This window comes from Cydia amplana, chromosome 10 (genome assembly GCF_948474715.1).
Source record: "Cydia amplana chromosome 10, ilCydAmpl1.1, whole genome shotgun sequence".
Lineage (NCBI taxonomy): Eukaryota > Metazoa > Arthropoda > Insecta > Lepidoptera > Tortricidae > Cydia > Cydia amplana.
Genome location: NC_086078.1, coordinates 10447469 through 10498680, shown reverse-complemented (window position 1 = coordinate 10498680; position 51212 = coordinate 10447469). Strand labels below are relative to the sequence as shown.

The following is a 51212-nucleotide window of genomic DNA, read 5'->3' as shown; positions in this document are numbered from 1 at the left end:
AAAGTTCATCGACCCACCTAGTGGAACTCTGCAACATAGGCACACGACGACAAGTCGGTTAACCAAAACAAAGTGTGCCTATGTTGCACCAAACCTAAGTTCCACTTGGTACAGCAAGGGTTCAGCATCAGCTCTATCTTGGGTACTGCTCTCCCAAGTGCTCATCAAGATGTGACAGATGACCAAAATAGCGTGGGCCTATGTTGCACCAAACCTGAGTTCCACTAGGTACAGCAAGGGTTCAGCATCAGCTCTATCTTGTGTACTGCTCTCCCAAGTGCTCATCAAGATGTGACGGATGACCAAAATAGCGTGGGCCTATGTTGCACCTAACCTGAGTTCCACTAGGTACAGCCAGGGTTCAGCATCAGCTCTATTTCGGGTACTGTTCTCCCGAGTGCTCATCAAGATGTGACGGATGACCTAAATAGCGTGGGCCTATGTTGCACCAACCCTGAGTTCCATTAGGTACCTACAGCCAGGGTTCAGCATCAGCTCTATCTTGGGTATTTCTCTCCGAAGTGCTCATCAAGATGTGACGGATGGCCAAAATAGCGTTGGCCTATGTTGCACCAAACCTGAGTTCCACTAGGTACATCCCGAGTTCCACTAGGTACATCCAGGGTTCAGCATTAGCTCTATCTTGGGTACTGCTCTCCCAAGTGCTCATAAAGGCGTGTCGGATGACCAAAACAGCGTGAGCCTATGTTGCACCAAACCTGAGTTCCACTAGGTACAGCCAGGGTTCAGCATCAGCTCATATCTATGTATACTAAAACCTTCTCCACAATATAAGAAACACTTTTCTGAAAACCGCATCAAAATCGGTTCAGCCAAACGCGAGATAATCGCGAACAAATATACATACATACATACATATAGGTGAACCAGGATCTATTGAGGGTGCGCCATGTTGCGGAATTTCAGTGGAACTAATTTTTTCATACTACACTGAATTGTCACCCTATACATGAGAATAACAGCGCCCTCTTGACAATTATCATATATTACTGGTCAGGCTATACATATTATACATATGGGTCAAACTGAGAACCTCCTTTTTTTTTGAAGGCGGTTAAAAAGGCGCGAAATTCAAATTTTCTATAGGACGATATCCCTTCGCGCCTACATTTTTCAAATTTGCCGCCTTTTTTACTGACAAGAGTGACAAGATCTGGTTGACTAAGTATAAATAATACGGCTAAATATGGATGTCGTAGTATTTGTATGGAGACGGCCGCTATATGACGGCACCGCTATTGGAGGAAACCAAAGCTTTATGTTCTTGTTTTGAGCAATAAAATGTTTTTACTATGACTTTGCCGGTTAAACAACTTTGTCAGTTGAAAAAGGCGCGAAATTCAAATTCCTATGGCAACAAATACTTTGCGCCTCGATTTTTTAAATTTGCCGCTTTTTCCTACTGACGGAAATGGCTTGACAGACTATTATATAGCTGGCCAAACCAATTTGTCAGTCAGTAACAAGAAGAAGACAGTCCTTTCACAAACTATAATTATTATGTATAGTTTGTCAAAGGACTGTCTCATTTCAAACATAGACAGAGATAATCATACTGTCTTTGTCTTACACTAGTATTAGGACCCAAAAGAAAAGGATGAGTATAGTTTTTTTTTTGTTATTATTTACCGACAATTTGGTTTGATCAACCATATGTTGATTAAATCACCGTGTGTATTTCTTCCTTAAATAAACCATAGTCTAAAGAACTCATCGCGCCAAAATGATTGCCAAACTTGTCAAATCAAAGTTATATGCATGTTTTTTGACAACTCACAACAAACTGACGTTTACGAAATTCAGTTGATGAAAATATTAGTTAGCCGGTTTTTATTAATATCAATTAAACAAATTGTACTCAGTATTTTAAGCTACACTACTTAGCTTTCTGCCTAACACAATGAGTTTGTGGGTGGACAAATATCGTCCAAGAGATTTGACGAAACTAGATTTTCACAAAGACCAAGCCGTTCGCTTAAAAAATCTAGTTCAACAAAGCGATTTCCCACATTTACTTGTATATGGCCCTTCTGGAGCTGGTAAAAAGACGCGAATCATGTGCTTATTGCGGGAGCTGTACGGTTCAGGAGTGGAGAGGTTAAGGCAAGAAACCATGACTTTTACTACTCCATCTAATAAGAAGCTTGAAATAATGACTGTGAGTAGCAATTACCATATCGAAGTTAACCCAACAGACGTCGGAATTTATGACAGAGTCGTAATTATGGACTTGGTCAAGAATGTTGCACAAACTCATCAGATAGATTCTTCTGGACAAAGAGAATTCAAAGTTGTCATCTTAAACGAAGTCGATGATCTTACCAAGGATGCTCAGCATGCCTTGCGCCGAACAATGGAGAAATACGTGTCCACTTGCCGCCTTATTTTGATAGCGAACTCCATTTCGCGCGTGATATCCGCTATTAGGTCCCGATGTTTGACTATTCGGGTTCCTGCACCTACAGAGAAAGAGATTGCTTCAGTGTTATACAATGTCTGCAAGAAAGAGGGCTTGAATCTGCCATCGGAGCTTGGTTTACGTATTGCCAAAGCAGCTGATAGGAATATCCGAAGGGCTCTGCTAATGTGTGAAGCCTGTAAAGTTCAACAATACCCATTCACTGCCGATCAAAAAGTTCCCGAACCTGACTGGCAAGTGTTTATAAGAGAAACGGCATCTATGATTCTGTCCGAACAGTCTCCAAAGAAGTTAGGAGAGGTGCGCCAGAAGTTGTATGAATTAATAATACACGGTGTGCCACCAGACATGATTTTTGGTGGACTTTTAAAGGAATTGGTTCGGAATTGTGATATGGCGATGAAGTGTCAAGTAGCAAGTCATGCAGCCAAGTTTGAACATAGGATGCGTCTCGGTAACAAACCAATATTTCACTTGGAGGCTTTTGTTGCTAAATTTATGGCAATTTATAAAAGGTTTGTTGAGGAATCTATGGGAGATATGTTTTAAACAGCAGCTTGGCACAAACAGTTCTTTATTTTTGTAAAATTCATCTAAATACATTTTTAACAAAAAATTCTTTTTGTTTGTAATTGCTCTCACATTAGAAAAATCTGTCTGGATTTAGTAACGAAACTGAATTTAATACAATAATTAAGAATATAAGAACCTGTTCATTATTTTCTATGTCACTTAGGAATTTAATTAATGATACTTACCAATAGCCATAGTTTTGCTGAAAGTAACCAAAGCATCTTCTTTTTTAGAAGTGTCTAAATGTGATAAGTATTAATGTTTTGCGCTTTTGCGTTAAAAATATATTGAAGTCTTCGTCCATGTTTCCTTAACCTTTTCGACGCTGTGTCAAACACAAAAGCTGTCACGCTAGCTGACGCCACGTCACCTAAGTGTCAAAACTGAAATTGAACTTTATGGATATGCACGTAGGCCTATGTTGGTCTGTGACCGATTAATCGGTCTTTGGCGTTGAACCTACGGTGCGGATATATCGGTAATTGGCGTCCAAAAGGTTAAACAACAGAACAGATGTCCCAAGGCATGAATTGACACTATCTACAAAGCTATGGTTTGTTGGCTAGTTATGTTATGACTAAATGAAAGAACTGTACTGGTAATAATATTTGACTGGTATCTTCCTTGCAAAGAGCCTGAAGTTATCCACCACAGCATGCATGATTGCTGTGACGATCTCATTGGAGAAATGGTCCAGTATTGAGGTCTTCGCCTGGAGACCAGCCTCAATCATGTTCACGTCCAGGAAGTCTGTAATTAACAGGTCTCATTAAAATTCTTTAAAACCATCAAAATTTCCCATTCAAATATCAACCTTAATGTCTAAGTAAGACAATTTAAGCTTAAGTCTCCTCTATAATTTGGGTAAATTTCAATCAAATCAAAATTTCAAGGGTTCTAGTTCTAAGTTCACCTACATAATATACACACACTATATGGATCTATAAGATTCGAAATAAATAAATATGGACAATATGGATTTTAAAATCTGAAATAAATATTTTTTATTTTATTTTATTTAAATAATTGAATGTATGTGTGGATATATTTGTTTCAAGTAGTGTTGCACAGTAGTTTTAAAATTGCTATGTAATGCCCATTTTAGTGACATATTTAATTTTCTATTTTATTTAAAATTTTATTTATTTAAATTATCATTAATCGATTTTTTGGTATCAGAGGCTTCCTTTAACATCAAACAATTTTTGGTATCAGGTACAGTCCGCCTAATGGTAAGCGGTTACCGTAGCATATATACGCTTGTCCTAGGGTGTCCCACACATGTTACTTGACCCTTCACAATCTATTTAGTTCATAGGTGTCACTGCACATTAGACTTTGCTGGGGTCACCAGGCCAATCTAGCCTAGAATAAACATAAATATCTCGTGTGGTGAATTAAGACAAGTAATTACATAATTATCTATTGACCGTTGGTCTGCTAACTGCTTAGATACTGCAAAATATGTCATTTCCTTGTTTACCTATCTAATTTGATCGATCGATTGAATTAAGTAGTTGCTTCTACTTAGTCAGCAATTATCTAAAATCGCATGTCATTTGTTGCAAGGTCTGTAGAATCCTTATCGGTGATTTTCAGGGAATATTTATTATAAATATCAATATCTTAATGTTATTATTTGCATATTATACATAATGAGGTCAGCTGAGCATTTCAACTGGCAACTTACGTCAGTCTTGAAATAGGTAGTTACCAACGTAAACAAAACCTTGTATTTAGGTATTATATGATTAGCTCACACTTGTATCAAAGGCAACTAAGACAATTTTAAATTACCTAAACCTATCATATTGTCCTATTTCAAAGGGACTGCTGTATAGGATTATTATGTGTACCTACACTGTGTGTTCAGAGCGTCAACAAAATTTACAGTGATACCCTATTAGTCATTAGTCCCATTAAGTATACCCGCCGCTGCAACGCTGCATGCAGTTGTCATATGAATGTCGCCTTTACCCGAGGGCTGAATGTATGGCGGGCGGTCGGCGTTGGGGCGTGTTTTGTGGTCGAGGGTTAAGCTGAAGTTTCGGCTAAGCAGAGCCTTTTAAAAGGCCCTGCGGCCCCCACTTTGGGAAAACATATTTTGGGATCGGACGCTTTTGCACTTTATCGTGGCCGTCCAGGGTCACCCACATTAGGGCCACCCCACATCTAGCGTCTTTCGAGCGTCGGCGTCTACAACTCTATGGCCGAACGTCGACGCAACGTCATTTTCCATAGCGCTGACCAGACGCCGACGCTCGAAAGACGCTAGATGTGGGGTGGCCCTTAACGACACGCTTTATTCGTCACAGCTGTGGCTGTGAGTGTGTGTCATGTAGGTATGTTAAGCGGGAACCAAAATGTATGATATTGTATGCCGTTTGATGAAAGTACATCTATAAAAGGAGAATGTATGCAGTAGGCATAAGCACATAAGTAACATCTCATACCTACGTTTCCTCATACATTCAATTCCTCGGCATAGGTACTTTACAATCTCTATTATATGATACTTATTGATATATGATCCCTGATAAGTCGTATCGTCGTGATGTCGTATTGAGAAAAAGATGGTCTTTACTGTTGTTAATCGGCTGTAGGAAATACGTAGGCGTGCGTCGATTCCTCACTGCGATTCGCTCCGGCCCGATTAGGATGTAGTCTTCATTGTTCACGTTAGTGCCAGCCCAGGTGTAGGTGATGTTGCTTTCTACCTCCTCTGTAATACATAAATAATTGAATGTGTAAAACTAAAATAGCGTTAAGGGGATACAAGAACTGTTTTTAGTCTTAATACCTAACATTCCTATGGCGACATTAGTGCGGCGGCGTTGATACAGAAGCTGTATCTGTCAATTTCCTTGATAAAATGGGCGATGTTCGGCGCCACATTACTGCCGCGGTTATGATATTCAATCATCACTTATTTTATCAAGGAAATTGACAGATACACTGTGCTCGCTTTAAGTAAAGGTACTATTACTACCTATACCCCAGTATTGCTGGCAAAAATCCGGGCAGCAATATCGAAATTGAATTTGGCGGCAGTAATGCAGTCGGCAGTGTTGTCGCGCTGCAATTCTGCAACGGTAATGCTACCGACATTACTGCAGCAGTATTTGACACAAATTTTGGGTTAATATCGAACCGGAATCACGAGGACTATTATATAAGAAAAAAAACAGTATAGGGACGCATTTTCACATACATTTTTTTATATGGACCGTCACAGAACTCACTTTTTTGTACCTATGGAAACCTTATGACCACCTTTCTTACTTTTTTTTTTGTTTTATTCAATATAGCCCTCGAAATAATCCAACAGTTAGCGGACCGTGTGTAGGTACCTATATCTACAGGTTCGCCAAGCGTTGAAATAAAAGTCTGCTAAGCCTAGTTACGTTCCGAATTCCGAGCTCCTGAGATTAAAACAGATCCCTTTTATTAAACGAAATGTTCTGTTGTAAAAAAAGACTTTATACTGCGGCGGACAGTACGCCTTTTAAGCCCTTCTGGGTAAGCCAATATGGCAATATTAAACGAATACCTACGTAATCTGCGTTGTAAAAATGAATTGGATTTTTAGGGTTATTTTCTCGAATCTCAACTCAACGTTGGGATTAGGACTTTCAATGGCCACGTGGTGACGGTAGGACTCTTGGCCACGTGGTGACGCCGGTTCCTTGAAAGAAAAAAAAGAATCTGATTTTGTAAATAGGTAGGTACATAGGTACATACTTACATATAGGTAGCTACATAATACCTACAGTAGTCGTGCTTTTGTTTGTGTGGTTTGTACTAATGTTTCTGCTGCTGAAGGTTATGTTTTAACTCTTCGAGTGCTAAAAAAGAGGACTTAGAAGTAAGTACTCTATTTTATATATTTTTAGTAGATTTTAGTAGAGATCTAAACCTTCGCTTTTGTTATGCAAATTTATGTCTCCATCCCTATCGCGTCCGTAACGCAAACAAAAAATTCCTCATTAAAAAAAAAGGTCGTTACATCGACCTTTTTTATTATACATATATATATATGAATGTGGTCATTTTTGTTAATTATTTAATGTTTTTTTGACACGTGTAAATTGCAAAGTTAAATGAAAATGGAAATTTCTATAAATCTGTATTTAGAACTTCAGAAATAAGTACCTATGTAGGTACGCGTGTCACACGACTACCGAGCCATACGAGTAGGTACCTATAAGCAATAAGTATGTTTGTGCACTTCGTCTTGTATGGTATTAGTGCATGTGACTGTGTACCTACCTATACTAATACTCTTTGCTGTAGGTACCTACTATGAATCGTGCCAGTAGGTATTCTGCAGGCTCTAGTATTTGTATGCCACATGCACAATGTCACCAACTTCACCAAGATCATTTATTGTTCAGAAGTCTTACAGCAATTCTATTCATCGTAGAAACTGGGATGCCATTATTGATTTGTTAACTTACTCAACTGCGGTGAAATCTTCAACAGTTCGAACGGAGTTATCAAAGACAAATAAATAATAAAGAATGTTTATGTCTATGTAGGTAAAGTCGTATTATATTTAGTAAATTAGCGCTATAGTAGGTACCTAAGCAAGGTCTTGGGACCATCTAATAGGTATTTTATATTAACTGCATATCCGCGGCTTAGAGCGTTTTCACATCGTCCGACCCGATAACGGAAGTCGGATACGACTAAAATAAAGCAAAAAAGTGCCTTTTTATGTTTTTTTTATGCATATTATTTATATTTTGTTGTTCAAAGGCCATCCGACATCTGCTATCGGATCTGACATCATGAAAACCATTGTTACGTGTGGGTTTTTAGTCCCAGAACTCACTACGGATTACTGTCCACTGGCCTTAAGGCTTACGCTTTCTACATGTCATATTTCATCAAAATTGGTTCCGTAGCCGTGAAAAGGATTAAAATCCGCGAAAGCCGAAGGCAGAATTTCACGTACCTAACCTAGGGTTTAAAACAACCATAATATGTACCATACAGTGCGCGCTCCAAGAGTATAAATTTAAAATTGAATTGAGGAATTAAATTGTTGTGTTAAGAAGAGGTCAAATGTGTACAAAACTGAACTGTTTAAAACCTCGCTAATGTCACACCATCGTGTACAACAAACCAATAAACAATGATATAAGACATTCGTATGAAGATTCCTAGCCTTATTAGTTACTGCTCTCTTATATAAGTCTATCGATAAATTACCAAACGCCAATCAAGCGTCATATACTAACAACCTTCACTCTATTGTTAGAAACTTCAAACTAGGTATAATAATTACCTATGTCTGTTGCTGTTACAAATCACGTACAATGCACGATGCCTGCGAATAGTGTAGGAAAGTTCCTAAGTTGTTAGGTACCTACTACAACTAACTTGTTTTAATGCCCCTTTGTCATGTTATAGGTAGGTAATTATTAGAATAAACTTTCCATTATTGTTTTTTCTAAAGGTTTGCAGATTAATTATAGCTGGTCAACCAAATCTTGCCAGTAAAAAAAGGCGCGAAATTCAAATTTTCTATGGGACGATATCCCTTCGCGCCTACATTTTTCAAATTTGCCGCCTTTTTCTACTGTCAAGATCTGGTTGACCAAGTATATATTCGAGTTAGGTACCTATCTTCACAGTCTCCATTAATAGTTTTCAGTGTCAGGTAATTTATTTTAATGTGTTTTGTAAACTGTACACTAATATCATACTAATATACATACAAGAGGGGCTTAAGTGGAGATTTTTCATCACTCCAGCTCGCAAAGGCTCTTTTGATTCTTCAAAAAGTTTGCATGATGAGAAGTTTGCATTTTCTCCACAAGAGTGGCAAAGTAAGTTTTATGCAAATTTTGAGTTGTTTTCTCATCTTGGCTGGTAAAATTGACTTTTAAATTATAATTTTGAATGATAAATATGCGTTCATTTGGATTTGATTTGTAATAATATTGTCTTCGATTACCGTGATAGTTACTCATGAAATAAAACTAAGTATATCGCGTAAGTATATTGAATTTATACTACATCCCGACGTTTCGAACCCTTGACAGCGTTCGTGGTCAACGGATGACTGAGGAAATATTACACTATGCAAATCTACTAACAAAATAATGAAGTAAAATTAAACTAAAAAATGAAATAAAGCTATAAATTTTAAGGCCTAATTGCCTAATACATGCAAAATTGGTTCATAAGGCTGGTTCTACATTACTACTACTAAGTTATTTTTATTATGGGCCTTGTTGCCTGATTTAAATTTCTAAATAAAATAAATAAATTAACATACGGTAGGTAATAAGGCGATTTCTTACGTATGTCCATAGTTATGTAGGATGTATATGGATCCACCCTATCTGCAACTTTCATGATTATCTCGGCTCCAACATGAAGGTCGCTGTTGAATATGGCCCCACTTTTACCCCCGTGCACGTGAAACCTGAAAAAAAAAATACTCGTACTGTAAAACCACCCAAATATATTTCAAAAGCTTCTATGTTCAAATATTAACTTAATTTCTTCGTTCAGCTGCGACTACTATTGCAGTAAGAAATGTTGCAGTTCTAAGGAAAAAATCTTCGCTAACGAAGTCGTGGGCAGAGAGTTGATAACAATTTTCCTATAACTTCTCTTTTCAACCATTAGGCCGTAATTTTTAGGGTTCCGTACCCAAAGGGTAAAAACGGGACCCTATTACTAAGACTCCGCTGTCCGTCCGTCCGTCTGTCACCAGGCTGTATCTCACGAACCGTGATAGCTAGACAGTTGAAATTTTCACAGATGATGTATTTCTATTGCCGCTATAACAACAAATACTAAAAACAGAATAAAATAAAGATTTAAGTGGGGCTCCCATACAACAAACGTGATTTTTGACCAAAGTTAAGCAACGTCGGGCGGGGTCAGTAGGTACTTGGATGGGTTTTTTTGCTTGTTTTGCTCTATTTTTTGTTGATGGTGCGGAACCCTCCGTGCGCGAGTCCGACTCGCACTTGGCCGGTTTTTCTTTCTTACCATTCTAATCCTTAAATGCATGCCTTGGTTATACCTACGGAGATTTGCAATAAAATTGTCTTTTGGTTGATTGGTTTACAAAAATTTAAATCCTATGCCTAATATATATTGCCTATAATTTCTATACTTCCAAAAACTTCAGGAGCCTGTTCAAGGTGGCCACAACCAGAAATTAGGTAGGTACGCTCCAATTAAAATATTATTCACTGTCGCGTACATAAAAAAAGTTATTTTTTTCAGCCTTAATCCCGTAGGTTCTATACCTAAGCCTAACCTACGGGATTAAGGCTGGAAAAAATAACTTTTTTGAAGTCCCGCCTACTTTTAAAGTCTTTAAGTATATAAAAACTGATTGCATATCTTTGTACTATAAGTTCGAAAAACTAAAAAGTGTCATTTGTAACTATAGTTACAAATTTAACTTCTTTTTTCGTTCGTTGTACAGGATTGTAACGTAAGGGCTCAAACCCATCAGCTTATTTTTCTAAGTAACCCGGTTCTTTGACAAAACTAATACATCAAATAAGTAGTTAATTTTTCCTTCCTTCTGTATAGTCCGCAGTCCGTGACTTGCTATCCTTATCCTTTGTGTCGTTCTGAGAAGCTTCAGAAGACTAATGATAAATAAACCTCTGCAAAAATTAAACCTGCCGTGTAAACATCACTTTTCTTTCGAGAAAGCAGAAAAATATTTTCATGTTTCATTAAAAACTTCGCGGAACTTCTTAACTAGGAAAACGTAGGCGATTTGAAAACTCAAAACTACTCTTCCGATCACATTAAATATTAAGAGATTGACTTAGGTAAGTAGCAAAACTGAAAGTTCTTAGAATCTCCGTGAATCTCGGAGTAAGTATACCTATTAAGAGTTGCAATTCAACCTTGCCTCAATAATGAATAAAACTTTCGTCAAAAATAAGAAAAAGGGTTATTTTTTTATTACGTGATCGGTAAGTGCAGAACTTTCAATGAGAACTTAGAATATGTACGTTACCTATGTTGCTGCTTACTTTCTTGTGCTATTCGTGTTACCTACTCGTAACTTTATTATTTAATTTTCTTACATAATTTAACCATCGCCTTCTTCGTCTTCATGTAATAGTTGCGGACAGGGGTTACACTGTATAGTAAAATAGTATTTTATACAATCGTGATATAATGGAGAGCTTTTCAGTCGAGTACCGTGTTTAGGCAACGAAGCTTGCTGAGTTGCCTAAGTAAGGTACGAGATTGAAAAGCTTGATTATATCACTATTGTATACAATACTTTTTCTTCGAGTCAACAAAAATAGGTATTTTCGATACAAGTGCGAATTACCTATTCGCACGTGTATCGAACAACGTTTTACAGTACATATGGCACTTTAAAGTTTCGACATACGCACGAAAAGTGCTATTTTACGCACTAGTGCGGAAAAGTAGCCCCATATGTACTGTAAAAATACTTAAAACTAGTAGAAGAATCATATATGTAGGTAAAAAAAACAAAAGTATACAGCTAAGATGCGCGAGCAGCCGCGATACATTCATACTCTTACGCGACCCGACCCCGCGCCCCGCGCCTCCGGCCGGTTGGTCAACGACACCTTCTCGTAACTCATGAGGCCCTGGTACTTGCTCCGCGCTTTCGATTGGTCAATTTCATTATAGTTGACTAAACTGTATCGAAATGAATATTATAGTTGAGTTGGGGTCCCATAGTGAAAAAAGTATGCGATTTCACTTTGGTATACGAAGTCTTAATTCAAGCATTGCAGTCGACGAGTAGAAAAATAAATGTTTTGTACCTACCTACTTACAATGACATTATGCATGTACGATATGTACCAACATTGGATGCATCGGACATCCTTCGTCGAGGTCGAGGTTTGAACGCTGCCTCATTCTCATTTCACATTTGTGTCGCGTCCATAACGTCCATTACTGACCTCAAATGTAATAACAGTTCGATTAAAATTTTAATTCAGATAAATATAATAATTCCTATAATTGTGTTTTGCCTACCTTCGTTCTGCGAGCTTCGTCCACTTAGCTCCGGTAACGTTGACCCTCCTTAGCAGGAATGACACGTGCTGCTCTGGCAAGGTCACGGCCACACTGTTCACTACGGCCGGGTCGATCGGGCGCATACCCATATGGCCAGATTCCATCAGAAAGAAGAAAGTTCTGAAGCCGCGGCGGAGGCAGTCGATGTCGTTCGCTTTGCAGGCCGGAAACGGCAGGGGATTGACTGGAAATACAACGCATATTTTTACAAATTAACAATTATTGCGTTATGCAACGCAAATAAATATGTAGGTATGTACAATAAATGTTAATAGGGATGATGACACATGTTGAATTTTATAACAAAATCTAGTAAAATATATAGCAAACGAGCAATTTATCACAATAATGTGGATATTAAAATAAAATATTGAAAAATTACAAAAATACAGGACCTGAAAGTTTCAAAAAATAAAGTTTTTTTTTAACTTCCAAAAACAATAAAAGTAAGTGTATTCGATCCCTTACATTTTATCCAAAAAAATATTGTATAGCAACTATATACATAAACGCAATATTTCACCGACAAAAACGCAATTTTCTTGTTTTGTTGTTGGGCTCCCAGAGACCTTGACGTCACGTTCCCTTATCGTTTTGTTGAGGGCGTTTCGCGAGTGAAGTGCGACTGTCGGCCTTTGACTACAATTTCTGACTTTTGTCTTACTTTAATGCAATGGGTCCCATATAGACATTTGATCCTAAAAACAAACCCGACCGATTGATACCATAAATGAAAATTAGTCATGTAGCCTATTGTTGAGCCTGTGTGCATCTTTCTGTAACATTACCACAGAATAACTAATAGTACTACCGTACAGAAAATTCACTCCTTCACAAAAGTCAGATTTAGGTATAAAATTACACCTATATCGCCGTCTGCAAGCAAAATTGAAACTTATAACCGCGCACGAACCGTGAATCTCCTTTGCGCGCCGCAGTTTTATGACCGAACTGTGAGTGTCTGCACGGGGTTATCACTTGACAAGTTTTTATACCTATACCCACTGATTTATTATTTTTAAGATAAATATGTAGGAATTACAAACGTTGATTATGTAAACATACATTTTTTATCCGGAGATAGTATGTCTGATTCTCACGGAAGTAAGTTTCGAAGCCATTGTGTATTTTCAATTTTGCGCGAGCGCCACGTGACACGACTATCGTGCACGCCGAGCGGCAGCCCACTGCCATACGCCTGTCCGATGGGCGCGCCGGCCAAATGTACCTAAACTGCGGAGTGACACCCCCCTGACATTACTTTATATTTGGGCGCAGGTGCGATGGCAATGCTTTATCTCTACTCCGAATACTTAGCTTCAAGTACCTAAATAGTTACGCAAAACAAATTTAATGATAGCTAACTAAGTATTAAATCTGGATCATGATAATTATAAGATTGTAATAAACCTATATATATTTATTCTTTAGACCTAATGTTATACAAAGGGTTTTACCCATTCCTTACTATTTTATTTATTACTTGTGAACCAGTTTTTTTTTTAAGATAGGTTTTTTTACTAAACAGATGGCGGTGTTAAAATTTTGTCGGAAAATTTAACTATACTTGGTCAACCAGATCTTGACAGTAGAAAAAGGCGGCAAATTTGAAAAATGTAGGCGCGAAGGGATATCGTCCCATAGAAAATTTGAATTTCGCGCCTTTTTTTACTGTCAAGATTTGGTTGACCAGCTATAGTTTTATTAAGTGTTTGACCTGGAGTCTACGGTACCTACCTAATGCAAATGAATGCATATTTAAAAAAAAACTCAGTGAATACGTTTAGAAGGATTCGAGAAGGAACGATTTACTGCAAAGAGATTCTTAATGTGAGAGCTCACGAGTTAAAAAAAAAAAATAGGTACTTAATGTTTATATTGTGGTACATGATACTTACCTACTTTTATGGAGCATTGCTAGATTCCTCTTAATTTTAGTAGTAACTATAGATATGGTACTTTGGCTAAATTAATGAGTGATATTAAATATTTTTAGCAGGGATTTGGACATAACTACGTACTGTGTGATAATTATGTTTCTTTATCAGATTGTGTTTCGCTATAGAGTCTAACCGAGTTCATCATGGAAATGCGCGGGCAGACACAATGAGTTTTACTTACTCATTTAAAATAAAACTTAGTTATAATACTTTTCAAAGTGGCAAAGCTTCCTTAGAAGAGCGCAAAAGTTAAAGTATATTAAAGTTGGTAACTCCACTAACTGCCTATTAAGTTAAAGTTATACATCCTATTTTTCCACCAACATTGCTTTCGTGGCATTTTCGTCAGCATCTCGGCAGTCTCGTAGTTTTATTAGGAAATTCTTTTCTATAGGGACGAAGGGCAAAATGAAAAATGCATGAGGTGGAGCCTTAAGGTTAAAGATGACACAAACAAGTCCGACAGGAGTCGGCTGTTTTTAAAATTTAAGGGACATCTTTGACTTTGTGCCGGGATCGTGCAGTAGATTTTTAGATTCTTAATTTATATGTACCTATGTTGATTGTGTTGGTAAGTTGGTATGGACAGGGAAGGAGATAGAGACAAAATGAGGTAGACCTACAAATAAAACGGAAGGTCCAAGTTCTTACCAGTGGTAACTACTGGGAATTTAGTCCCACCTTTTACCACTAGACACTACTTGGAAAAATAATTCCTAGTAGATACCACTGGTAACAACTTGGTGGTACCTAACTGGTAGCTAGTGGAAAAACCCGTTCAATTGAATTTAACTGAAATAAGAAACTATGCTAAGATTACCTACCATGAAAGGACAGCCCAAACTAAGAGAAACCTATTTCCAGTAAATCTTTTTGTACCCATTTCTAATATTAGGCATTATACGTGTTCTAAATATTGTGAAATCCCTGAAATCCATTATGTTATTGGCGGTAATGTACCTACCTACCTACTTACTGACCCACTAGACCTAGGCCAATTCGAACCTACACTGATATCAGAAAGTTATTTGAAATATCTTATTTACCTACTTATCGTGCGTCTTGCCCGCGCCAATATTACATACACGGTCGAGTATGACTGAAATGCACGATAACTAAATAATAAGATTCAAATATGATGATGTACTTGTACCTACGTTTTAATTGGCCTGCTAGGTACTCATCGCTAAAGACTCATTTAAAGCTTGTTGTACCTAACTCACTTTCATGGTAATATTTTGTGGTAGTGTAGCGGCCAAGTAACCCGAAATATTTGCTCGTAATTCGTCAAAAATGTGCCTACGAATGTAAATCAATTGTATTGTTAGATGAGAATAATCTCTGACATCCATTGGTCCTGTCCTGACCACAGTACATAAGTAGATACGAGTAAGCATGTAATCGCTCAGACAGCCAAGCTTTACAATATTCATTGTACAGTCGCCATCAGATATATCGGAGCGGCCAAGGTGCTCACAAATATCTGAATACCTACGCCTCTATTGTCGAGGCGTTAGGGTGCGTGTTCAGATATTTTTGAGCACCTTGGCTGCTCCGAAATATCTGATGGAGACTGTAATAATGGCAATACTCAGATGAGTTAAACAAGATCAAGGACGACATAATGAGTATAATGACTAGGAAGCTGACATTTAAGCCACGTTTGGCTTTATTTAAAAAAAAACAGTAAAACGACTACAGAATACAGATCAGTCTAAATATCAACCACAATGAATTGGAAAATAGTTCGAATTAAAACTTGAGAATTATTTCTTTTTTCCTAAAAAAAAAAAACAAAATGACTTCAAACCTGCTGCGGCCGTGTTTTGAGCAAATTAAAAATTCCGTACCTAACCCGAGATCTGGCTGTGTCGTTGACCTTTAAACAAGTTGGTAAATGTAGGTAGGTAGGTACTTACATTTTTAATGGCAGTGAAATGTTAACGACCTAGGTTTATTGTGATTAAGTATTATTCCTAATGGTACCTAGGTATATAGGGCGTCCCACGGGTATGGGGCATGGAGAGAAAAAACTTTAAAATTAAAGTACTCATTGAATTTTTAATTTCGATTAATGTGTAATAACGATTATATAAAATCTGTGTTAATATAAAAAAAACTTTAATTACTTTGTAATCTGGCACTTTTTAAGGAAAAGCATGATTTTATCAATTAGTTTATAAGGGTAGGTACTGAAATAGTTTATTTATATACATTTTCAGTTAAGATATATAATATGTTAATTATTAATACATAATTTAAACGCTAACAAAGTCTGATTATTTGCCATTTCTATTGAACTCCACCTTATGTTATCACTAATTCCTAGAAAATTCGAATTCATCTCACCAAATATGAAAAGTACACTGAACATAGGCATAATTGTGGAATAATTAGCTTTCTCTACCTCACACTTTAATAATTAAAAAGACAAATATAATTCACTTGTACGCAGCTTGAGTTGTGAAAATTCACAACTTGTGTAAAAAATATATTTAAAGAAACTGACTCGACACAGTGAGAACAACTTGCCGTTCTGCCAGCAAGACACCTATCTATCGTCGGCCGTCGCTCTCAGTTTCCGACTTTGCCTAATATGTAAAATAACCGCAAGAAATTTTGTAAAATATTTGCAGTGAGCTAAAACGGGAAAATTTGAAATTGCAGCCGATGTTCACGACGTTTCATGTATACATTTAATAATTCGGTACATCTATTGATATTTTACGTGTTTATAGGTATAATAATCATGTTGGTTCAGGCGGAGTATGTCACTTTCTTAGGACGTCACATTCTGAGTTTGTCACTTTCTGACTTTGTCACTTTCTGAGATCGTCACATTCTGAGTTCGTCACTTTCTGACTTTGTCACTTTCTGAGATCGTCACTTTCTGAGTACGACACTTTCTGAGGACGTCACTTTCTGAGTACGTCACTTTCTGAGAACGCCACTTTCTGAGGACGTCACTTTCTGAGTTCGTCACTTTCTGAGTTCGTCACTTTTTTAGCATAGGTACGATTTAACAGTATAATTAACCTGCACGAAAGATGTATACTGCCAGCAACCAGAGTAGCTGTTCGACATACGGTCGCTTTTATATCCTACATACCAATACCAATCTCTGTTTGCCTTACGCCTGACTGGTAGACAATTCCATTTGGCAAAACGTCCTATGTGTCGTGCAATAAAGTGAAAATAGAGAAATAAATAATAATAAAAAACAATCTAATTATGTTTCAATCAGAGTATTTAATTCAGAATAAGTACTTAGAAACTACAAGCACCAAAACATTTAGCCACAGATTGGAGTTAGGCCGGCAACAGCTTCGATTCAATACACATAAATTTTTCGCACAGTAGGAACCATGATTTTATCATTCGCCGCTGTGATTAGCTCGTGAAGGTATCACGGCAAGCTCGCTGACACGAGTAGAAGATCATTCCAACATATTTACATTTAAACGGACTGCCGCTCCTTTCGTGACAACATATTCTTCAGCATACCGCGTCTTCTGTCATGTCTCCATAAACTCAAACGTCTTTTTTTCTGATGATAGTGTAAATTTTGGATACCTATCTGCGTATAAAATCAGCATTGCAGTTTTGTTTCAGACGATATTTCTTCTCGTGTCATCTGTGGAGAATAGGCGTCAATGGATTTTTTCTTCAAAGCGTTGCCGAATTTCAGAATATATGTTCAGCCATCAATCACTTCTGCGTATGGAGTGATCCATACTCTCATAGTTCTCATGTTCTTTATTTGTTTGTTTTCTTCCTATATAGGATACACGATGAATTTTTAAATTGTTATTACATTATACTTTTAGCCTGACAATAAAAATCTAGCATGTCGCCGATTTGACATCGCTGATTTTTTTCTATTTAAAATGCGAAACTACAAAAAGGTTATATATAAGTAGTTTGTCAAAGGACAGTCTCATTTCAAACATAGACAGAGATAATCATACTATCTTTGTCTTACTCTAGTACTAGCACCCAAAAGAAAAGGATGAGTATAGTTGCAACTATAATTAGATAATATGGTGCGCTAGCTTCGACCCGCGACTTCATCTGCGTGGAAATATGATGATGATAATAATTATGTCCTTCCCCGGGCCTCAAATCATATTCATGCCGAATTTGGCCTACCATTCGATAAGCATGCTATATACCTATACGATAAATTTAATCATATTTCTTAGAATGTCATACATATATTCGATTCCAAGGGACACTTTTTAGTAACGAGAATAAGTTAAAGAGTAATTAAACCAAATCAACACATCCCACGCCATTACATAGAATGAATGACATTTTATAAATGGACGTCTAGAGCATATATATATTATACTACTCTTTGGTCTAGAGCCAAACAAAAAAGTATGGCAGCAAAATACTTTTCCACGACGCTCCTGTTGATGGTAATAACGCTCACTTCTAAAAAAAACATTCAAACCACTAACGACATACTGTTTTAAACACTAAGTATCAAAATTGCAAAAAGAACTGCGATACAGTAAAAACTTTTTATTCCAATGACTTTAATTGTAATTGTAACATACCCAAATGACTTACGTCAAAAGTGAATAGCGAACGAATATGGAATGAATAGAGTCGCTATGGATTATGTTTCCATATTAATTATTAAGTACATATTTATTAGATGGTATTGTATGAAATCTAGAAGAGCACCAATTTACAATTAGCTTACGTGATTGATCTAATAAAACAAAAGGTAAAACTACGCTCAATTACCAGGGAAAGTTTGTGTAAAAAATTAAGCGATAATTCACCACGAGCTATCCCTAAAAGTAATTGGTTTTTCAGGTGTAAAAAGTGGTGGTGCTGTGTCTACGGAAAATAAAGAACTAAAATATGACTATTAGTCCTGCCAAATTGTTCTTGTGTTCATAATAATAAAGCTATATTGTTTCTAGACATTTAATAAATGGCGTCGCAGAAGAGGACATCGAAGAATTTTGGGAGGAAGTGGTTGATTCAATAAATAAGTATTCGCAGTAAAGTGTCAATTATTATGTTTCTGTTTCTATCGATAATATGCATAATTGAGACATTGCAGTAACTTTTAATATTTTGGCCTGACGTTTCGAGTCTGCTTGTGACCTTGAACGTTACGTCATGTCACGCCAAATATTATTTAAAAGTAAGTGCACTCGTTTAAAAAGTCGATCGACCAAATACCGGTGTCGAAAGGTGTCATTCATAAGAGAATTTAAAAAAAATATCATCATATCATTGTTTGAATAAAATATAGTTTTATTCACTTCTCTATTCCAAAACATACAGAACACCATTTTGCTTAGTTCTTTCATTACTTCTACGTACTTCACACAGTAGGTAGCATTTTTTACTAAAACTTTACTAATTCTCCAAGGCTAAAATTCTCATACATTTCACGACTCTTCTCTTTCCGTAGAGACTTTAGAGTTAGACCAAGATAAGTCTGATGGTAACCGTACTGTTCGGAAAGAGAAGAGTCGTGAATGTATTGGGCCCTATACAATATAGTCAATATACATTCCACGACTCTTCTCTTTCCGTACAGAGTCTATATAAGTTACGCTATGGTTTGAGCTGTATATTATACTACTCTTTGTGCTGTACTCTGGCGGCAGAACATTTCAGTAACTCACTATTTATATTTACATAAAATTATGTATGGATGCGATTTGAGGCCCGGGGAAGGACCTAATTATTGTTTATAAATCATCATCATCATCATTATATTTCCACGCAGATGAAGTCGCGGGTCGAAGCTAGCGCAACATATTATCTACAGTTTGTTAACTCTAATGACCTTCGGATTTTAGAAAGATACTTACATCGGGTATCGGCGGTAACACGCGAAGGTGATACTGCTGTTCTGCTTTCTTACTTACTCACAAAAAGTTTTAAACTTACCGCAAAAAGTTAGGGATACCTATTGTCTCGACGTAAAATAAGCCCTAATTTAATGACGTTATGTTTAATATTTGCTATTTGAGTTTTTGTCATATTCTATATAAAATAGAATCAGAATTTGAAAGCAGAACGTCACACCGTCATTTACTACTTCTGGCTGAAATTATATAGAGTGGTAATAACAGTCACATTTTTTTTGTAGGTAAGTAAGTATATTTTATAGTTTGTATTTTTTATTTTATCTCTAGTTTTAATTCAAATTTACTTTAAAATAAAAGAATAAATTAAAACAATAATTTTAAATTTAATTTGTAAATATAGTAAATACTTAAAAGTCACATATTTTAATATGAATTTAAATATTTACTTACCTACTAGTTATGGTGGTATTAACTACTCTATACAAGGTGGTACAAACCACGATGTCCTAAAAAAAGATTCAGTACACTTTTTCGCTAGGATCAATGTTTTAAAATATATTAAAGTGGGAAAGTCACGTATAATTTATTCTAAGGTTGTTATTTTTTAGTTATTCGCAAATAACTCGTAAACGGTAGCCCACAGCAAATAATTATCTTTTACGTAAATAATCTATTCGAGATTTCTTATAAAATAAATGCTACTTTTTTTCGCTAGGATCAACATTAAAAAATATATTTTCTATTTTCTATTACGCGATTACGTCCGATTTTACCCGAAAAACGAAGTTCATTCTGAGAGTTAACGGACTGTAAGTATAGTTGGTCAAACCAATTTGTCATTAAATAAGAACAATACAAAATATACTCATCCTTTTCTATTGGGTGCTAGTACTAGAGTAAGACAAAGATAGTATGATTATCTAATAAAATAAAATAATAAAATAAATAATTATCTCTGTCTATGTTTGAAATGAGACAGTCCTTTGACAAACTACTTATATATAACCTTTTTGTAGTTTCGCATTTTAAATAGAAAAAAAATCAGCGATGTCAAATCGGCGACATGCTAGATTTTTATTGTCAGGCTAAAAGTATAATGTAATAATAATTTAAAAATTCATCGTGTAACCTATATATGAAGAAAACAAACAAATAAAGAACATGAGAACTATGAGAGTATGGATCTCTCCATACGCAGAAGTATTGATGGCTGAACATATATTCTGAAATTCGGCAACGCTTTGAAGAAAAAATCCGTTGACGCCTATTCTCCACAGATGACACGAGAAGAAATATTGTCTGAAACAAAACTGCAATGCTGATTTTATACGCAGATAGGTATCCAAAATTTACACTATCATCAGAAAAAAAGACGTTTGAGTTTATGGAGACATGACAGAAGATGCGGTATGCTGAAGAATATGTTGTCACGAAAGGAGCGGCAGTCCGTTTAAATGTAAATATGTTGGAATGATCTTCTACTGGTGTCAGCGAGCTTGCCGTGATACCTTCACGAGCTAATCACAGCGGCGAATGATAAAATCATGGTTCCTACTGTGCGAAAAATTTATGTGTATTGAATCGAAGCTGTTGCCGGCCTAACTCCAATCTGTGGCTAAATGTTTTGGTGCTTGTAGTTTCTAAGTACTTATTCTGAATTAAATACTCTGATTGAAACATAATTAGATTGTTTTTTATTATTATTTATTTCTCTATTTTCACTTTATTGCACGACACATAGGACGTTTTGCCAAATGGAATTGTCTACCAGTCAGGCGTAAGGCAAACAGAGATTGGTATTGGTATGTAGGATATAAAAGCGACCGTATGTCGAACAGCTACTCTGGTTGCTGGCAGTATACATCTTTCGTGCAGGTATATTATACTGTTAAATCGTACCTATGCTAAAAAAGTGACGAACTCAGAAAGTGACGAACTCAGAAAGTGACGTCCTCAGAAAGTGGCGTTCTCAGAAAGTGACGTACTCAGAAAGTGACGTCCTCAGAAAGTGTCGTACTCAGAAAGTGACGATCTCAGAAAGTGACAAAGTCAGAAAGTGACGAACTCAGAATGTGACGATCTCAGAAAGTGACAAACTCAGAATGTGACGTCCTAAGAAAGTGACATACTCCGCCTGAACCATCATGTTAGTGTAGATATTATTTTTATTCTACGATTCACTTGCACTTTGCTTGATTCATTCACATTTTACATCGAAAAAGCGCCCCCTTTTAACCAAACTGGGTGTACAATTTACATATACACACCAACCAGTTCCTGTTTTCCGGAATAGCGCCCCCGTTCTTTTGTAATCCCGAAATCGGTTGATCCCGTAAGTAATTGTTTTCGTTCCCTTTTCCTCGGCGAAGACATGAAGAAAATTTTTGATGAAGACACCAATTTCTTTTCGGTTATAGTATCCGGTATTAGTTTCAACTCGAGCATGAAATCGGAGACCCGGTGCAGAAAAACAGTTGAGCGTGAAATACGTGTTTATTATACTTTATATTTTACAAAAGCGGGCGCTGTGAGCTTTGACTTGTATATTACTTACTTCGCAAAGACAACCCTTCTTTCCCACGCTCTCGTTTAAAACATCTTCTACTGTAAACGTATAAAACTTTGCTTTATTTTTATAAATATTATTACCGAAACAAGTTCAATGCAAGCTTTTCTTGCTGATTTATTGCTTTGAACATCACTACTGGTCGAGTCAATTGCAAACGCTATTTTTTAGCTTTCTTGGAAATTGCAAACTTTATTCGATTTCGACATATTTCGATTAGCTTTTTTGATCTTCAAACCATTTTCGAATTTGAAGCTGTCAGTCCCCTTTAACTAGCGACGTAGGTCGGTTCCCCAAACTATCTTGCCACAAGCCGTGCACGAATAAATAAACTAGATGAGCTCGCCAAGACCTCCATTTTTAATCAGCCAGGACTGGTGCAGAACACTTATGGCGCGTTAAAAATTAAAACAACTAAGCTACGTTGGCTGCGAATTAAATTGGCAAATTATGCATGAACGCTGTTGTACGGTGTACTGACAAACTAAATAATTAAATATGTAAAATAATAATCTTCTTCTTCCTCGCGTTGTCCCGGCATTTTGCCACGGCTCATGGAAGCCTGGGGTCCGCTTGGCAACTAATCCCAGGAATTGGCGTGGGCACTAGTTTTTACGAAAGCGACTGCCATCTGACCTTCCAACCCAGAAGGTAAACTAGGCCCGTATTGGGATTAGTCCGGTTTCCTCACGATGTTTTCCTTCACCGAAAAGCGACTGGTAAATGGGCGTTTTCTAAATTAAATATTGAAAACCCGATTCTCCCAGATCCTGGTGTTTTTGGGTTCTTTCAACTCAGATTCACTAGCATATTCAATCCTGATGATAAAAAAATTTGTCCCAAAATTTTGTATGAAAATTGTACATTCCACTACCTACGTCACGTTACATACAAGTGAAAAATTTTCTCATACTAAAAACGTGACGTAATGGAATGGACATTTTGGGACATCTTTTTTAATGGTAGGATGGAGAGTGCTGTAAATTCTGAGCAGAATGAGCCCAAGAATGTCCAGATTTGAAAGAATCGGGTTTTTGATATTTATTTTAGAAAAAGCCCTAATATCAAATGATATTTCGTACATAAGTTCCGAAAAACTCATTGGTACGAGCCAGGGTTCGAACCCGCGACCTCCGGATTGCAAGTCGCACGCTCTTACCGCTAGGCCACCAGCGCTTCTTAAATATGTAGAATAATAATATTAATATAAAAGCTCTATATAGGTACGAGGTCCTTTCTGTTTCGATGTAGGTATTTTATTCAATCAAACAAAATTTTATACAGCTAAGCATGCCGTTTGTTCCTTGCATACGTACCTACCTAAGTGACTGTAATAGTCTTCTAATTATTTAATAACAAAAGTGAAGAAAAAACTGGACAACTTTTTTACGGAAAACTAAAAAAAAGCGTACCTAGACTAAACAACGACCTAGTCAAGAACAAGAAAAAGGTCAAGTGGGAAACGATAACAGATTTCAGAAATTTAATTAGTTGGTATGTTTTATCATATTTTAGCATCATCTTAGCATTTTCACCATCGTTCTACCGTTCTACTTTGTCTCAGTGAAATTTTAGCAAAATCCCGAGAGAAATTTACATCGCGGTAAACGCGTAGGTATATCAATTTGATGGTAAACCATTAATTTAAATTGTGCATTCATATTTGTCTGAGTTAATGAAATATTCATTCTTAACGATTCCATATTTATATGAATAAAATAATCAAATTTATCTGAACGCTCAATTTGCAATTTGCGTGCGTGTTAAAACGGTTTAAATGTATTAAATATACCACTTAAATACAATTAATATGTACTACCTTAACTTTTGCTGCGCAATCTTATTTGTATGTATTTTAATGAAAATGAATAACCTCTATAACGTAACATGACGCAGCGTTGTTTTTTTCTGCGTTAAAGTGATTTTCGGATAGCGACTGCAAGTACTGCAACACCTTCCTCAAGAATCACTCTATTGATCGGTGAAATTTGTTCAGTAAAACGTATGAAATACGTTCAGTAAATTTTGAGTTTTGGAGTTGTTTTTTTAAAAGATGTAAATAGCGATTTGGCGGATTACCCTAGATTTGCGGATGCTTGGTGGCGTAACAGTCGTACACGGTCCCATCTCGTAATTTAAATACGAATTAGAAAATTTGCACCCTATTTGATTTAAGTAAAAAGGTTTTCGTTTTACAAGAAAATCATTCGTCAGGTAAACAATACCTACCTACTGCGGTAGTGCGTGTGTACTTAGGATCTAGTAAAATACTTACATGTCTCAAATCCAACTGTTTGCATTTTAAAAAGCTGTCCAGTACATAGTTTCGAACACAAAAATAATACAAAAATACCAAGAACAGCTCTCGATAACATTTTACAAAATGGAATAGGACCGCTTGTTAGCGTAAACTTGAAAAGACTGGGTTTTTAAAAAAGATCCTGGTTTAAACTCGTCTTTGTATGAGATGATACAATAAGAAGTGTGGTCTCAAACCGGTGGAGCTAGCAGGGCTGCCAGTACATAATTTTTGATTATACGATCCAGTGCCTGCAATACGCAATTCGATTGCATTATACGAGAACACAATAAAAAAATGATTAATATTAAATCGATATTTTGAAAAACTGGGGTCTTACCGCGAAGGCCGAAATCGCAAATTGCGGGGGTCTTTCGCTTTTACTCCTATGAAGGCGTAATAAGAGTGACAGAGAGGGACGCCCGCAATTTGCGATCTTCGATTTTTGCAGTTATAGCCCTGACGTTGACGTACGGTTCCATTAAATTTTATAACAGTATTGACACACTGTTTTTGAAGTATTGTCAGTAATTTGACATCGGTGTTTTTTTTTTCGTATCCAATTATACCGATTGACCACCTATACGTAATAGATACAAAAAAAACCATTATACGAATTTCGTATGCAAGTCTTTGATCTGGCAGCCCTGGGACCTAGTGAAATTATATACGGGTAATGACCTAAAAAGCAGTTGATTTCCAACTGCGGGAAATATTTAATCTGTATAAAATATTTTCCGATATAAAACTGTACCTAATTAGGCTAGTTTTCTAAAGGATCATTAAACAGCTTTTTACGAAACATATTCATAAAAAGGAAAAGTTAACCAATAAGGAAACACCACAGTATATACTGTTTCGTAGTAGTAGGTACTTAAACGTTTCAGCAGGTATTAAATATGGCACTTGTATCAAATATTTGGTAGGGAAGTCTGAAGTGGGTAGGCGCCGTTTTATTGTGAAATTTAGTGTAAAAATAGAAGTATGAATATGAAAAAAATAGGTTAGAAAGTTAGATACAGACACTAAGTGTTAAAATTAGTTTTGTAATTAGATTCTCCTCGTTTGTACGTTACCTGCTTAAGGCTCAGGGTAGGGCAAAACGGGTTGTTTGAGTCTTTCGTATTTTGTAATAAATAATTATTATATTTCGATAGGTAACTCGATAGGTTGAATGGAAAAAAAATATTTTGTAAAATCAAAGAAAAATTTAAAACTTTTAGGCACTCTCCGATATCTCATCCGCTTTAGGCCACCCTTCCCTACAATAAAAAAGTGTGCACAGTTTTTGCCGTGTTTTATTTTATCAAAACTTCGTGTAGGTACCTATTGAGGACTAAAACGGGCGAACTAAATAAGCTATAATATAAACCTGAACACAAATTTAAGTAAGGACTTATTTTATGGTAAACACACCATTCATTCTTACTTTCAATACATTGAAATATAGCCAGCATATCCTGAATCAGAGCTCAACAGGACAGCAAAGGCGACTAGAGTAAAGGGCCTGATGTGGGCATTAATAAAAGATTTCGGGGCCTGACCTGCGTATACGATGAAATATGAAGCTATCAACGTACAGCCTCAGTTTTTGCTGTGAACGGGGGGAGTTTTTCGCTCAATTTCTAACCTTATTCTATACAGATCGTATATACGCATTGGCTTTTTAGGGTTCCGTAGCCAAATGGCAAAAAACGGAACCCTTATAGATTCGTCATGTCTGTCTGTCTGTCTGTCCGTCTGTCCGTCTGTCTGTCCGTCCGTATGTCACAGCCACTTTTTTTCAATCAAGCCGACTCGAGTCGTATTTGTTTCCGGACCAGTGAGTCTCTATGAAGTTGTGTACTTGTATGTATGAAATACAATTTTGTATAATTTTATTTCATACATACGAACTGAATCTATGAATAATTGTTGATTGACTGAATGTGAGTTGATTCGACCATCGGGTTTGGTTGCGGTATCAGGGCAAATTTATCAAACCGTAAATTGAGTCCCAGATAATAGTAGGTATGTATCATGATTATATACGTAAAAAAAATACAGAATTTCTGTAGTTTTCGAGATTTAAAGTAGAAACAGAGTTCCATTATATTTATGTAATATCTTCTTGCGGGACTACTAAATGAAACTGGTACTTTTACTTGAACAACTGGAGGTATATTACAACTTTATAAAGCTTTATATTAGTCGCAATGTATCGCTTTGCATCTTGCTTGTGGTTACTGGTGCGAATTTTTAAGTCCAGATATGTTTGCGGTTGAGAAAAATATTCCAAAACATTATGGGTTTTCAGCCACGTATTTATTAGAATGTCCAATATAAGGGTTATCTCTTAAAAGATTATTACGATAAAAGAATGTCCTGTAGGTAAATCGGTCGTCGAAAGTTATCTGTAAAGTATCCCAAAAACCCAATTCTTTTTTACTTAAATATCAGATAATTGAGTAACAAACATTTAATTATACAAACATACAATATTGGACTTTTATGATTTTACCTATTTTATGATTTCTAGCAAGTGTAAGAAGTTGGTTTTATATAGGTAACAAAACTTCCGTGAGACAATTTATATACCTTTTAAATATTTTAAAATGGGTCACTCACGTATTTTAAGTAAAACATTGTTCATCATTGATTTAGCCGGCACAGAAGTGGCCTTTTTCTGAAATGTGTGTTGACCCTAATACTGAAACGAGGGTCAGGCAAGCCTCCACCCAGCCTCTGTCGCATCGCCCGCTCCGAGCGTCGAGCAGAGGCGGTAGCATGGTAGGATTTTTATCGCCTGTCACTTTCGTGCTTACGTATTTGTTAGAACGTGACAGGTGATAAAATTGCGACTATGCTACAACCGCAGGTATCGAAAAGCTGTAGCTCGAAGTGGTCCGCCAACGCGAGAGGCCCCGTTGAAGTTCTTCGTTTATGCTCCATGCATTACAAATGTCGAGGAATATGTGACCCGTTTGTATTATAATATATTATGTATTATTCCACAAACCTCAAAAAAGACCTTCCTGACTAATTTAGAAACACTGAAGTATACTGTAACTACTATAACTAATGTATAGTTGTATACGTAGTTGCAGTGAACACAAACATCACACCTACAGAGTTTGCTGCATATTATTTCGACGGATCTAGTAAGGCAAAGTTTCAGCAATGTTAGTACCTATTTCACGAATAATTAACAACTCCCGGCATAAACGATTCTAACAGCCATATTCGAACTTTAAGATACGTCAAATACTAGAGATTGAAACGATATGGAATGGATATGTCAGTGTCAAACAAGTGTCAAAAATTGACGTTTCTTCAAACAAACGCGTCATTTTGACACTTGTTTGACACTGACATATCCAATACTTTGCGGAAATGTGTGGCGATCGCTTATAATATTATAGCTCTGTCCACACTTAATTTGTCCTTATCGCTTTGTTTCGCTTGTCAAGTAACAACACGTATCATGACCGGTAGTAGCCGTGAAATGATACGCACACACTGTCAGTGTACGTAGGTAGTACTTTTATTAAATCTTTAACCTACAGTCATCATCGTAATTATGGCGGTTTCATGTTTCATCTGCTACTAATGATGCTGACTGTACCTAATTGTAATACTTTTAGATTACATTACAATTTTCAGGCAGTTATATCTACCTACGCCAAAGTTACTTCCTAATGCTTGTGCTTAAACGCTGGCGCTCTATGAAAGTTGATATTATTGTGTTCGCACTGTGCAACAGAATGTTTACAAAATTGTATATTTAATTGTACAAATAAACTTTAGGTAAACAATAAAATGTGGCAAAACTGGAGCGTTTATAGCACCGCAACGAAACTCTTGCTGGGAGATATGATATGAGAATTTGGAATATACAATGTAAAATGCAGTAAGATTAATTCATTATTATGCAATTAGAAACATGTTTACGCTTTTGCACCTTATTTTATTAAAATGAGGCAAAAATGTAGGTTGGTATCACATGACTATAGATGACTGTGCGAAATATTGTGTACAGTCACCTGCAATAATATGTTACTCTTCGAAGGCCGCAAAAATATGTGACACGCTCTTATGGCTCTACAAATAAGATCGTGTCCGATATTTTTGCGGCCTTCGTTGTGTAACATATTATTGCAGGTGACTGTACAAATAATATAATAAATAATGTTATTTAGCATAAGGCGTTTGAAGGACGTGTATTTGCATCAAACTATTGATGTTAAAGATGTTGATTTTTAAAGTAACGTATTTATTTCTACTTGTTTCCTATTTATTAAATTAACAATATTTAAGAGCCTACATAAACTGAGGTAGGAAGTTAGACATCTGGCTTAGTCCACTTAATACCTACCTACTATACTAAACTGAATAAGTTACTAATCATTATAATATTTGTTTATACCCCAGTTTGTATCCAATAACATATATATTTACCATACCAAGAAATCATTTTTATAATGAATATTTTCAAAATTAATAATATATGAAATACCTAATATCTGGGTGACCGAGCTTCGCTCGGAAAACATATAAAAACTAGAAAAAGCGCGTTTTCCCAGAGATAAGACCTAGCTAGATCGATTTTTCGCCCCCAAAAACCCCCATATAGTAAATTTCATGGAAATCGTTAGAGCCGTTTCCGAGATCCCCGAAATATATATATATATATATATAAATAAATAAATATATAAATAAACAAGAATTGCTCGTTTAAAGGTATGAAGTACCTATTTATATAAAGCCTGACCAGTAATATATTATGATCTGATCTGTATAGGGTATGAGTTCCAATGAAATTCGGCAACATGGCGTGTGATCATAATATTCCTGGTCAGCCTTACAATCGACTCTGTACTAATAACAAGCAGCAAGTATGTAATATATTCCTAACAACGCCAAAGTTTCAAGTGGATAGGATTACAGGCGGCGAATTGTGTAAAGGGATACCAGATACAAATTTCCAATATCTTGTCAATAGCTGATTATTGAATTTCCAAGTCCTGGTAAATACATTCAGTAGTAAGGACGTTGTACATTGGACTTTGTATAAAGACTATTTTCTAAAATCCCGAAATTTTGATTTTAAAAATATCCCCACCTTTCTAAAAATATTTGAGCGAATCAACTTTTTATGTCAGTATTTTCATGGCGTCTTATTGTGCTTTCAATGGATTTCAATTGACAAAATTATTTTTTACTCCCAAATTATATTAAAATGGTAATTCGATTGGCAAACATGCTAATTTATAGTCTGCCCAATTCAACGTAATTTTATGAAAAAAAAAAAAACCGTCAGGTATGGTAGTATCGGACATCAAACTGTTATTATAGTATCTATCTATCTAAAGACAGAATTTACCAAATAATCATGTTAATTAGTAAAATGTGTTAAATAAAACATTTCTTCTAAAGAATGTATAAGTATCTGCTGTTTTCACACAGTTCTCGTCGGGCAAAAAACAACAGAAAGACATTATTCTTCTGACAAGAAATAGCTGATCCTCTCATTTCTATTATTCCGGTCGCAGCTATGACAAATGAGCGAAATCCCTTATATGTAAGGATACACCCTGACGCGTGGTAACCCTTGGCATGTAAGTAATGTGCGCTTCGCACAGAAATGCTCATTTCATCCAATACTGAATGTGGTCTGTTACAAATCCGAACCGAATAGATTCCTGCATCGATACCCCCAGAGACACTTAAATGATAAACTGACAGTCTCATACAAATTTGCGTTTTAATCCTTGTGTTCACCAACTTTGTTTTTGGAACTAAAGATAACTACAGGCATAATACACTGTCAATGTTATTCGCGATAAAGGTACGTCAGTATAACCGCGAATTTGAAAAATGCTGGATTTCACTATCCATCAATATTTTTCTTTTAAATTTAAATTTTTATTTGATGTCTGCGCCTGAGAACATCAATATAGTGATACGACTTACGTAGTGTACTGACTATCGAATGACAATATTATATACGAGTAGAGTTTTTAACCCTACATAATTTTTGTAGCGTTTCACACCAAATTGAATTCCGTCGTCTTCTGTCAAAGTTGAAATAAACAGAGTTATAATATGTATATGAAACAGAAGCAACTAAAATGATACGTCGACAGCAATAATGAAGAATGTCATTCAATATGGAGACGTCCAGTTTTTAAATTTTACTTGTCTCTAATACGTAATTTGCGCTGTAAATGTTGCGATCCGATTTGTAACGTACCCAGTTATACGTCTTGCCTAGTACCTAACTTGCTAAATATACAAAAGTATAATAATATTTCAAGTACTTATATATTGTTAGTTTCCTCCGTTGGATAAGTTTTCACAAACTCTAAAAATATATTCCCACATCCTGTGCCAAGGAATATGCTGTATAGAGCACGTTCCATAGATTGCGGTCGATGTCAATGGTAGTCTTATCCGCCCCCGGATCGGAGAAACATTTTAGGACTTAATCCAAGTGGGTTTTCCTGTCTAAAACTTTACTGTTTTGTTAAGAATACATTCAGCCTTAGGTATATCATACATAATTAAAATTAAAATATAGGTACAGGAATTTACGTAGGTAGAGCTATACCTACATAATTTCCTCTAAAGTATAAAAAGGGATATGTTATCATCCATATATAAGTAGCTCTGCCCGCGGCATGATCCCTTGACATAGCTGCCGTTGTTTCTTTGATCCCAAACCAAACACATTATTTTAAGTTATATAAAATTGAACAAAGCGAAATATCACCACACCGGTCACATCAACTGGCTTGTTCACCGCTCTTTTTTTTAAATAATTGTATTATTTTATATTTCAACATAACGTGTAGGTAACAGCTGAGCCTAGCATCAATTCTGACGTATGATTAAGTATTAAGCTTTAAATAGGCATTTTAGCTTAAATACTATCTTTACGAGCATGAGAATCAATATTATTTATTACAATTAATTACACTGCATTTTAGCGGTAATATATTGTTTTCCTGATATGTCAGGGTAGTTACCTATTTAATCCGATAATTAAACCGTGCATTACGTACGACAACAAAACATCCCTAAGTAAGATTAATTTGAGTTTTTCGAAGTAGATTTATTGGGAAGATTGGAAAACAACGTTCGCACGGACGCGCCGACCGTTTCATTCGGCTGATCATTTGTCAGCGTCCTCGGGCTATCTGATCAGAAAACTGAATGAATTTGGGAAACGTTCCCCTAAAACCTTCGTGCGACTCCTGACTATAGAATAAAATCTCAACTACCGAATGATGCCGTAAAATTGAAAGAAAATTGATTTCTCACGCGCGTAATACTCCAATTTAGGCCAATGATACTGCAATAATAATTTTATTGAATCAACGTCGCTAAAGCAGCGAAGCTCTAAAGACAATAACACTTAGAAAAAGTTAAAAACCGTATTTTATTCATGTCAGCCAAACAGTTGGAAGTTACTTGTTGAATAATTTGAGTCGGCAGTAAATGGCGTTTCATGATTGGAATATTGTCGTGTTTACGATCGTTCTCCGCCTAATAGAATACCGTATTGTATTGAATTTTAAGGGTCCAATGAACAGCAGAACATTTCTCTTAATTAAAGTCTTAAGGATCCCACTGTGCATCACTACCAATTGTTAAATATATTTTTTCCCTTAAAACGAAACTCTTCACTAATGACTCTTCACTAATTGGAATTACACACTTAAGTAAAAATACTTGGCCTTCTTTGGCAGTAGTTAAACATAATCATAACGTATAACTAGGTATCTCTAAAGGGACCAAAACTTTGCAATTAGGGGGTCTTTAGAAAACATTTTTCCTCCTGGGAATAAAAATGGGAAAAAGATGTCGGAAAGACGGTGAAACTCAAACTTGTACAAGTTTCATAATCCTTTAAGTAGGTAGACATTTTGCTTGAATTATGAAATTTTGGAAATCGGCTAAGTATTGAGCTACTTGTGTATTATTTTGTAGCCTATTCATATACATTTTGTGTACCTGTTCTTAAGTGGAGGACCGTTTTTCCATAAAACGTACTTCCCATTTTCCTCTCTGGTAATATTAATATTAAAAAAATATTTTTACACAATTTGATGTAAGTAGCAGGGGGCAATTTAGACTGCGGGATAATTTTAACTTATCGAAATATCTTCCGTGTTTTAGGTACATTATTAACTAGAGTGGCATATATTATGTCCAGCTAACGAAAAAGTTGTGTTGTGTGTGCAAGAAACCACCTAGGTATGTAAAATTAGAAACCATGTTTATAGTATTAAACTTTACACCAAGCACGTACGATACTCTCCACACCTTTATTTCAAAAGTTAATTTCATTGCCAAGTTCCTCGCAGGCATGTCGTGAAGTTATGTTAAGAAAACATAAATTATGTGGTAATTATTAACTTCCATAGTAGGTGTGCAAAATGTAACATTAATTTACGAAGGATTAAGTTTTAATATACCGTTTTGTACGGCAATGTTGCTACAGTCGTAAGGGTTATTCAAAATATTATTATACTTATAATTATCTTTTACGACCGTTTGGTGCGTCCCTTTTTAACTGACTGGCGGGAAGAGTAGGTGTTTTAAGAGTATCTTTTAGGGATGTCAATTTTATTTAAGGTTATTTAAGGTTTGACGGGTTATTAGATTTGTCTCAGTTGGTGAGCTTGTCAATCAATAGTGGGCAGAATATTTTAATTAAATTAGTTTAATGATTTCGATAGCATAGGAGGTTCATACAAGTTTAATATGTTTCGAAGCGCTCTTTTAATTATAGGTTGCGAATATAAACTAGTCTAACCAGTAGAATGTACTAGAAATTAGGACTCAGTATTCAGTAATTTATTAAAACTTTACTTTTGGACTTTTAAAAGTTTAAAAGTTTACATATTTTATTTTTCACAATTAAAACGAACTGTAAAAAAGTAAGAAAGTAACTAATCTATTTTTTTAAAGCTATAGTAAGGTATTTTATTAAAACTATAAACATAATTAATACCAAACTTACAATAAAAAGTAACCTAAAATTAAAACTACCTCATCATCTTCCTCGCGTTGTCCCGGCATTTTGTCACGGCTCATGGGAGCCTGGGGTCCGCTTGGCAACTAATCCCAGTAATTGGCGTGGGCGTAGTTTTACGAAAGCGACTGCCATCTGACCTTCCAACCCAGAGGGTAAACTAGGCCCGTATTGGGATTAGTCCGGTTTCCTCACGATGTTTTCCTTCACCGAAAAGCGACTGGTAAATATCAAATGATATTTCGTACATAAGTTCCGAAAAACTCATTGGTACGAGCCGGGGTTCGAACCCGCGACCTCCGGATTGCAAGTCGCACGCTCTTACCGCTAGGCCACCAGCGCTTCCAAAAATTAAAACTACCTACAGAACTAAAACTAATACCTAATACTAATATCTAATTCTAATAATAGGTATGGTATATTCGATTACAAATAATTATCTTATGTGAGAGAAAATGAGAAACCACATAGAAGCTCCGAATTTGATCCATGCAGTTTCCCGAACGAAAAACAGGATACATCACGTTTTTACCAAGAAAATAATTATGTGCCCTCATTTATATGTAAACGGGGAAAACATGATTCACTTATTGAGACAAAAATTGAAACTGACGAATTAATTTAGCAGCGGGCCTTTCTGTAATAGGCTTATATATTATATGAGTTCGGAGCGGGCTGTCGGTACTGGGAGCAATAATTATGTTCTCTTTAAAAAAATCAAAATAATTTAATCTGATGTAAAAAAATTAATAAAAATGTGACACGTCAATTTAAAAGATATACTCTCTCTCAAAAATCTTAAATAATGTGACATTTGTAAAATAACAAATAATGAAGTAGGTACTTAACCCTCTGCAACTGTGGTGATTTTTTTAGAGAGATTCTACTGATGTGACGTCATTTTCGATAATTCATTAAAAATAAACGAATGGCGAAATGGTAACTATTGTCTTATATAACGATCATTCCATTTATAATTTAATAAATTCAATTGTAAAATAGGTTTAAAATGTAATACATAAAAATATATATAATAAACTTTAATGACATCACAGTTTCTTACAATTTGTACTTAGGCTAATAAAAAAATGAAAAAATCTTAACAATCAACAACTTCAAGTAATTATATTTATACCTAATAAAAATTTAAAGAAAATCTAAAGACAGAATAAGGCACTAATCAGTCCTGAAGTTGGTACTTATTTTAAAGGATTTTCCTCGATCAACCATGTAAAATATAATTATTTATGTGGTGAGGTCTCTCAGACACTTTAGAAACATTCATATTTTTGTGAGGTGACGTCTGACAGACACCATAATTACTATGAACAAGTATATATTTTTATGAGGTGAGGTCTGTCAGACCCAGATCTTATTGCTGTGCTCACGTCTGTGGGACACCCGCAGCTCATATCTTCCGGTGCATGCACCACGTTGCCGCTCGGGCATCACTGTCCGATGCCGCGAGTCGTTTGAGGAAGGTAACGAGCGAGACAGAGCTATATCGGCCCGTACGCCGACATAACAACAAATAAATTATTTGGCGGTGTCTGATAGACCGCATATCAGTCGCAGAGGGTCAAACAGAAATTAATTTACACTTAGATATGTATCTTTGAAATTAACGCAGTTAAAAAAACACTGTACTTATATTATAAATATACAAATCCGTTCGATACATTTCAAGTAAGCGTGATATATTATATTTTGTTTTACGTTTTGTTACATGTTGAATTATGTTACTCGTATTGCTCCCAGTATCACTCGCTCCGAAAACCGGGTATTAAGGACCTTATTTAAATATCTCAAACGTACCTCATGATTTATTTCTTTAAGAAATGTATCGTTCGATTCATCTAAGTATTTCAGATGCCATTTAGATGACTTATTAAAGCCAACCGAAAGTAATAAAGGTATTATTTATGCTATCGTTCCGTAAGAAAAATATGGTGGAAAAACAGACACTGTGTATAATATGCGGACGAAGAGTAGCTGTATTAATTAAAGTGCAATGTTAAATTAGGATATTTTTTCTGTTAATGAATTTAATTTTGACAGCAGTAAAATTTTAGAGTCAAAAACGTTTGGGATAGCTGGCGACTTTTCTGAAAACAATGGAAGTTAATTTTTTTTTTAAACAAAATAACTCATTTATTGCATAATAAGTGTTATAAAATGAATATAAAACTAAAATTAAGTACAACTAATACTAAAGCTAAAAAATTAAAAACGCCTATCAAAGTTTTGGGCCTTTGGTAAGGTGCCCATCACGCAGGCAGCGTTCCCGCGCTGGATTGCTATGGCCAATCTTTGCGCGAGAAAGCTGCCTGCGCGAGGGTCACCTGTGGCCTGCCTTAGGCGTTTGCTGAGCGCCTTGTGGAGCCCCCGAGCCCCCCTACCCCACGGACCTAGTGTCTCGACGCCAACGGCTACAAATTCGTAGTGTGCGCCGAGACAACTATATTTATTCGCCTTGAAGCGTTCTCGGGCGTCAGCCGCCGCCCCGGCCTGTTTGCTGGTGGCTGAAATGTAGGACGCCGCCAGCGTATCTGCGCAAATGGAAGTTAATGGTTTAGGTATATTTTAGTAAGTATTTTATCACACAACTTTTAAGAAGTAGAAGGTTTGTACATGCCTGGGCCCAGCAAGAAAATTTGGCTTTGAAGTTCACAGTTATGAAGTGGATTTTAAGATGTCCACAGGAAAGACCCATAACCTTACATCATATTAAAAAAAGTTTTCGGCTCTTAGTATAAAATAGCTAGTTATATAGTCGAGTGACGTCACGAGCAAAATTTTTTATATATATTTTAGAGTTAAGTTAACTGACGTAAAACGTTTATATCCTACGCGAGTCCTATCTCTTTATTTCGTCGCTGTTTTCTCGTGGCCCGCCATATATTTTGTTCTTTATTAATGTGGTTTTACACCCCTTCTTGATAGTTCAAACGATATTAGAATTCCCGTAACTCTATACTATGCGGAATCTGCATTAGTTGCTACATCTAAATGTGTCGATTTTTTGTGTGAGAGCATGTGAGATTCTAAAAATCTTTCGTAACAATCATGTGAAACCGGGTTACAGACCTGGATGTACATTCAATAAAAATAGGTTTACTGTAGTTTTTATCTTACAGTTTTAGTTTTAGTTATATATTAGGTATATGTATTTATATTATATGTATCGTATATATTTTGATGGACTTGCATATTTGTATGTTATTTTTTTAATTTAGCTTTGCGGTTTATATTTTGTTAGTACTAGTAGCAGTTGCACCGCTCACAATCTCTCTGCTTTGCCTTCAGGTTGTCTGGTAGAGAATTCTTTTGGAATTAAGTCCGCCTTTTGTACGATAAGTTTTTCTTTTGTGCAATAAAATTTAAATGAATAAATAAATATAGTTGATTTGTACCTACTTTTGATTTTTGAAATCATTTACGTTACGTACAGTATACGTATAGTTTGTAGCTTTCTAATAGAGCCCGACGGCTAATACTATTGTCTATTGTTAAGTAAAACCGCTCGTGCCACGTGCCACAACCATCTGCATAAAAAATCGTTCGTTCACTTTACCCAGGTAATTGAATTACAACTCCTATGGAAATCGCAATAAGATTCAAAATGGACTAATGGATAAATATGTGTGTGGTCCGTTCAACTCAGTAACCGAAATACTGAGTGCCGGCGAGTCGAATGCTACAGAACCAGTCTAAAATGTGTCATCGAGATGCGTTATCGGAGAGCGCACCTACACTGGTTTTTTGAGCATTGGACTAGCCCGCGCTCAGGTGCCAAATAGAATAATTAAGACCCTTTTTTGCAGGTAAGTAGCACGTGCGGTGTTACTTAACAATAGACAATAGGATTAACCGTCGGGCTCTATTAGAAAGCTACAAACTATACCACGCTGCATAGGGTAAGTCTGTGGGTGGGCGGTGCGCGGGTAAATATAATGTGCATAATATAAGACTCCTGCCAAAACTTCTGCCACTTAAACTGAATGAGCTTTGCATAATAATCTTCATACTTTCCTCAAGTGGTATGAATTAATCAGACCGCTACAGCAACGGAATTATAATGAAGTGTGGGACGAGTACGACAACTATTGATTTACAACTGTTTGCCAACAATGGCAGCACATTGTTGGGACGCGTTTAGAAGATTCAATTTACTGAACGGAGTACAATTGAAATTTACTTCACATGCCAGGACGCTTGCATTCGATTCCAGTTTGTTAATTTGCTAAGTTGGACGTAAAATTGCTGCTGTGATGCGAATTACGGTTATTATTTACTTGAACGAATGATGCTTACCTATTGAAGTTCAAATATGTAGGTATACGTATTAAAATATAACAACGGAAACAAACATTTCCACTTTTGAAACCAAAAACTAAGCTTATTTTAAACTCCATATCATTTCATTTCATTTCTTTATTTGCATTCAATATACTATACATCCATCCTATGTAAACTGCACTAAAATCCTCAAAAATGTTTATATTTTTTAGCATTGTCGTCATTCTTATGAAAACCTTCCGGTTTTTTAAAATATTTCTATTTAAACCAAACGTTTCTTTTCACTCATAGAAAACGGTCTTAGTAATATTAGTAGGGCCGAAGATTTGTCCCGGCTGCAGGAGATAAGCCTAAAACACGATGGCATTACTTAAGTTGACAGATTTTATTGCTTCCCCGTTTTCGTTTTTATGACACCAGAAATTTATAGTCCACGCGAATGCCCACTTATTTCTTTTTATGTTTACGAGATCCTAATTTGAACCATCCTTTAGGCGGTTTGGATAAATCCGTCACGTTTGGATATTCGATGCATAAAAGGACCATGATGATCCATAAGTAGTAAACAAGGGGTCACACTGTGTGTAGATTATAGTGAATAATGAAATCAACCATCTTACATTAATTATTTAGTGGATCTTGGGATTAATTGTGTGTAATCGGTTGCCAGTTGGTTATAAGTAGGTAGGTAGGTATGTACCTACGTTAAAGTTAGGCTTCTATTTACAAAAATATCAAGAGTAACCGACCTAACCTGCTGGTCAGGAAATAATGCTTGTAATGGAATTTAAAAAAAGATAGAGAAAAAATTAAAAAACACGACTGCAGTTAAAAAGCGAACTGAAAAGCTAGAAATAATTTTTAGTTATGTTAGGTACTGAACTTAATGAATGTAAAATAGAATATAAGTGTTCAGTCAGGATAATAAACAGCAATCGGAAAAGTTTAGGCTCATTTAGGATCGTGACTGTAGCTGCATATTTTATTTCGATTGCAGTCGGGGATGCAGGTACAGTCACGATCCTAAATGAGCCTAAACTTTTCCGATTGCTGTTTATTATCCTGACTGAACACTTATATTCTATTTTACATTCATTAAGTTGAGTACCTAACATAACTAAAAATTATTTCTAGCTTTTCAGTTCGCTTTTTAACTGCAGTCGTGTTTTTTAATTTTTAATTAATAATATTTTATTTTATACATTTTAGTGACCATACAAACCAAACACATTTTTTATGATTTAAGACAATTTAGTTTCTTCAAGGAGATTTCATCACAAAACATGCTTAAAAACCTAACTAGGTCTGACCCAAAAACCAGACGTATTGAAAAGTGCTATATGGCTTAATATCTCTGCAACTACATAATTATTTCCTATTAGTTGGCTTTCGGCCTTCGCAATTAAGATACTTGGGGAAGCTGCAGAAAGCGTGCAGCTTTCTTACGCTCCGGGCCTTCGGCCCTACGCGAAGCTCGGCCTTCGGCCTTCGCAATTAAGATACTTGGGGAAGCTGCAGAAAGCGTGCACCTTTCTTACGCTCCGGGCCTTCGGCCCTACGCGAAGCTTGGCCGTCGGCCTTCGCAATTAGGATACTTGGGGAAGTTACAGGAAGCACGCACCTGCCTTACGCTTCGGACCGTTGGCCCTATGCGGAGTTCGGCCTTCGGCCTTCGTAATTAAAATACTCGGGGAAGTTGCAGGAAGAGCCCATCTGTCTTAAGTTTTACTTACGTACGTACTACGTACGGACACAGCTATACTACAGAATGAGAGATGAATATCATTATATCATTCTAGCAAATCGCTTTGTCCCTACTTACGTAAGTAAAACTTACAAGTGTATCTCGGGCTTTATATAAAAAATACGTATAAAAATATACGGTTATAATGACACTTTCACACTTTGTTCCGTCAAAGTCGGTACAGAGTTGTATCTGAAGATGGACTCTACAATCTCAGACTCTCTACAAAGAACTTATTTACACTTTTCTATTCCCTTAGCGCAATTTAGAACATGGCTTGGTTTCAAAACAAGTAAAATATGACTAATATAATACCTATGTATAATATTTTTTTTTATGATCAGCGGTCAAACCACTTCCTTTTAATATCCCAACAATAGGATAATATTTGGTTTTATGAGATTAGCTTTTCTTAATATATTTTGTAAATTCTTACTTTCTTAACTTTCTTTACTTTCTTAACAGGCATTTTATTTCAGTAGCATCTAACTATGTTATACAATGTGATGAGTCGCACTCGTTAAGTTATTTAAATAATTACATTAGATATTTGCATGTGCCGATATTCACCTTACCTACGGTAACTCGCGAACTGCTAGATAGTGTCATAAGGACCATGCTAAAGACACGAAAAACTGTTGACTCGTATGATATGTCACTGAATATTGTTCTGTCTGTTTGGCCTATAGTGTCCGATATATTGGTTGTGTTGGTCAATGAAATGTTTCGTATAGGTGTATACCCAGATATATTAAAAAATACCCGTGTATGCCCAGTTTACAAAGGAAAAGGGGATAAATGGGATGTTAATAACTATAGGCCAATATCTATTGTACCAACCTTATCAAAAATAATAGAGGCCATCATGTCTTCTCACCTGATGTCACACTTGGAGAAAAATTGTCTACTGACTAAAAATCAATATGCGTACCGAAGACATATGTCGACAACCAGTGCTGCACAGGAAATTTTTGATCACATTGTTACTGGGATGGATGAGAAAAACAAGATGGCAGGCATTTTTTGTGACTTATCCAAGGCTTTTGATGTCATTAGTCACAAATTACTATTGAATAAAATGCTTCACTATGGTATTCAAAATAACACCCATAAACTATTTACTTCCTTTTTGTCAAACCGAAAGCAGATAGTGAAAGTACTGTCTAATGGCAAAATACTAAAATCAGACACCGGCTCCGTAGGTGTGGGAATTCCCCAAGGTTCTGCTTTAGGAAATACCCTATTTTTAATTTTTGTGAACGATCTTCCGTCAAATATCACTTCCGGTCTCTCGGTTTTATTTGCTGATGACACAACTGTCATAGTCAGCGCGCCTACCTTTGAACAGCTTTGTGGTAAAATTAATGAAGCATGTAGGCAGCTGCAGCATTGGTTCTCAGTAAATGGGCTGCTCTTAAATGTCACTAAGTCAAATATTATGTTATTTTCAAGTCGAAGTCTCAATACAATGCCACCATGTGTGGAGAGCTTCCCTATGCCCATGTGTGATGAGTCTCGTTTTTTAGGATTCACACTTGATACTCAATTAAATTGGAAGATCCATATTGATAAGCTCTGCAATAGGTTGAGTGGTGCAGTGTATGCGTTGCGAAGACTGAAACTTTTAATCTCAGACGACATGCTGCGCCAGGTATATTTTGCGCACTTTCACTCACTGATGTCTTATGGCACTCTAATTTGGGGTAACTCCACGGATGCCAAAAGAGTGCTGATAATACAGAAGCGAGCACTGCGTACGGTCGTCGGGGTGAATAGTAGACACTCTTGCAGAGACATTTTTGTTTCACAGGGGATCATGAGCCATTATTCCCAGTACTTGTTCGAGGTGATCATGTTTGTGCGAGACAATATAAATATGTACGAACAAACGAGAGCGCCTGAAATACAATCTCGCCGGCCACCCCGATTAAGAATGATCTCGCATCGGACGGCACTAGCGACAAAGAACCCACGCGTAATAGGACCAAAGGTCTATGAACATCTACCCGCTGATTTAAAATCTGAAACATCGGACGAAACATTTAGGCGCAAACTCAGAAACCTTTTATTGAATAACCCTATGTACTCTGTTAAGGAATTTATGGATCTTACTTTTGCATAATATACATTTTATTGCCTTATTCAACTGACATATTTCTGTTATTAAATATTTTATGGTAATTACTCTTTATAATGAAAAATTGACATATATTTCATATTTATATTTATTGTGAATTACTACCCTGACGATCCTTTTTGGGAGATATAATATTAAATTATATAATGGTTTATGGAATTCATGCATGTTAGTTTTTAGTTTTTGACGATTGTGATGTAAATTCTTATAATTTTGGCTTAGGCAAAGTTGTACTGTAATTTATTTCATGAAATAAATAATCTAATCTAATCTAATCTAATCTTAAAATTGGACTTAAACCCTCATATTGTATATATATTATTGATCGTCTTTCAAAGCGCTTCATTTTGATGCCCTACTCGATGGGTTTACAAGATTTTTTTTTCTTAAGGTTGCGTAATATGGCGTATTAAGTCCGCCATATTTATTTTGTAATCACGTCACATAGCCTATGTCACCCGGGATGACGTAAGGATTCTAATGATATATCATACATCTAAATCGGTTAAGGCATTCTGAAGTTATCGTGGAATAAAGAAACTCACATACATATATACATACAAACATGAACGCTGAAAACAATACACTCTTTTTTTTGGGCAGTCGTGTAAAAATGGAAGGATACAAGAAAAAGATAAAAAATTAATATTAATTTAAATTATTGTAAAATTAGGGCTTTGTAGTTCATGTCAATAAGTTTCCATTCCGATCTCTAAACGCTATTACATATTACGTATTAGTGCAATTTAGAATAAAATTCGTCCGCATACAAATACGCCCTGCGACCTGAAAAATATAAGCCAACACATTGTTTTTCGGCCATCGAAGTAAAAATCACATTGCTTGTGTATTCTTTACCATTTTCATAAAGTTGATAATGAAAATATGAAACAATTAAATACCACTCGGCCACACTCGCCACCGTATTTACTTTAGCTCAGCATTTCCATTTTGTTCAATTTGAATAATGAATTTTTTGCGTGTGTGTCTTCCGTGGGCATCATTTATCATTTCTTACTGCTGCAATCGTGCAGGATGATATTTTATCGCGCTGTCAATATTTGCTCATAATGGAAAATGACAATACGGTTTACTAAGAAGGCGAAAATGTTCAATTCCCGAACAATTTTTCCCATAAATTCATTTGGAAGAATCATCATCACTGTCATGATGACTGTTAAGTAAAATAAATATTTATTTCAATAAGTACTTACCTACTAGAAATGTTTAAAAATAAACTCTTTATTTAGGAACACAAAGTATACATTTATATCAAGCTACAAATATCTTAAAATAATTTATTTTTATGACTTCTATTTGAACTAAATAAAAAATATAACGTAACCTAACTACTCAGTGATTTCTTTTGAATGTCTCCAAACGTCTTCTTTTCCTCTATTAAGTAAATAAATTTAATTTTGAGGTTAAACATACAGAGGACATGACGTTATGTACTCGATGCTCTCTCCTGTGTGTGTAACATTACATCCCTTCTTTAAGAACGTAACATCACGTTTGAAACATTGGGATTAAGTTTATGTGATTAATTCCAGTTTATTTAAAATAGAGTACGACACAAATGGTAAAGCTCCTTGGTGGAATACCTTAATTTCAAAACTATAAATTGTCTTCTTATTACTGAAAAACTATATAAAATGTCAGTAATACGACGAAACTATATCTTGCTCAATAATCGAATAAATCATTTATTTATTAATGTGTAATACATTTTAATTGAAACACAAAATTGTTCGCAGTTTGCAAACTTCAACAGAAAAGTTTGTAATCATTTAATTTCATATCGGTCCAGTTAACGTTTGGGAGGTTCTGGCATCCATGATGGATTAGGCTCCGGGAATAAGTAGGCTTTGTAACAAAAAGTTAAAAGGGCTTATCTGTTAAAACCGTGCTTAAAGCCATTAATAACCTTGTAGCGAGAACCTGTATTCGACAATAACTCAACTTGAATTTATTTCAAATTCAAGCAGCGAAATCGCATCTGCAAAACAGCTACTTTTTAGAACAGGCTTAACTACAGTAAAACCCGCTTAAGACGATTCTGAAGGGACCTAGTAAAAAAAGCGTCTTAAACGGGAAATCGTATTAAACGTGAAATTCTTTTTTGTATTATTTCATGTCATTTGTTTATTTACAATGGAAGACCCAACAAAGATGATAAATCAACATTAGGCGGTCAAGCAGATGGCATCGCATTCTCAGACCGATAAGGACCCGACAAAAAAGATATTAACCAAAAACTTTAAAGGAGGTAATAAACACATTAAAAACAGTTAGGTAACGGCGAATAGCATAACAATACGACCGACGGTTATGTCAATAACACAAACGTACAGATGGTGCGTAACAGTTAACTTTTTAAGAAAACATCAGCCAACACTGGTTCCGGGCGTGATGCGATGCGACCTACGGGCGCGACGCACGACCCTCCCACTTTCCCGACTTCCGAATGCATAAAATTGATGTGCGGACCAATTTTCTGATCGCTTGGGCTACAAACATATCTGGACAAGTGGAGGTGTCGCCAGAATCGCGTCCCCTTGCGTAATATTAGTACCTACGGCATGGCTAGTCCCCATTTTTTTCACCCGCATACATAAGTTAGTAACATTTAGATGGCGTATTAAGCGGGTCGCGAGTCGTATTAACCGTGAATTCTTTTATGAAAACAGGCCTAAAGTGCAGGTACCGGCGTAAAATGGCGTATTATGCGGGAAATCGTATTAAACGTGATCGTATTAAGCGGGTTCTACTGTATATTGTATGGTAGGTTACCTTTTCTTAATTAATAGATTATTGGTAACAAACTTCGCATGTTTGCGGTCAGTTTTGTATTTCTAAATAATATTTCAACCGAAATGTCGGAAGTGTCAAAGACGACATGGGGGACGATTCTGATATCCATATGTTACGATTTTGAACTTGTTTTGATACTACCTTGACGATGGTCTTGGCACAGAATAAATAATAGTACTAAGTACAGAAGACTCACTCTCTAACAAAACGCGCATGTTACGATCAGCACAGATATGGCCGCTAGGTGGCGACAGCGCCACGCGCGGCTTATGGCTTTCCCCAAAATTGGGGCGGAACGGATGTACTTTTAGCTACCTGTAGCAAAGCGACGAAATCGCGGAGTGAGCCACGCCTGGTCTTGGTGATTGATGCGCAACCTACGCAGGAGTTTCGTCATATCAAAACAAGGTCAAATCTATGACCGGTACAAACTTTCATACAATTTTTGTTCGTTTTGTTACGGTCATAGAAGTTTGTATTGAAAACGTAACCAAATGAACCAAAAAAATTGGGGACATTTTTTGTGAGTTAAAATCGAAAAAGCTCGTAATAATGAGTGAAAATAATATAAAAATTCCTAATTCTAACACAAATGTTTTAGGTACCTACAACCTTAAAACAGAAATGCCACGGTACATGTAATGTAAGTCGTGTAAAGTAACACTCCAGTGTCCACTAGTGTCCAGTACTTTTGTCATAGGGACCTTTATTTCTTACTATGACTGAATAAACTGCAATACAACGTAAATTAATTTATTTCAAATACATTTCAGTGAAATGGAACGAGATCAATACACACCCAGGGTTTGGAAGTAAAAGAGATCCCCGTAAAACCAAGCCTTGTCAATTTGGGCATTGTTGTACACAAATTACTTCGACGACTGTCAAAAAACGACAACGACGAAAACATGGCCGAATTACAGACAGGCGCCACCGGCATTCATTGACGCGTATTCAAAGTTTGCTGTAGGTACGTCTGACTTTTATTTTCAATCCTGACGGTCTAGCATGAACTCAAATGCTAATGCAAAAAAAATGTGTGCCCCGTACGGACTAAGTCCCAAATATAGGCAGTAAAATTAGCTCAGTTAAAGTTTTTTTTAGTTTCTCAATCGACTCTCACAAGTTAAAACTGTGTGAGATCAGTTCTCGCGCGCGAGTTCATACTTCAAGTATGGAGTCGCGCGGAGTTATGCTAGACAGCCTGATAGGACTAAATTATGCATTGCTATCGTTTTCGTGGTTCGTTTGAACTTTATTAAAACATTAACACCGGGTTTATCGCGAATTTATTTGTTATCGTTCGTGTTCGTTAGAACTTTTCCACTAAAACACATGGTTAATAAACTAGTGTGGCCCTTATTATGAATGTTATGATTTTCATTTAGAATTTAGTTCCAATCCATTTATAACTTATTATTTAGAAAATTAGGTTTCTAAACTGTATTATGAGTATATTATGCAATGAAATAAGGTACCCTTCTCATGTAATTATAAAATAATTACGTGAGAAGCGTAAAATAATAGAATTTAAATGAAGGATTTATAATTTCAAAGAATATAATTGTAGCAGATTTTTCTAGCAAGACTAGAATAGGTCAATGAGTATCAGTCACAAGATGATAATTGTATTTCGGCGAAGAATTTTACTAAACATATACATGTATAGGTCCTTGGTGAAAATAGCCTCATGGTTTTTTGGTACCGGATAGAGCTTTGAATCCGTGACCTCGTGAGCTATTAGTTCATATGTCGGCAATGCACTTCATAAATTTCATATCTTCCCGCTTCCGACAGTCTATTTTTCATCCCATATAGAATGCTCCCGGCTGCATTTGCTTACCGAGCTGATTTTATTGACATAGAAAATGTACGAAAATATTTACCCAACATCGGAAGTCCATTTATACATACAAAAGGTGTCTTTTGCGACAAGCCAGAGTGGTATCATGCGATAAGGAATAATATTATTTGTCAAAGCGGCGCTCGTGAAGTATGATAATAGCATTTCACTTGCGCATCGAAACTTATCGATAAAAAAAATATACAAAATACCTAACTCGCAAAACGGGTTTTTGACGAAGGGCAAATTGAGAGGGAGATAGAGGTCACTTTATTTAATGTGATAAGGAAACCGGACAACAATTAAACAATACAAACTTTATGTGGGTTATATTCTTTATTTAATATTTATGTTTCTTTTTATTCCTTGCTCGTTTTGGAAGCCAGCAGTGGCGGTAGCATGGTCGCATTCATATCGCCTGTCACGTTATGACAAGTATGTAAGTGCGAAAGTGATGAATGACACGACAGGCGGTAAAAACGCGCCGCAAGTTCAAATACGCAAAATGTATTAAGGGGCCCACTGATTATCAGTCCGCCGGACTTACTTACAGTAGGCCCCTTTACAGACGCTCCAGCATGATAAGCCAAAAAATATCCTAACATTAATAAAAAAACACTCGCATATCAATAACTTATGGGTAAACAACCTTTTTGGGCATTATGGGTATAATATGACGATACAAACGCAATGATACCGACGGAACATCCCGCCTACATCGCCGCGTATAAACGAGCCATAATGCGGTGTAATGCGACGCACTCATACTGATTTATACGACACAAGCTTGACAAGATAAATTGTTCAGCCATGTTGCGGTTCTACTTTTTACACTCCGACAATTAATTTTGCTAATGGCTTTTAAAAAGAGACGTTTATTTTGTTATACGCTTAATTTTAAGCGGTCTTTTAATTGTGTTGTTGGTAGTTAATTCGCTTGTCACTTCATTAAAACAATTAATGTCATACAAAAACATTGAGGAAGGCCAGCGCAGATCAATTCAAGTTCCTCAGCATTCATGGCTGAAGTCGGTTCAAATCCGGCCTTGGTCTCTGGAGGCCTTAACCTGTCGAATCCCACGATATGACGTCACCATAAGCGTTCTGGCTCATATATGAGCCGTGGGAGCTGACAGATTAATTGCTTTTTATTTACTGGTATTAAATAATATAATTAAACGTTGAACATAATCGTCCCTTTCGCAGTCGAAACGGCGGGTTGCTGGGGAGCCGATGCGAAGCGCTTCACACGCGCTTATGACGTCGACTCAGACAGAAAGGGGAAGGCCCCCACTTCTAGTCGTTCCTCGTGCAAAGGCTGTCCCTGGTGATCCAGCGTGGCAATGCTGCGAGCATCATGGGCACTTTTGCACCAGGAACGACACGAAGCGTTTTGTCTTTTTTAAATTTATTATTTTAATTTTTATTTGTAATTTTAACTAATAAATGTTGAACTTTTCATGTATGATATTTTATTATAAAACCTAGGTAAAGACGCGGGTAACTTTTTAACCTTGAATTTATCCCTTAAGAGGATTCAATAGTGGTAGCTGTTTAGCAAGAGACTACTAAGAGGAAGGTGATGGGAGGCAGTTTTAATACATTTTACGGGCTAACGAAGTTGTAGACGACGCAATGTACTGGACCTGAAATGAGTAACCTGAAACATAAAACTTAGTAATTAATATACATTTTAGTTAAATATTATAAAAATAATATGTAGGTACTTACCTTGCTTACCACTGCTGTTTTCTATGTGTTAATAAAGTGTGCGCGAGAGCATGCATATGTGTGCAACGAGCCTCGGCTATCGACCAATCAACGTCAGTTCCCTATACGCTTCCGAGCGATACACGCATGTCCATGCGCTCTAACACTTACGTCAAAAAGTATCCCTAGTTGTTCTTATTTCGCTCCTCTCCACCTGTGGCTGCAATCGTCGGCTACACATGGTCCTTCGAACCGGATTCAGAGGAGCACGGATGTCAGGACGCAAAGGAATGTTCCACACGCCTCCGCACACAATGGTTAAAACGCGGGGTGCTCTCGAAAGAGAGAAGTTGAAACATGCCACGGATGCTCAGAGTGAAGTGCCATGCCCAAAGAACTCCAAAGAAGAAGAATTTATGGATCACGCGAGCCAGTTCAACGCGAAGGCACTCAGTTTGCAGATTCAGCCCACCGCGAAAGAGGGTAGCATCAAAACTGAAACTGAACATGGTTATCACCGATCTAATACTTCAAATAAAACTTCGATGTCTTCACTACAGGCAAAAAGAAAACAATTACAGTTAGACGCCGCCGAAGCTAAAGCTAGGATCGAGAAAGAGTTAATAGATAAAAAGCTAGACGCTGAACTCGCTAAGCTGGATGAAGAATATTCTCAGAAGTCCCGTTGCAGTGGAGAACAACGATCTATTTTGTCCGAAACATCTCAAAAAGTGGAACAGTGGCTCGAGAAAAGTCGCCAAGACGATCAAGACGAACGCGTTCTCGCGACCCCTTGGCAAGAACCGAACCCCGGACCCAGCTCACTTCAAACCCTAGCACAAGCAATGGAAAAACTAGCTACTACAACTCAAAGTGCTAATACTCGGCTTTTATCTCGATTAGCCACGTCTAAGGACTTACCGTTATTTTCTGGTGAATCGCTCGAGTGGATTCAATTTAAAAAATCATACGAACAATCCACGAAGTTATGCAACTATAGTGATACTGAAAATATCGCGAGATTAGAGAAATGTCTCCGTGGTGAAGCTAAAGAAACGGTCTCGTCTTTATTTACGACCGATACCTCACCACGCGCCATCCTAGACGCACTAGAGCTACGATTCGGAAGACCCGACCTAATCATAAATAAAATCTTAACACAATTTAAAAAATTGCAACCTTTACCGCAAGCGTATCATATCGAGTTGGTGAACTTCGCCGTCAGAGTGAAGAATTACGTGGCAGCTGCAGAGTCTATTAAGCAGACCGATCATCTTCGAAGCCCTGAGTTACTAAGCATCGTTATATCAAAGTGTCCCAGTGCGCTTATCAACAAGTGGGCAGACTATATATACGAACATAGCGATACAAATAAAGCTAAATTGCAGTTATTCTCTGAGTTCCTGCACAAAGAAGCTACGAAGATCGCCGCCGCTGGTGTAACTCATATCCATTCTCAAAATGAACACAAGTTTCCCAAAAAGATGGAAGACCGAAAACTTCAAGGGTCTCTCCTTGGCAACCGGTAAACACGTCACTAAAATCAGTGTCTTCCATAAAAATATTTAATTTAACTAATATCTACAAATTCGCCGATACAATAAATAAGCCAATTTATAGTCATCGCTTAGCGGATGGTATTTCTCCGCGGAGGCCGCAGGCAGCAGGCCTAGCCTAAACAGAGCGCCGCTACATGGCTTGGCATGGTTTGACATATCAAGAATGTCAGTTAAAAATATCAACAACTGCGAATGCACAAATTTTCGTTTACCAGTGATTTTTATTGTGTTCTTTGTTATTACACGCCCCCCGTGGCTCCGAATCTACCCAGTGCGTATACCTACTTAGGGGACATAGTGCACTGTAAGTTCTTCATTTCAAGTACAGGCAGCAGCTCAAATAAACGGCTGCATCCGGAGGTATCTATTTCGCTCCTGTGAAACAATCCGCGGATTTAAGACTGTAAAATCTGTTTTAACCACTTAAGTTCTTTATATTTAGATACTTATTAGTGTTGCCTTTTTCTATAGGTAGCCCTCGTTTGTATTTATTTTTGCCGAAAATGTTTCGAATATCCTTTTCTAATAATATCGTTTCTGATTGCTAATTAATTAGTTCATAGTAGATACTTTTTCCTATTTAGTTTTAAGACTTTGTACTTTTTACTTAAGTTTATCTTTTAATCTATTGCTATTTATTTTTTTTTCCAATGCAGGCTACGTCTACTACCCATTCGCAGTGCCCCCACTGCCCTAACTCCTCGCGCACCTTCTGTCCTCATGGGTTGAAAGTTCATATAGGACACAAACACAAAACACAAACGATCGCCCCTACCCTCACGCCCACGATACAGCGACCAGTCCCCCCTAATAACACTAATAGTGTAGACCTGGACGACCTCGCAATACTCAAACAATCCGTGCGAGTATTGCGCCACATCCCTAAGGGAGCCCGCAACTTGGCGGCTGGTAAACTATCTGACACCATAGATAAATGTTTATATAGCAATAGTACGGCAGACTGGTTTTCACTGCTATCGTTTGCCTACACCGCTTTAAAGGCACCGGAAAAAAACGGCACGAGCAGCCTAACCACCATAGTTAAGAGGAACATAGAATCTTCTGGGGCGATCGATTCACTCTTTGTCGAAGCCGACGCAGCGGCCCTGAGATCGCCCTCGGTTTTAAGAACAATTGAATCCAAAGTTTACGAGGGCGATCTTAAGGGAGCTGTTCGAATTCTCATGTCGGATGATAGCGTGGCACCTTCGAATCCTGAAACTCTCGCTAGTTTAGTACTGAAACATCCAGCCCCTTCACGGCCTCTCCTTTTTCCACCCGAACCGGACAGGTCTTGCCCCGCCCTTTCTGCCAAGCCAGATGAAGTCGCGCAGGCACTTAGCTCGTTCAACAACAGCTCTGCTGCGGG

At 36.6% G+C, this 51212-nt stretch overlaps 2 protein-coding genes across 2 annotated transcripts; one reads left to right on the top strand and one right to left on the bottom strand.

Moving 5' to 3' along the window:
* The first annotated feature begins 1862 nt into the window (after positions 1–1862).
* Positions 1863–3019, top strand: LOC134651815 (replication factor C subunit 3). Its single transcript, XM_063506926.1, has one exon. It carries the CDS (start codon positions 1922–1924, stop codon positions 2987–2989), a length of 1068 nt encoding a protein of 355 aa, XP_063362996.1. The 5' UTR covers positions 1863–1921; the 3' UTR covers positions 2990–3019.
* A 570-nt stretch (positions 3020–3589) lies between these two features.
* Positions 3590–38582, bottom strand: LOC134651684 (uncharacterized). The gene is made up of 6 exons (XM_063506785.1): positions 38504–38582; positions 36080–36286; positions 12029–12254; positions 9325–9449; positions 5598–5735; positions 3590–3763 (listed from the first exon to the last, which is right to left on the bottom strand). The coding sequence occupies exons 1-6, from the start codon at positions 38580–38582 to the stop codon at positions 3591–3593; spliced, it is 948 nt and encodes a 315-aa protein (XP_063362855.1). The 3' UTR covers position 3590.
* Between the last annotated feature and the right edge of the window lie 12630 nt (positions 38583–51212).

Excerpts from the sequence above, each read along its gene's own strand:
- LOC134651815 (XM_063506926.1), top strand. The coding sequence starts at position 1,922 with ATGAGTTTGTGGGTGGACAAATATCGTCCAAGAGATTTGACGAAACTA.
- LOC134651684 (XM_063506785.1), bottom strand. The coding sequence starts at position 38,582 with ATGGTCCTTTTATGCATCGAATATCCAAACGTGACGGATTTATCCAAA. Across the intron at positions 12,255-36,079 it reads ACGCCTAAGGCAGGCCACAG|TCAATCCCCTGCCGTTTCCG; the intron begins GTGACCCTCGCG and ends TTGTATTTCCAG. Across the intron at positions 3,764-5,597 it reads CCTACAGCCGATTAACAACA|ACTTCCTGGACGTGAACATG; the intron begins GTAAAGACCATC and ends TGTTAATTACAG.